Source organism: Anomaloglossus baeobatrachus (genome assembly GCF_048569485.1).
Source record: "Anomaloglossus baeobatrachus isolate aAnoBae1 chromosome 5 unlocalized genomic scaffold, aAnoBae1.hap1 SUPER_5_unloc_2, whole genome shotgun sequence".
In the NCBI taxonomy this organism is placed as follows: Eukaryota; Metazoa; Chordata; class Amphibia; order Anura; family Aromobatidae; genus Anomaloglossus; species Anomaloglossus baeobatrachus.
The window spans coordinates 493,099-565,187 of NW_027441795.1; the positions used below are offsets into that span (position 1 = coordinate 493,099).

A 72,089-nucleotide genomic window follows, 5' to 3' on the forward strand; every position below is an offset into this window, starting at 1 on the left:
GCAAACTGGACAGGTTGATTTGCATCAAACACATTCAAAAATACGCCAGCCTTAACTGTCCCCAGGATGGCACCGGGGTAGGTAGCAAAGTCTTTGCTGATCCCAGATCTGTTCATCTTGGATCATTTTTAGAAACACTGCAAGCAAGGGTTACTCCAAGCGGAGTCTCCCTTTTTTCCAAAAATTGGGCCCCACAGACACCCCTTCAGTGGCAGCACTTGTGCCCCAGTTGTAAACTTGACAGGTACATTTGCATCAAGCACATTCCAAATACACAAGCATTTACTCTCCCCAGGAGGACACAGGGGTAGTAAAGTCCTTGCAGATCCATGACTTGTTCATTTTGATGAACGTTAGTCTGTCCACATTGTCACTGGACAGACGCATGCGCTTATCTGTTAGCGCACACCCAGCAGCACTGAAGACACGTTCAGAGACAACGCTGGCAGCTGGACACGACAAGATCTCCAAGGCGTAAGTGGCGAGCTCAGGCCATTTTTCAAGATTTAATGCCCAAAATGAGCAAGGCTCCAGTTGCAAAGTCATGGCATCGATGTTCATTTGGAGATACTCCTGCATCATCCTCTGCAGCAGTTGACTATGTGTCAGACTTCTTGTCTCTGTTGGCCTTGCAAAGGATGGTCTATGAAAAGATTCAATAAAATTGCTGTCACCAGCACCAGATATGGTGCTGCTGGTACGGATAGACTGTTGATGACGAGACCGTCCCATGTTTGTCAAGTTACAACTGGGAGATTCACTCCGTGCACCACTGGGGTTTGGTGGAAAAGCCGAGCTAAGATTGAGTAACAGCTTCTGCTGATACTCCTGCATACGTGCGTCCCTTTCTATGGCTGGAATTATTTCACAAAATTTAGACTTGTACCGGGGATCTAATAGTGTGGCAACCCAATAATCATCATCACTTCTAATTTTGACAATCCGAGGGTCATGTTGTAGGTAGTGCAGCAAGAAGGCGCTCATGTGTCTTGCGCATCTATGCGGACCAAGTCCTTGCTGTGTTTGTGGCATAGAGGTGCTAACCGTTCTTTCTTCCTCTGACATCTCCCCCCAACCTCTTTCAACTGAAATGTGACCAAGGTCTCCCTCATCTGCTGATTCTTCCATGTCCATGGACAGTTCGTCCTCCTTTTCTTCATGTTCTTCTGCACCTTCCTCAACATTTTGCCTGCTACCATGCGCTCTTGTTAATACCTCTCCCCCACCGTCCCATGCCTGCCGCCTTGGTGATGATGAACGCCTGGACCTTGGTGATGTTGTTATCCCTTGCGCATATAAATCCTCATGTACTTCCTCCCCTTCCTGTTGAACCACCCCTGACTCCGAATAGTGTTTAGCGTGTGCTCCAGCATGAAAATGACTGGAATTGTCCTGCTGATAATGGCATTGTCAGCGCTAAACATATTCGTCGCCATGTCGAAACTGTGCAGAATGGCGCATAGGTCCTTGATCTGAGACCACTCCATCAGGGTGATCTGCCCCACCTCTGCATCTCGTTGGCCCAGGCTATACGTCATGACGTATTGCACCAGTGCTCGGCGGTGCTGCCACAGTCGCTGTAACATGTGGAGAGTTGAATTCCAGCGTGTCGGCACATCACATTTCAGGCGATGAACCGGCAGTCCGAAAGACTTCTGGAGCGAAGCAAGTTGCTCAGCTGCGGCGGTTGAACGGTGGAAGTGAGCAGACAGTTTTCGTGCCCTGTTCAGATGGCCATCTAGGCCGGGATAGTGTGTTAAAAATTGCTGGACAACAAGGCTCAACACATGAGCCATACAAGGCACGTGTGTCACCTTGCCCAGGCAAAGGGCCGCACCCAGGTTTGCAGCATTGTCGCACACGGCCTTACCTTGCTGCAGGTTGAGTGGAGACAACCATTTATGAAACTCGGACAGCAGAGCTGCCCACAACTCAGCCACTGTGTGACTCTTATTTCCAAGACATTTCAAGCTAAAGACCGCCTGATGCCGTTGCGCTCTGCTGCCAGCATAGTAAGTAGGTGTGTGTGATTCCTTGTGCGCAGTTACAACGCTGGTGGCCTGACCAGGCAGGCTTGGGGCGGAGTTGGAGGACCCAGAGGTGGTTGAGGAGGCAGAAGAGTTGAAGGAACTTCTACATACAGAGCATAGACGCACAAGTCATGGGGATGGCAAGACTTGTTCAGCAGACCCTTCTCCATCTATCACCATAGTTACCCAGTGCCCAGTCAGCGACATTTAACGCCCCTGTCCATACTCACTGGTACAAACCAAAAGAAAAAACTCCTAAAAACAATTATTTATTTAGATCAATGTTAAAAGATTATAGGTATAAGCCACTGCTCATCTAAAATAACTACAGTGATATATTACAGTGAGTGTAATAGGGTGATAGACTTAATTGGTGGGGACAGTGCAAATGGTTTCCTGTTCCCAAGGTAGGGGCAACATTAGTAGTTGCACTAGTTTTTATTCAGATACAATAATACGTGGTTAAGGGGATGACCTATCTCTCCCTCCCTTACTCCTACCTACCAGCGGAGGTGTACCATAAATTATTGGGTACCCCCCGCTCCACGTCGTCTCTCCCTAATATCTCCCTTCAAGCCAGTCGCTAAGACCCGGGAGACCCACCACCAAAGAAATATGTGCAATTAGTCACAGTACTCAAGGATAAATAGTTATTAAAAACTTTTTTCTAGATATTAGATGAATCTCAGATCAAAAAGGAGATCTTATATATATACATGGATATGAAATCCCAGCAAGAATTAGCTTATCTGCCGAGATCATCCAATGTAAATCCCAAACTTAGTTTATCTGTACATATGGATATAAAGTCCCAGCAGGGAATGACTTATCTGCCGAGACCATCCAGTATTCTATCCCGACGCGTTTCCCCCCTATATTTTTTCTAGGGGTTCATCAGGGGACTGATCCGGATTAAATCTCTTATATCTTAATAACTGGTAGTCGCATCACCAGTGTGGCATCAATCATCATAGAGGCATTCACTCCGTCCTGGGACACTGCTCTCAGTAATCTGCAGGTCCCATAACGACAACTTGTAACTAAAAGAATGTCAGTCACAAAAGCCACATGGCATCAATCGCCCATAATGGGGCACTCAGTCAATAGGGGAACGCCGCTTCTACTGTCCCGCAGGTCCCGTGGTATCAGCCAGCGTGTCACGGGATACCACGGGACCTGCGGGACAGTAGAATCGGCGTTCCCCTATTGACTGAGTGCCCCATTATGGGCGATTGATGCCATGTGGCTTTTGTGACTGACATTCTTTTAGTTACAAGTTGTCGTTATGGGACCTGCAGATTACTGAGAGCAGTGTCCCAGGACGGAGTGAATGCCTCTATGATGATTGATGCCACACTGGTGATGCGACTACCAGTTATTAAGATATAAGAGATTTAATCCGGATCAGTCCCCTGATGAACCCCTAGAAAAAATATAGGGGGGAAACGCGTCGGGATAGAATACTGGATGGTCTCGGCAGATAAGTCATTCCCTGCTGGGACTTTATATCCATATGTACAGATAAACTAAGTTTGGGATTTACATTGGATGATCTCGGCAGATAAGCTAATTCTTGCTGGGATTTCATATCCATGTATATATATAAGATCTCCTTTTTGATCTGAGATTCATCTAATATCTAGAAAAAAGTTTTTAATAACTATTTATCCTTGAGTACTGTGACTAATTGCACATATTTCTTTGGTGGTGGGTCTCCCGGGTCTTAGCGACTGGCTTGAAGGGAGATATTAGGGAGAGACGACGTGGAGCGGGGGGTACCCAATAATTTATGGTACACCTCCGCTGGTAGGTAGGAGTAAGGGAGGGAGAGATAGGTCATCCCCTTAACCACGTATTATTGTATCTGAATAAAAACTAGTGCAACTACTAATGTTGCCCCTACCTTGGGAACAGGAAACCATTTGCACTGTCCCCACCAATTAAGTCTATCACCCTATTACACTCACTGTAATATATCACTGTAGTTATTTTAGATGAGCAGTGGCTTATACCTATAATCTTTTAACATTGATCTAAATAAATAATTGTTTTTAGGAGTTTTTTCTTTTGGTTTGTGCTACAATTACTCCTATCAGTATATGGTAGTTTTGGTTATAAATTTTTTTTTTTTTTTTTTTTTCCATACTCACTGGTCCAAGTATCGGTGGTGAAATGCACCCGTTCACACACAGAGTTTCTCAAGGAAGTGGTGATGTTGTGTGCGACATGCTGGTGTAGCGCAGTCTCACCTTTCTTGGAGAAGTAGTGGCGACTGGGCATCTGGTACTGGGGCACTGCGATGGACATAAAGTCTCGAAAATCCTCTGTGACCACCAGGCAGAAAGGCAGCATTTCCGTAGCCAAGATCTTAGAGAGGGATAAAGTCAACCTCTTAGCTTTGTCATGGGTCGGAGGAAATGGCCTTTTATTTGTCCACATCTGAGGGACAGAGATCTGGCTGCTGTGTATAGACGGTGGTGAGTAGGGTGTCCCTGGAAAAATGCAGGTTTGTAAGGAAAGTGCAGGCGTAGACATGATGTTCCCTTCATCCAACATTGGTGCTATCGATGTCTGAGAGTGCTGTACACACGCACTTGTTTCCCCTTCCAAACCAACTGACGACCTACCAAGCAAACTGCCTGTTGTGGTTACAGTAGTGGAAGGTGTGCGTGGAAAACCAGGTGTGACAGCTGTCCCCCCAGTAATAGAAGATGAAGAGCGCGCGGACATACTGGAAGGGGCAGGCGGTGGTTGGCCCGCTACGCTAGGCAGCATTGCAGCACAGTGAGCTTCCCACTGGGAATTATGCTTGGTATTCATGTGACGATTCATGAAAAAAGTTGTCAAACTGGTGAGCTTTTTGCCTCTACTTATAGATTCATGACAAATTTTACAGATCACATGATTTGGGAGATCCTTTGCAAGGTCAAAAAAGGACCAGGCTAGGCAAGGCTTAGAGGACATGCGACCTGCAGAACCACCCCGACTTGTGCTCAGAGGCAGAGTGGTGGCTGAGGATGCAGTTGTAGACGTGCTACCAGTACTCCGACTCTGTCCAGGAAGGCGCAAGGTAACTTCTTCGTCAGTTGCATCCTCCTCCACCGCCTCTGTTGACCTCCTCAAGTGCCTGACTGTGGGTTGACAGTAAGTGGGATCTAGAACTTCACCATCAAGCGTTGTGTTTGCACTCCCCTCGCCCTCAGACCTAACCTTTTCCTGCCCTGCCCGAACATTTAAGTTGTCATCCCAATCTGGTATCTGCGTCTCATCGTCATCAGTATGTTCCTCATTGTCTCCACCAACAGGTGTTACAGTTTGGGAATGAGGGCTACATTATGCTCAGAAAGTTGGTCATCAGGGCCTGAATTGGAGTCACAAAGGTTCTGGGCATCACTGCAGACCATTTCCTGGTCTGTACTCACTGTAGCTTGGGAGCAGACCTCTGATTCCCAGGCTATAGTGTGACTGAACAGCTCTGCAGACTCAGCCATCTCTGGTACACCATACTGTGCAGGGCGGGTGGAGACTTGATAGCTGGGAGAAAGCAATTGTGATTAGGATGACAACTCAGAGGACTGGGTTTTTTTTATGTGGTAGTTGAGGTGGAGGAGAGGGCACTTGTTGGAGCACTTGAGCTCCATTCAAGCATGTTCTTTTTTTGTGCATCATCTACCTTTCTTACAGTTGTTTGGGTCCATAAAAAAGGGAGCACATCGGATTGTCCACGGAAAGTAGTAGACATCTTACTTTTGCTGGAAGATGGCTTATCTTCAGCAGATGTTAATGTAGCTTTGCCACCTTCCCCACGGACACAAACTTTATTTCCTTTTTAAACACGCCTGTTCCCCTTTCCAACAGCATCTATCCTTTTGCCACTCATTTTGTTAGCGACAAGATTAGTCATTTACAATGTGGTAGCAAAAATTGAGAGGTGGTGTAGATTTCAGAGGTGGTGTAACTTTATTGACAGCTGAAGAACCAACACTGACTATCCCTGACAATGCAGCTATGGCCCTAAAACTGGCAGCACTGTTTGCTATAAAAATAGCGTAGCAAAATGTGCATGAGGGTAGAAAGCAGAGGTGGTGAGACTTGCTTGGCACAAGTGGGACACAAAATTAGTATAGCAGCCAGTGTTTGGATGCCACTTATATTAAGCACTGTTTGCTATAAAAATAGTGTAGCAAAATGTGCATCAGGGTTTAATGCAGAGGTGCTGGAAAATGCTAGGCACCGGTGGGACGCAAAACTAGTATAGCAGCCACTGTTTGGATGCCACTTATATTCAGCACTGTTTGCTATAAAAATAGCGTAGGAAAATGTGCATGAGGGTTTAATGCAGAGGTGCTGGAAAATGCTTGGCACCAGTGGGACACAAAATTAGTATAGCAGCCACTGTTTGGATACCACTTATATTCAGCACTGTTTGCTATAAAAATAGCGTAGCAAAATGTGCATGATGGTAGAAAGCAGAGGTGGTGGGACTTGCTTGGCACAAGTAGGACACAAAATTAGTATAGCAAACACTTTTTGGATGCCACTTATGTTCAGCACTTTTTGCTATAAAAATAGCGTAGCAAAATGTGCATGAGGGTTTAATGCAGAGGTGCTGGAAAATGCTTGGCACCAGTGGGACACAAAATTAGTAGAGCAGCCATCTTTTTGGATGCCACTTATGTCCAACACTGTTTGCTATAAAAATAGCGTGGCAAAAGTGGGCAGGTGGGTACAGTGGCTGGGTTCTCTGGGTCAGTGGACAGGAAAGGAAGCCTCACTTTCTAGCCCTCCTAATGGTGAAATGCAGCAAGGAATTCCCTGAGCTTAGGTACACAGACGCCTTTATCTGAAGCTGTATACAGCGTTTCCACGGACCTGACTGTCACCTATGGCTCTGAGTCCGAGAAAATGAGCTCTGAAAAGGACTGAAATAAACTTCTGTCCCTAATCTGTAGAGCGCTGTGTGTGTAGCGTACACAGCCGGAGCGGCGCCAGGAGCTGTGTGAGCGGTGACTGTCACCTACACGCAGAAAGCAGATAATGGCGCCGTGAGGGAAAATGGCCGTATTTATAATGCAAGAACATGTGACATGGACAGCCTATGACACATGCCCTTGCTTGTCTGGCAAAAAAGACCACTTAGCTGTGTGTGTGTCTGGGATTGGCTGACATGCTGGCCCGCCCCAATGCACGCGTGCTTAGGAAAAAAAAAAGAAAAGGCGATCGCCATTATCCCAGCAGCACTGATCTAAACGTGCCGCCCCCGCACACTATACGCTGAAATTAGATAATAGTGTGAATCACAGAGTGACTCATACTATTACAGAGAAAAGCCAGCTAGTAAATAGCTAAGCTTTTTGCTGATTGAACCGTTCTCGAACGTAACTCGAGCTATCGAGCTTTAAGCATAAAGCTCGCGTTCGATCTCGAGCACCCCCAAAATCACTCGAACATGAAATTGGCGAACCTCGAACATCACTCAACTCTACTCTTGAGACAGTGAAATTTCAGCTGCAGCAAGGTGAGAAGCTTTGACTGCTGAGACCCCACCACTGAACCAATCTCCCATGCCCGAACAAAACACACAATTGTAGTAAACCAAATCAACTTTATTGGAGAGATAATGAAATATTTATACGAACTCTCATCTTTTGTTGGGTTGGGATCAGTCACAGCTTAAAATTAACCGTTATAATTATCCAACCGGATATACCATTTCAAACGAGGCGTAATGCCAGGCCGGACTCCCGGCGCAATCAGCCTTCGCTTAACATCCACCATTTTCAACCGTTGACCGCCACGGAGGAGCAAAATTCGATAGACTGCGCTCCGACCCGCACCCATAAAAAAGAGGGCCTGCTGAATGCCATCTTGAAAGCCAATAAAATAGCTGCCTGTCTCTGATGGAGTTTTTACCACGACGGACCTCTTGGGACAGGAACAGAGCTCATCACCGAATACGAAAAGCTCGGGCGATACCGCACCGTCCATTAGTTAAGCAATAAATGAAGGCTACCATAATGCACAAAACAAGAGGAACACCACTACTGACGTGCTGAAAATCAGGGTTGGAAAACCAGCCTGTGCAGCCTCGGCAGCAGCATACATCCTAAAAGAATGCGTACCAAAACCGAAGGGGTTAGGCCGAGTAAACCAAAGACACTGACGTAAAAAGAACAAGAACTGGAACTTTTGACAGCTAGGGACTATCCTATCCTCTAGAGGTAGGAGGAAACACCGTAGCTGAGCAGCGCATGTAGTTGTTAACCAAAGAATACCTACTGGATGGATCCGTTCCTGGACTTACAAACCCAAACACGTAAACCGCCCAAAAAAACACCAGAAATGTGCTTTGCAAAACAACTGCTCGCCGATTTGACAAGCGCCAAAAAAGACCTAGCCAAAGTAAAACGCAAAAAAAAAAAAAAAGAAAGAACCTATTGAGAATGGACAAACAAAATTACACGCACAAGCAATTGCCACCATGTGCTATGGATAGATCCAAAAAAACTTCATGGGAAATAAAAGCAAGCTTTGTCAGGTGGGAGGCGAAAAAAAACATAGCTTTGGAATCAATTGCAATCCCTAAGAAGGGTAACCAAAATAAAGCCAACGCACAGCTGAGCAACAGCCTCTTTATTAGGGTACCAGTCGAGCCACAGTCCCATCGCGAGAATGCCCACTGGCATCCTTATCCAGCGTATTTGATGGTGTCGCTGGCAATTTTGCAGACGAACTAAGGCACTGAGTTGCTGCATGTGCTCCGCCACAAGCGGAGCACTCAGGCCTGAATTTACATAGGCCAAAGAAGCAGCAGTGGCCTTCATTAAATAACCAACACGCGCCGGGTCTACGAACAGCCACTGAGCCGGAGGTGCCAGGGTAAAGGGGGTCATAAGTCTTCTGAGCCAGCATTAAACGCAGCCAAGTGTCCGTGGCTTTCACACCCCAACTCAACTGGGGTTGAAGGGCCAAATGACGCCGAAAATCCTCGTCATAACGCCATCAAGCTGATCCCCCATGTGACTTGTAGGAATTATAAATGGTGTTGAGATATATAAACATCTCAGAACAGCGCTCAGGGTGCTTCTGTCCCATGACACATCCCATAACAAAAAATGCCTGAAGCCAGTTGTTAATGGACTTAGCCACTTTTGGCCTCCTCTCGAAAGGACGATCAGATGAGCTTCGTTCCTTGTCAATTGTATGTTGATCGGTCGTAACTAAAGACCATATATCAACATAGTTATTCGCCCATATTTTTCGGACAGTCTCCGCATCCAAATGGGATCCCAAAGGGGCAATGCCACAAAAGAAAGCGTCTCTATGAATGTCAGCACGAGGCGGGGGGTCAGACTGTGAAGGAGGTGGACCAGCTACAGAAGGGTTAACTAGTTAACCCCACCCGCGTGTAAATTAGCTAACAGTGTCTGGATAGTTGCTGCCATGCCCGCACTACCCCCCAACGCCCCCAAGTATTGGTACTCACCAACATCCGAAAGGGGAGCGACAGCAGGCTCCTGAAGAGGATCAACAACCGTCTCCCTCTGAGGAGGTCGGTAACGACGGCGATGATGCCCATGGGGCACAACAGAGCTATTTGAGGAATACGGTGAAGTGGAAGGAGAACGGCACCTCGATGAACGGGAACGGCGGCTCCTCCGAGAGGATCTGGAACGACGGGAGGAATGGTGGCTATGTCTGCCATGTGATCCAGCAGAGCGTCTGCGGTCAGGGCTGCAAGAGGTTGATGCCGAGGAGAACAAGGTGGAGCGGTTACCGCGCCCACGGCGGCTACGACCGCGGGCCGGGGATCCAGCAACCGTTTTTGGTGAAACAGAAGCAAATGGGGCTTGTACAGGTGGAGGCGGGGAAGACACTGCAGGGTGTACACCTGCAGAGCATCTGCGTAGGCCAGGGCTGCGAAGGGGTGATGCCGAGGAGAGCAAGGCAGAGTGGATACCGCGCCCACAGTAGCTACGACCGCGAGCCGGGGGGTCCAGCAACCGCCTGGTTTAAAGCAGGAATATAAGGGGCTTGACAAGCCGGGGCAGGAGGGGCTAATAATCGAGCAGATGAGGCTCATGCAGGTGGGGGAGGGGCAGATACTGCAGGGTGCACACCTGCAGCCCCCCGCACCAAAGGTGGCATGGCGAGGGGCTGCAACTGTGCAAAGGGGCCAGGAGGGCTTATTACTGCCCCAGCACCCAGGGGTGCACCCTGCTGAATAAACTGAGAGGGGGGGGGTAGAGGGTGTACTATGCCTGCAGATCCTCCCATAAACGAGGAGCCACAGTCATGGTGTCCCCGTTATTGTTAGTGACGGTGGTGGCTGTTTTAATAGCGGTTCGGAAAGGCAGGGGTTAACTAATACTGGCCGCGGCTCCACACTGACACGGGGAGAATGTCTGCATGCAGCAGCCATGGCCGGAAGCTGGGAGGGGGTGAGGAGCTGGGAGGGGGTGAGGGGGGAGGGATCTGCATGAGTTGGTGGTACATGGGGGTTAACAGCTCCCGACCGCAGATACATGCGGCCAGGGGGACAGTCCTGGCTCACAGCCGCTGCGGTCGGGAGCTGGAAGGGAGTGAGGAGCTGGGAGGGGACAAGGGGGGAGGGATCCGCATGAGTTGGTGGTTCATGGGGGTTAACAGCTCCCGACCGCAGATACATGCAGCCAGGGAGACAGTCCTGGCTCACAGCCGCTGCGGTCGGGAGCTGGGTGAAAGTGGGCGGTACTAGTCGCGAGGCACGCGCACGAGAAGTGCGAACGCCCCGTGAAGCCACAGCTACCGACCGCAGGTCCACGCTGCCAGAGGGACAGTAATAGCATGTAGCCACTGCGGTCGGGAACCGAGGGAGGGTTTGGGGGGCTAGTCATGAGGCGCGAGCACGAGAAGTGCGCACGCCCCGCGGCATTATCGGTGTGGGACTCAGGTTCTTCGGCGGACAGGTACGCCGAGCGGACCGCCTGCCGTCCGGGGTCACCGCCTGAGCCTCAGGAGGGACGGGACGCGGCTTATCTAAGAAAGCGGTAAGCCAGGCGTCACCATCCTTCCTGATTCTGTCCCTTATGTTAGCAGCCAAAGTGTCGGCCATCTCTCACCAGCAGCAGACTGTGTCTGGGTTGCCAACAGCAGAGCAGCGTCCAGGTCTCAGGATGAGGAGAGGCCAAATCCAGGAAGTAAGGGGAATTATATAGGGGAACCAATAGTGAGGAAAATAGTGGGATTGGACACCATAACGGGGGCAGGGTTCGGGCATGCGAGTGGGATTTTAACCCCTTACATACAGGGCTCAGCAGTCAGGGTGCAATCAGTGCAGCTTCACTGACCTGCCATGCAATTCTTACACTTTATTTTACCCTGTCTGATTTCCTGAATTTTCTGGGTAAGGCTGTACACACGGTTCAAGAATAGAGTTGAGAGGATTGCAAATAATCGGGGTCCGGCGGATCCGCGGCGGGTTTACAAAGAAGTCTGGATCCGATCCGGAGAGAGAGGAAAGGAGAGGAGAGGAAAGGAGAGGAGAGGAGAAAAAAAAAAAACGGATCCGGATCGTGCACCCGGAATCCCGCGTTCGGGTTGGACTCGGATCTGCCGCTCAAACCGTGCGGATCCAGATTTTGCCGATCCGGGTCCGCTCAACACTATTCAAGAACTCTGGCATCACCAGTGAGTATTGTTTTTTTCATGCATGTCTGAATGAGAGTTGAAAAATAGAGTAATAAGATAATCTGTTGTCCGTCCATTAACTGATTGCATAGATTGCATAGTACGGAATTGGGACAGTCTCTGTATAATTACATGTGCTGTGTTTTGTGTTTTGCTTTGGCCATCTTTGCATCTTTGATGTGCAATACACTGGACTAGGGATATGTGTTCATCAGTAGTGTCATACTAATGCCTAGATAAAAGTAGGCAGGCAGTAAGTTGTATATTGATGAGAAGCCTCTGAATAACATTAAAGTGACGAGTAATTGAGATAAGGGACTTGGTGTAATAATATGTATGTATAAATTAATGGTTATAGGCCATACTGTGGACTGTGAAAAGATGTTCTGGTTGTGAAATGTCACAGGGCATAGCCATATAGAGTATTTGAGTGGATACCTGACATATATATTTTTTCCCTTCAGTGTCAAGAGCGGTTTAGATAATTTTATTTACATGTGAGGTTAACTGATCCTTGGAAGATGTATTGTTACATAAGTTTCTGGAATCAATGAATGAGTGGACAAGTGGTCCTGGGATCTGTCCTTATAGTGAGATATCGTATGTTTCTTCCCCTCAAAATGGAGACGAAGGTTTTATAGCAAAGTAATTATTTTTCCTTTCAGTAGAATATTAGTGCTGTGACGGTATGTAAGTAGTCTCAATTTTCTGCTAGGATTGTGTATACCAGTGGGTATTAGGAAAGTTGGATGTTTTGGAAAGCTAAGTCTGGACGAAGAATTCTTTTGAGATAAGACTCTTGCTAAACAAACTGTGTGCTGCTGCTATTTTGTTGGGAGGGGGCAAGTAAGGCGCTGCGCGATTTTCTGTCTTCTGCCCTGTGTAAGAAGTCAGCTCTGAGGATTGTTTTGGTTTAACTCTAGTTTACGTTGCTGGAATACTTTGTAAAGGCCAGGCATGGGGTACCCAACTGCACATCAGGTCTAAGGCCTAAAACACACTTCCGCATAAAAAACGTACGTGTCACACGTTCCGTTTTTCGGGTCCGTGTTCAGTTTTTTATGGGTGTTTCTCCGGTACGTATGACATCCGTGTGATGGCGTATGCTAGCCATGTGTGCGTGTGGAATGGCTGTGTATGAGTATGTGTAATGTCCATGTGAAATGTTCCGTGTGTGTGATGCACAATGTCATTGATACATGTCGGCCGACAGCAGACAGAGTTGCGAGATGAGAATGAACTCGGGTGAACTTCACCCGACTTCAATTTCATACCGCGGCTCTGTCTGTGTCGTGTACTGATTAGCGTTAAAAGGTGTATCGGCGGTCATTAAGGGGTTAAACAGCAAACACAAAAAAATTACAATAATAAAGTGCAATGCAGTGCTGAGTCCTTTAACCCTTTCCATAACTCCCTTCGGTGCCACTTTGATGCCGTTTTTTCTGCCGGTTTCATCATTTTTGTTGTTGTATTCACATCCGGGCTCCGCACTGCAGTGTATTATATTGTTTTTATTTTTGTAGATAAAAACCTGTAAAAAGAGGAAAAAAACACAAAACATAATTCCTGAATAAGAAACCGACTTCAGCGTCGTCATAGCAACAAAGAAAAGACGACAGAAACATGAAAATAAAGGAGAGAAAATAGAGACCCTGCACCTACCTCCACCTGCAGAGCCGCACACTAGATATATAATACCCTGCACCTACCTCCACCTGCAGAGCCGCACACTAGATATATAATACCCTGCACCTACCTCCACCTGCAGAGCCGCACACTAGATATATAATACCCTGCATCTACCTCCACCTGCAGAGCCGCACACTAGATATATAATACCCTGCATCTACCTCCACCTGCAGAGCCGCACACTAGATATATAATACCCTGCACCTACCTCCACCTGCAGAGCCGCACACTAGATATATAATACCCTGCACCTACCTCCACCTGCAGAGCCGCACACTAGATATATAATACCCTGCACCTACCTCCACCTGCAGAGCCGCACACTAGATATATAATACCCTGCACCTACCTCCACCTGCAGAGCCGCACACTAGATATATAATACCCTGCACCTACCTCCTCCTGCAGAGCCGCACACTAGATATATAATACCCTGCACCTACCTCCACCTGCAGAGCCGCACACTAGATATATAATACCCTGCACCTACCTCCACCTGCAGAGCCGCACACTAGATATATAATACCCTGCACCTACCTCCACCTGCAGAGCCGCACACTAGATATATAATACCCTGCACCTACCTCCACCTGCAGAGCCGCACACTAGATATATAATACCCTGCACCTACCTCCACCTGCAGAGCCGCACACTAGATATATGGCTGCTCTGTGCTTACAGGACCTGTGATGATGTCACATGGAGGGGAGGAGTCAGGGGTCACATGGTCAGCTCCTCAGTGTATGCAGGGCTCTGCTGTGCTGGGTGTCATGGTGCTGGGTGAGGGGAGGTTATGTCAGGGGGTCACAGTGAGGTAATGGAGGCTGTATGTAGACAGGACACATCCTGGAAGCCGTGGACAGACATGGAGCAGATATCCTGGAAATCCAGGGATGAGCAGCGAAGTCTGAGGGGGCAGTAGCCACAGCTGTTTCTAGATTGTTCCAGAACTATTTACCCCGGCCACAGTAAGCGAGGGTCACTGAGCTTGTGAGGGGCAGTAAAGTCTGAGGGGGCAGGACAGTGCATAGTTTACACACAATATCATAGTGTGACACAAGAGCAGAGTTTGGAGTTTTCCTTACAAGTTTCCCATTGTTTTTCTACTTTTATCTACACTGTTTATCCCCATTTAATAGCGGCTCCATGGACAATGCTACCTGGTGTGTGTCTTGTCAGATGTATGCCTGCCTTGAGCAGCCGTTGGAGGGTGAATATGTCTTCACTCGATGTCAGCGTGTTACATATTTGGAAGCCCAGGTAACTGATCTAAATATGCCGCTCACAACACTCAGGAGCATTGCAAACCTGGAGAGGAGTTTAGAGCTCACTGAGCGGCTCTGGCTGGGGCCAGTGCTATGGAGGTGGGTGGAGGAGGGGAAGGTCAGGACCCAGAGGTAGGTAGCTGGGTAACAGACGAAGAGGTAGGGGGAAAAGTGTCAGGGAGCCCAGTCCTGATCTGGCACAACCTAGTAAATATGCCTGTGTGGCTGATATTAGGAATGCAGGGCCAGGACTAGGATCACTACAGCAAGACGTTGCTACTAGCAATCAGGAAAACGACTGCTGTAGGATGGAGGGAAATAGGAGTGCAGCAAAGGCCAGATATTTGTTGGTGGTAGGAGACTCTATAATTAGGCGGACAGACAAGGTCATCTGTCACCGAGACTGTGAATGCTGAACAGTGTGTTGTCTTCCGGGTGCTCGGGTTCGGCATATTGCGGATCGGATAGACAGATTTCTGGGTGGGGCTGGGGAAAACCCAGAGGTCATGGTGCACATTGGTAGTTGGATACAGCGCCAGATGATGGCGCTTCTATGAAAGCGCCATTTTCTGGGGCGCCTGCGGACTGCAATTCGCAGCAGAGGCGCCCAGAAAGCTCAGGCTAACCTGTGCTGCGGATTCCAATCCCCAGCTGCCTAGTTGCACCCGGCTAGACACAAAAATGGGGCAAAGCCCACGTCGTTTTTTTTTTTGTTTTTTTTTAATTATTTCATGAAATTCATGAAATAATTAAAAAAAAGGGCTTCCCTATATGCTGCAGAGCTGGGGTCGTAGAGCTCACTCTTTCACTATCAGTGATCGCTGAGGGTTGTGTGATCTCACAACCTGGAAGTTCCTTTCGGGGGACATTAAGGACACTTCCAAATGTTTTGGTACTGGATTATATTTAGAAAATTCACTAATCTGCAGCTCTCCATTGCTTTAGTAAATAAATAAGGCAGTCACAGATTTGTGATAAGCAATATTTAAAGAGAAAGTCGTCATTGTGCTAGAAATTGGGGGATATTACTCCGGTAACAGTGTCAGCAGCAAATACCCCATAACAGTGCGTCATGACCACATTTTTACAATATATTTTCCCTATTTTCCTCCTTTAAAACCTAGGTGTGTCTTAAGGTCCGAAAAATACGATAAGTTTAAAAAGAAAGAAAATGGTTCTTTCCCTCACCAATTCTTACTAGAGCACTTGTAGCCAATTTTTGGATAAAATCCTTTGAATTCTAGTACATCGTGATGGCTTCTCCCATGTGACTCCTGTGACAACAGGACTTGATTAATGATAAAAAAAAAAAACCATTTGCCAAATTCTAAAAGCAAGAATGGCTACTCTACTCTACTGTTGGTTTTCTGATGGTCGGCAAGACTTGATTTACCAGTTAAACATTTCAATTATTCACAACATGAAAAAGGTTCCTTCCCTGTGTGGCTTCTTCACATGTTTAACAAGATCTGAGAATTACATTTTCCACATTCAGAACATAAAACTGGTTTATTTTGTGTGCTTTTTTTGATGCACAACAAGAGCTGATTTCCATTTAAAACATTTCCCACACTCTGAACATGAAAATGGCTTCTCCTCTTTGTGACATCTTTGATGTGAAATAAGTATAGATTTCTGAATAAAACATTTCCCACACTCTGAACATGAAAATGGCTTCTCCCCTGTGTGATTTTTCTGATGTGTAACAAGGTTTGATTTTCGTATAAAACATTTCCCGCATTCTGAACATGAAAATGGCTTCTCCCCTGTGTGAGATCTTTGATGCAAAACAAGTTCTATTTTCTGAATAAAACATTTCCCACACTCTGAACATGAAAATGGCTTCTCCCCTGTGTGCATTTTCTGATGTCTAACAAGATCTGATTTCAGAATAAAACATTTCCCACACTCTGAACATGACAATGGCTTCTCCCCTGTGTGCATTTTCTGATGTCTAACAAGTTCTGATTTCCGAATAAAACATTTCCCACACTCTGAACATGAAAATGGCTTCTCCCCTGTGTGAATTTTCTGATGTGTAACAAGGTTTATTTTCTGAATAAAACATTTCCCACACTCTGAACATGAAAATGGCTTCTCTCCTGTGTGAATTTTCTGATGTGTAACAAGGTTTGATTTTCGTATAAAATATTTCCCACACTCTGAACATGAAAATGATTTCTCCCTTGTAGGAGCCGTTTCATGTTCCACATCCCTTCTGTAACTTTTATTTTGCTTATAATTCTGTGATAAATCGGAATTTTGGACTTGTTTCAAAAGATCAGATGATAAAGCTTTCCAAGGAAGGACTGGAGGTATATCTGGGACAACAGCATGCTCTTCATATGTATCATGTGTGATAGTTTGATCATCTGTTTTAAATTCTGAAGATATTAGAGGTCCATCTGAATTCCTGATACAGTCATCGGCTAAAAATAAAACACAATGTTATTATTTTTTAATGATATAATTTGCAAAGCAGATTTATTTTTTTAAACCATAACATAAGAAATTAAATTATGAAACAAATTATTCTGAATCTGTTGTCCAATTACGAGATCGAAAGGTTGCTTTACACGCAGCGACACCTAGGACCTGTCACACGGACTTACCTACCTAGCATCGTCGCTGTGGTCGGCGAACCGCCTCCTTTCTAAGGGGGCGGTTCGTGCGGCTTCACAGCGATGTCACACGGCAGCCGTCCAATAGAAGCGGAGAGGCGGAGAAGCAGCCAAAAGAAGGTGACGCCCACCTCGTTGCCGGAGGACGCAGGTAGGGTGTTATTTCTCGTTTCTGGGGTGTCACACGTAGCGATGTGTGCTGCCTCAGGAACGACGAACAACCTGCGTCCTGCAACAGCAACGATATTTGGGATTAGAACGACGTGTCAACGATCAACGATTAGGTGAGTAATTTTGATAGTTAGCAGTCGTTCGTACGTTTCACATGCAACAACGTCGCTAACGAGGCCGGATGTGCGTTACGAATTCCGTGACCCAAACGACATCTCGTTAGCGATGTTGTTGCGTGTAAAGCCCTCTTAAGAGTTACATCTTCATTAATTCGGATCTCCCATTCCTAGCACCAATTCTCTGGAATGTGCTACAGTAAATAATCTGATTGATTGTCGCAATGTGACTGTAGGATAATGAGGGACAGGGGGCTCCTATACTTTCCCTCATGCTAGGAGGCCTTAGGCTATCCCTAACCTCTGGATTACCCCTGAACAAGGAAGGAAGGGGCAGGAGTATGATGGAAATACAGATTAAGACAGACGCGAAAACCAAAATTCAGACACACTGCAAACTCACAGAAATAAACAGTGAGAGACTAAGGAGAAAAGCAAGAGCAGGAAGGCAGAAACAAAAAGACAACAAGGGTTAACACCACAACTGCTCACAGCAATAATGCACAACAACCACTAGTTTGTATCACAACACCTCACCACATCTGTATAGGTAAACTATTAAACTATAGCTGGCATTAATGGAATAGTCCAGCCAGCATATACAGAAGGGGAGCGAATGATACTGGCTCCTCTACAGTATGTGATCAAAAACATTAACAAGGAGCTCAGCAGAGAATAAAGCCTGCTTTACAAGTGTCAATTACACATGTGATCTCGCATGCGTTGTGACATACCCCCATCGTATGTGCGGCACGTTCAATTTGTTGACCGTGTCGCACAAACGATTAATTCCCGTCACACGTACTTACCTTCCATACGACCTCGATGTGGATGGCGAACATCCACTTCCTGGAGTGGGAGGGACGTTCAACGTCACACGGCAGCTGGCCAATAAAAGCGGAGGGGCGTAGATGAGCGGGACGTAAACATCCCGCCCACCTCCTTCCTTCCGCATTGCCGGCGGGAGCCGCGGGACGCAGGTAAGCTGTGTTTATCGTTCCCGGGGTGTGACACACAGCGATGTGTGCTGCCTCGGGAACATTGAACAACCGCATGTTCAATTTTTAGTAATTGAACGATGTGCATGCGATGAACCTTTTGACGTTCAATTGCAATCGCACGGAGGTTTCACGCGCCACAATATAACTAACGATGCCGGATGTGCGTCACTTACGACGTGACCCCACCGACACATCGTTAGATTTATTGTAGCGTGTAAAGCCCGCTTTACTCTTGCTAGTCTTACTAAGTATGTGGTTTGTTGCCTGCGTCTCCCCGCGCTGCTCACAGACATCAGAAAAGTGAACATGCAGAGTGCCAGAATCTATAATTTCTACAAATCCTGATGCCACCATGACAGTTGGCTATGTCTGCAAGCATCTCGTTGTGACATTGATCCCCAATATAGACAATTTAAAAAAAAAATTTTTTCCAAAGACAAAAATCAAATAGAGACACATGCCAAATATTTAATGGGCTTGTCTGGGACTGTAACATTGATGGCCTATCCTTAGGCTTTGTAACCAAAGTAGGTAGCAGGGTCTTGCTGTCTGCACAGATAAACATTAAGGCTCCAAGACCGGCGATGTACAATGAAAATTGATGTCAGGGACTGAAGTGAGATTTCTGGCATAGGGAACGCCGCAGTTTGTTATGAATTAGAGAAGCAGTGGCATCACACGTTTCTTCTGGCCAAGCTCTGCCCATTTTGGCAAAGCTGGTTAAAATTGGCGTGAAACCTCCAAAAGTTGCACAATTAATTTTTAGTACATACATTTATTATTGACTGTAGAATGGCTATGACGTATCAATGTTTGGAATCAGCGGTACAAAAAGATGTTGATGAAATAGAGAATCATGACTGTAAGGCACTAGAGTGTTAATAAGTGCTGAGAAAACCGTGCAATGTAAAAACAACAACTGTCATCATAATCAAAGCAAACAAGAGACTATAACAATATAGCTCTGCAGTGCAGCCAGGCCAACCATCTGCCTTTATAAAACCCTTCTCCTGTCTTCTTTCCAAGCTTATTGCGCAATTCACTGGGGGCAAAAAGGGGGTTTTCAGGTTCCATCTGGTACCAACCATCAATGGTGTATTTACTAGTGTCAAGACCAACATAATCCAAAAGCTCAAAAGGACCCATTGGGTAACGGGCTTCCAATTTAATTGCAACATGCATGTCTTCCTTCGATGCATGACCTCTTTCATGAAGATGCACGAATTACATTAGGTATGGTACCAGAAGACGGGTAACAATGAACCCTGGGGTGTCCTTACATGACACAGGCATTTTTCCTAGTGTTTAACTGAAGTCCATGAGAGAGTCAGAAGTCGTTTGGCTAGTCATTGCTGTCTTAATGACCTCCACCAGCTTCATCATTGGTACTGGATTAAAGAAATGCAGCCCTCCAAACTGATCCTGCCTAGTTGTGGAGTTGTCTATGTCAGTTATTACCAATAAGAATGTGTTGCTGGCAAATATGGTGTGTTCTGGTGCAATCTGTCCAGTGTCTTGATTGGTGCGTTTTTCACTTCCAAGTTTTCTATTTTGGCTTCCACCACCAGATCATTGCTGTGCACCACGGCCGCTGGGTCTGTGCTTGTGCTGAAGTTTGAGAGGGTTTTACTGATGAACTGTGAAGCAGCCTCAGGCTTGTCCGCAAACATCTTCTTAGTGACCCTTTTCAAGCTGTCTTCAATACTTTTGGCAGACTTTTTCAAGATTTCATCAGTCTGGTCCACTAAAACAACAGTGTGTCTGGTTGCTGCAGCTACATGCACTATCCTGACACCCATCAGACCTCCTCTGATCACAGTCATGTGCTTGATAGTCAGCTTCTTCGCGGTGGCGCTGGAGGTCATACATTTCACTATGAGCTACCAGCAAGAGGAGGCCATGTCTGCTTGCACTGCTGGGAGCTGAAGGACATACGAGTGATGTCAGCACAGCGCGCCGTGATGATTTAGTCGCACGATTTTTTTTTCACAACTCTGTGTTGCACAAAAAATTGATTGAAAAGTGATTTCTGACAGAATTCTGGCATTATTGCTTTGAAGAATCAAGGTCTAGGTGTCAAATCTCCTTCTGTAGGTGTCTCCAATCCTTCCAGAGTAGTTTGCCAGTAGTTCACATTCTCTAAAGCAATAATTTTATTAGATATTTTTTGGTAGTTTAAAAATGTGGTACTTCAGTGTGCAGCTGTAACTTTTATTTTTCTATTATCTAGCTATCTACACACACACACACACACACACACACACACACAGCAACCTGTCTCCTCTTCAGCTTCATACTCCTGCAAGTAAGAGACCTTTGGTCACATGACGTGATGTCAAAAAGGTTCTTGAACAGTCCTATAATCGGCATATAAACACTGGGGCCGCTAGGAAAATGGGGGCCCTGTAAAATTGTCCTGTTTGCTCTCCCTTTCCCCTAATGCCGAATCACCATGCCAGCCTGTCTTCTGTTCAGTTCTTTTAGACTCATGCAATTAAGAGACCTTTGCTTACATCATGTCACATGACTTCATCAAAGGTCCTTAAACAATCAACTTCCGAATGCAACTGATAAGGTCCTTAAGAAAGTGGGGTTCCTGAGAAATTGCACAGTTTGATTCCTCCTAACACTAGCCCTGACTGTAACCAGGGCTTATTTTTAGGGAAACAGAGTATTCATGAACCCTCTGCAGGTATTTGAGTTGCCTTCATAACAACATAGAGAAGGCACTAGAAACAAACAGCAGAAGAAGCAGAAGCAAAGAAAATACAGCTGAAAAAACCCACAGCAGAAAGTCTAAAAATGTAATCACAAAATTAGTGCAGAAAGTACATGAGTAGATATCTCTTACTGGATAGAGCTGGAGGAAACACATCCTGAGGAACATCGGGGTCTTCTTGTTTACAGTCCTGTGGGAGAAGAGGACGGGGACATCTCTCTGGTGTTGTCCTCTTACTGAATAGAACTGGAGGAGACACATACAGGGACTGAATTCATTCCTTACATACAGATAATTATAGGCCGTGTGTATTTAGTCCTGTCTATTACCTGGTGATGTGAGGGGCTGGGGAACCTCAATCATGACGTCCTTGTACAGATCTTTGTGCTCTTCTAAATACTCCCACTCCTCCATGGAGAAATAGATGGTGATGTCCTGACACCTTATAGGAACCTGACACATACAATGATACCGTCACCCCCGATCCCTTCATAGCGTTACTGTATAATGTCCCAGCATTCCCAGCAGTGTCACCTCTCCAGTCAGCAGCTCAATCATCTTGTAGGTGAGTTCTAGGATCTTCTGGTCATTGATGTCCTCATGTATCGGGGGGTGAGGTGGAGGCCCCGTGATTGGGCTCAGGGGTCTTCCCCATCCCTCAGACACAGGGGCCTGACAGTGCTCACTAGAGGTCTTCTTCACTACTGTGTAATCCTGGTTATGGAGAGACACAGTAATAAATCTCACTCCAGACATTTCCAGAGTCCTCACCTCTCCAGTTCTGTCCATCTGTTATTCCCATAGATAAGAATGATGTAATGTGACGTCATCAGAATCTCTCACCTCTCCAGTAAGCCGGAAGAGGATCTCTAGGGTGAGGTGTAATATCCTCTCCGCCATCTTGTCCCTGTCCATATACATCTTGGATAGGAAATTTTCTTAAACAGAATAAAATCACTTAGAGGATCCGATATTATAAGGACCTGAATGGGAAGGAGATGAGCTGATATGTAAAATTAATGGACATAAGGGAGGAAGATATCACTTGGGTACTAAAAAATATTCAACATGAAATGTGCTATGTAAATAGTACAACTGTAAAAGTAGCACATTATCGTTATAAAAAAACAATCCTTCATACAACAATGTGAACGGAAAAATGAAAAAGAGTAATTGCTCCCGGAATAAGAATAACTTCTACAAGTGCTTCATAAGTGCTCAGAAATATACCAGAAATGTCCCAGAAGGTGAATTCTACTTCTTTAACTGTGTGTCTTTCACTTGCATTTAGTTCCTTCCCCCTTATTCCCACTTGAAAACCTAATTCGCACCATGTTCACTTATGCCCTCACAGTCTTTGCTCCACTCCTCCTCACTCTCCTTCGCTATCCCCAAACCCCAGCACTCTCCAAACAAATATTCATCTCCCCTTCCCTCTTACCTCCCCACCTGTCCTCATCTGCTGACCTGCTCCTAAACCTCAGATCGCTTCTAGTATCGCGCAGACCAGGCCGTCCACTCTCCTTCTCCCACCTGCTCTCCCTTTCTCTACTTCTCCTCACTGCTGGCGACATATCTCCCAATCCTGGACCCCCACAGATGGGACACTCCTCTTTATCACCCCCCTATCGCACCCCATCTAGTAGTAACTACCGCAACCTCTCCAACATAAAATCCATTCCCCTCTCTGCCACTCCGCAGCCCCCTCTCTCTGGAGCGCTCTGGAATGCCCGTTCCGTCTGTAATAAACTGCACTTCATTCACGACCTCTTTACCTCTAGCAATCTATCCTTTCTGGCCCTCACCGAAACATGGCTGACACCATCCAACACTGCCTCCCCTGCTGCGCTGTGCTACGGTGGCCTCCACTTCACCCACACTCCTCGCCCTGGCAATAGACAGGGTGGAGGAGTGGGCCTCCTCCTTTCTAACAACTGCAGCTTCACCCCAATGCCACCTCTACCCTCCCTTGTCCTGCCTTCCTTTGAAGTGCACTCTGTCCGCATCTATTCTCCCTCCAACCTCCAAGTGGCCGTCATATACAGACCCCCGGGCCCAACCACTGCCTTTATTGACCAGTTCTCTGCCTGGCTTCTACACTTTCTCTCTGCTGACATCCCCACTATCATCATGGGTGACTTCAACATCCCCACTGACACCCGCCAGTCAGCGGCCTCCAAACTCCTCTCCCTCGCCTCATCTTTTGGTCTAACTCAGTTGTCCGCCTCTGCCACCCACAAAGATGGCCACACACTAGACCTTATCTTCACCCGTCTCTGCTCTCTATCTAACCTCACTACCTCCCCTCTCCCCTTATCTGACCACCATCTGCTGACCTTTTCAGCCCTGTCCTCCTCACCTGCCCCCCCTGTCCAGCATGTATCACACCCCCGCAGAAACCTTGCACACATCAACATACACACCCTTTCTGACTCTATCCTACCGCTGTCCTCTATATCTTCACTCCATGACACAAACAGTACCACCATTTTCTACAACGCCACTCTCACATCAGCTATTGATTCAGTCGCTCCTCTTGTGAACGGCAGAGCAAGACGAATCAATAGACAACCCTGGCACAACAGCCTCACTAAAAAACTACGGCAAGTGTCTAGAGCCGCAGAGCGGCGCTGGAAGAAAACGCACTCCCAGGAAGACTTCACCACATTCAAAAATACAATTCACACATTTCGCTTGGCCCTTACCTCTGCTAAACAGAATTACTTCAAAAACCTCATATCCTCTTTAACACACAACCCCAAACAGCTATTTAACACTTTTACCTCCCTCCTTCGCCCACCGCTGCCCCCTCCAACCTCCCTCATCTCCGCAGAAGAATTTGCCACATATTTCAAAGAAAAGATCGACCAAACCAGACAAGTCTTTTCTGCTGAACCACCACAACCCCTTCATATAACAGACCACTGCTCCTCCCCCATAAACTTCCTCCCCACCATCACCGAAGGAGAGCTTGCACATCTTCTCTCAAAAGCACACCTCACCACATGCGCACTTGACCCCATCCCATCCCACCTCCTCCCCAACCTCACCACTATCCTTATTCCAGCCTTATCCCATCTCTTCAACCTATCTCTAACAACTGGTACCTTCCCTTCTGCCTTTAAGCATGCAACAGTCACACCTATCCTAAAGAAACCTTCCCTCGACCCAACCTCTACTACCAGCTATCGACCCATATCGCTACTCCCACTTGCCTCAAAACTCCTGGAACAGCACGTCCATGCTGAACTTTCCTCCCACCTCTCCTCTAACTCTCTCTTTGACAACCTACAGTCCGGCTTCCGTCCACATCATTCCACTGAAACTGCCCTGACAAAAATCACAAATGACTTACTTACTGCCAAAGCTAACAACCACTTCTCTATACTCCTACTTCTAGACCTATCCTCAGCTTTTGACACTGTTGACCACTCCCTGCTACTACAGATCCTCTCTTCCCTTGGTGTCAGAGATCTCGCCCTCTCTTGGATCTCTTCATACCTCTCCAACCGCACTTTTAGTGTCTCCCATTCCCACACAACCTCTTCATCCCGTTCTCTCTCTGTTGGTGTCCCTCAAGGCTCTGTCCTGGGACCCTTACTTTTTTCTATCTATACATTTGGCCTGGGACAACTCATAAAGTCCCATGGCTTTCAGTACCACCTATATGCCGATGACACTCAGATCTACCTCTCTGGTCCAGATGTCACATCTCTGCTGTCCAGAATCCCAGAGTGCCTATCTGCTATATCTTCCTTCTTTTCCTCTCGCTTTCTAAAGCTTAACGTGGCCAAAACTGAACTGATCATCTTTCCTCCATCTCCCCTACACTCTCCACCTGACCTATCCATTACAATTAATAACATCACGCTCTCCCCAGCACCCAAAGTTCGGTGCCTCGGAGTGACCTTTGACTCTGCCCTGTCCTTCATACCGCACATCCAATCCCTCACCACCTCCTGCCGTTTTCAACTCAAAAATATCTCCAGAATCCGCCCTTTCCTCAATCCCCAATCTACAAAAATGCTAGTGCATGCCCTCATAATCTCCCGCATCGACTACTGCAACACACTCCTCTGTGGTCTCCCTGCTAACACACTCGCCCCTCTCCAGTCCATCCTTAATTCTGCTGCCCGAATGATCCACCTCTCTCCTCAATACCACCCCGCTTCTCCTCTCTGCAAGACCCTCCACTGGCTCCCAATCTTCTATCGTATCCAATTCAAACTACTAACCCTGACCTACAAAGCTATCCATAATCTGTCTCCTCCATATATCTCTGAACTAATCTCTCGCTACACTCCAAAACGTAACCTCCGGTCCTCCCAAGATCTCCTTCTCTCCTCCTCTCTCATTCGCTCCTCATGCAACCGACTCCAAGACTTCTCCCGAGCATCCCCAGTCTCCTGGAACTCACTGCCTCAACACATCAGACTATCTACTACACTTGCAAACTTCAAACGGACTCTGAAAACTCATCTGTTCAGAAATGCCTATAATCTACAATGACTCCACTGCCCCACCACCGTGCGGAGCTGCCGCCCCACCACCGTGCGGAGCTGCCGCCCCACCACCGTGCGGAGCTGCCGCCCCACCACCGTGCGGAGCTGCCGCCCCACCACCGTGCGGAGCTGCCGCCCCACCACCGTGCGGAGCTGCCGCCCCACCACCGTGCGGAGCTGCCGCCCAACCTACACCCCACCTACTGTCTCCTCCCAAAAATCCTTTAGGATGTAAGCCCGCAAGGGCAGGGCCCTCTTCCCTCTGTACCAGTCTGTCTATTGTAACTTGTATATGTATTCTGTATGTAACCCCCTCATGTACAGCACCATGGAATCAATGGTGCTCTATAAATAAACAATAATAATAATAATAATAATAATAATAAAAAATACAAAAGTGCAAAAATAAATAATTTCCCAGTTTTTCAGGTAAGAACAGGACAATGGAATTAGGATTCGATGTATTCTTGTTTCTAACGGAAGTAGAGGGGCCACACATGGCGTACGGATCTGTGCACTTGCTGACGCACAATTTACCACCCATTTCTTGTATGAAGGCAGCAAAAGAGTGAAAATCATCCAAATTACAAAATGTGCCCACATTATATTTCACTCCGAGACTAGAAAAATTATGCAAATACTAAAGTTTAGATATTAACTGGTTTCGGAGCTTGTAGACTTTAACCCCTTAATGACCGCGGGTAGTAAAATTATGTTTTAGTGGTCATAGTGTTAATCCCCTACCGCTGCTGCCGGCAAACAATAAAGAAATAAAGTGTACACCGCCCCCCAGTATCGGAAAATTTCTGTGGTTTCAGCTACCAAGGGTAGCTCAGACCCTGGAGATCATGATTCGGGCCGGAAAAAAATGATTTATCTCCCACCTGGCATGATCAATCATATCAGACGGGAGATAAGTCACCTACCCCGGTCCAAAGGGCCCCCAGTCCCATGCCCCACCTGATCATCTAAAATGGCCGGAGCACAGGCTGCACTCATCCTCATCCTCTGAGTTCTGTCGTATCTGACATGTCAGATGTGACATCAAAGTTCTCCCCAGGTCCAGCCAGGTCACCCGTGAATCCCCGGTCTTGCGTTACCTTCTGCAGAGACGATCCCCCACAATCCCTCCTCTTCCTTCTCAGAAGATCCTGGCCACTTGTGCAGAGTGGCTCTCAGATGGCACCCTGCTAGTAGTGACACTGAGCTTACTGCCCCTCACACTGCTGTGCTGTGGACCCGGGGAGTGTGAGTGCAGTATCACTGCACCCACACTCCTCACATGAAGGGTTTGCACTTGCAGAAAATGGGAGATATGTTCTCTGAGTGTGCCACCCATATTCTAGAAGGTCCAAAGTCGTTGTATGACCTCCAAATTGGATTACGGCAGACCGGTTTTTTTTTTCTTTTTAATAAATTAGTGAAAGAGGGAATGTGTTGGGGAGTGTTTTTTTTAAATAATTTTTTTTGTCTTTTTTTTATTTCCCCATTTGCCATCGCACCAGGGCAATAGAAGAGCCGGGACGAAGTGCCAGGATTTGCGCGTTTAATGGATGCGCCACTTCTGGGTGGCTGCAGCCTGCTATTTTTAGGCCGGGATGGGCCAAATAACCATGGTTCTTTCCACCCTGAGAATACCAGACCACAGCTGTCCATTTTACCTTGGCTGGAAATCAAATTTGGGGTGTCTTGGTGTGATATTGTGGGTTATGTACTATTTTGTGTGGGTTCATGTTTTGGGCGTGGTGGTCTGTCTATTCGATATATTGTTTGTCATGTTAAGTCAGGTTATATCCCCTTGAAGTGCTTCTGTGCCTAGGTCTGGGGGAGGGGGCCTGGAATCCACCAAAACTCTCTGTTTACCTGAGAGATTAGTGATTCTGGGTGAGACTTAGGGTACCGTGTCACTAAACTACGCACCAACGATCCCACCAGCGATACGACCTGGCAGGGATCGCTGGTGCGTCGCTACATGGTAACTGGTGCGCTGTCAATCAGGCATATCTCACCAGCAACCAGCCACCAGCGACTCTGCGCTTGGTAACCAGGGTAAATATCGGGTAACTAAGCAAAGTGCATTGCTTGGTTACCCGATATTTACCCTGGTTACCAGCGTACACCGCTTAGTGCTGGCTCCCTGCACACATAGCCAGGGTACACATCGGGTTACTAGGCAAAGCGCTTTGCTTAGTTACCCGAAATTTACCCTGGCTATGTGTGCAGGGAGCCAGCGCTAAGTGGTGTACACTGGTAACCAGAGTAACTATCGGGTAACTAAGCAAAGCACTTTGCTTAGTTACCCGATATTTACCCTGGTTACCAGCATACGCTGCTTACACAGAGTCGGTGCTCGTTGGTCTCCCGCCGTCAAACACGCCGATGTGTGCTGCACAGTGGGAGACCAACAAGCAAAAAAATGAACCAGAACAGTGTGTAACGATCAGCGATTTCACAGCAGGGGCCAGGTCGTTGCTTAGTGTCACACACAGCAAGATCGCTGATGAGGTCACTGGTACGTCACAAAACCTGTGACTCAGCAGCGATCTCGCTATGTGAGAAGTACCCCTTACAAGAGAGAAGAAACAAGATTGAACCTCTGAGGGAGACACTGAGGCTGTGGCCAGCACCCCAAAGACACTGTGAGAAACCCAGATTTCCCAGGAGAAGGACTGCTGGAGGAGTGTGACTGAACTCCGGGACATTTATGCCATTTCTGGACTAGTTTTACGCTCCGTGTGGTGGATTATTTGATGGTCATTCTATATTGTATGGAATAAATATGCTTTGGATTGTTCACTCATCTCCCGCTGTTAATTGTGTGATATGGGAGAAGGACCCCTTCACTTTTTTTTTAATTATGTATACATTTAAAAAAAACAGCATGGGGAGACCTTCATTTTGGAATACCAGCCAAGGTGAAGCTGCCAGCTGTGGTCTGCAGCCGTCTGCTTTACCCTAGCTGATTTTTTTTTGTTTTTTCTAATTATTTTTTTTTTTGGGGGGGGCTAAGTACAAGGTTAAACACAATTTAGTGCGCCATGAAAGTTACAAAAGGGTGCCAGCTTAGAATATGCGGGGGGGGGGGGGGGGGGTAGGATATTATATATGTGTTTGACATCTATTTATCTGGCCATCTATCCATCCATCCATCCTAGCTTATTAGGTTATGTGCCCACGACAAGGATTTGCAGCGGTTTGGACGCAGAGTGTTTTGACTGCGATGTTGTGCAGTACAAGCTCAGTAGCGGGATGTTTAGAAATCTCCTGCCCACTGTGCTGCTTTTTTCTGCAGCATAAACTAATCAGCGGCGCGGCTTCCTGAGACGCAGGATGTCAGTTTATGCTGTGGAGATGAGAGTGTTCTTCACAGGGAGAATAAAGTCCGCAGAAGCCTGAACCCGGATCGTGGGCACGGGCAGCTGCATTCTCTTGTGGACACCGGCATCTGCGCAGAAGGGCTGACACTGCATCCTAGATACAGTGTCACCGGATTGTGGGCACATAGCCTAAAAGTGAGAAATTTGTCACTACAGCAACATTTTTGTGAACTACCTGTGGAGTCAAAATGCTCACTGTAACCCTGAATAAAATTTTTGAGTGGTCTAGTGTCCAAAATGGGGTCCCTTGTGGGGGGTTTCTGCTGTATAGGTACCTTAGGAGCCTTGCAAATGTGACATGGTGCCCGCCATTTATTTCAACTTTTCCAAAATTCACATGGTGCTCCTTCCGTTCTGAGCCCTCCCTCAACTGTTGTGTGCACTTTTTGGTGTTTCCTCTTGAAAAAGTGAGAAATTTGGTGCTAAAGCAACATTTTTGTTAAAAAAAATGAACGTTTTCAATATGACGACCTAAGGTAATCAGATTTTGTTAAGTACCCGTGGGTTCAAAATGCTCAATGTATCCCTGGATAAAATTCATGAGGGTCTAGTTTCCAAGATGGGATCACTTGTGGGGGAGCTTCACTGTTTAGGCATCTTAGGGGCTCTCTAAACATGACATGGCATTCGCTAATGATTCCTGCTAATTTTACAGTCAAATGGCGCTCCTTCCCTTCCGCGAGCAGCCATGCGACCAAACAGTTGATTTCCACCACATATGAGGTATCTGTGTACTCAGGAGAATCTGCACAATACATTTTATGGTGTATTTTTTTCTGTTACCCTTGTGAATAAAAGCTACCTGGTTAGAGTAACAATTTTGTGGTAAAATTATATATATTTTTTTATTATTTTCACGGCTCAATGTTATAAAATCCTGTGAAGCCTCCGGGGGTTCCAGGTGCTCACCAAACATTTAGAGAAATTTCTTGAGGGGTCGAGATTCCAAACTGGGGTCACTTGTGGGGGGTTCTGCTGTTTAGGTACCTTAGGAGCCCTACAAATGCTACATGGTGCCCGCAATATATTTCAGCCAAATTTCCTTAACAAAATTCAAATATTGCTCCTTCTGTTCTGGCTCCTCCCATTTGTCCAAACAGAGGTTTCTGACCACATGTGGGGTATCACCGCGCTCTTAAGAAAGTGGGGAACAAACCGTGGGGTCTACTTTTTGGCGTTACCTCTCGAAACCTGTCAAAGTGACACTGGTCAGAATTGTAAAAAATGGCCGAGTCATGACGTAGAAAACTGGCTCCGTCCTTGAGGGGTTAAACTGAATGTAAATGAGCCGGTCAGGAAGAGCGGGAAACTGGTCCTGAACTGGTTAAAGTTGAAAATAGCTGAGACATGAAGGGGTTAATGATAATGATGATCCCAAAATAACAGAGACCCTGCACCTACCTCCACCTGCAGAGCCGCACACTAGATATATAATACCCTGCACCTACCTCCACCTGCAGAGCCGCACACTAGATATATAATACCCTGCACCTACCTCCTCCTGCAGAGCCGCACACTAGATATATAATAACCTGCACCTACCTCCACCTGCAGAGCCGCACACTAGATATATAATACCCTGCACCTACCTCCACCTGCAGAGCCGCACACTAGATATATAATACCATGCACCTACCTCCACCTGCAGAGCCGCACACTAGATATATAATACCCTGCACCTACCTCCACCTGCAGAGCCGCACACTAGATATATAATACCCTGCACCTACCTCCACCTGCAGAGCCGCACACTAGATATATAATACCCTGCACCTACCTCCACCTGCAGAGCCGCACACTAGATATATAATACCCTGCACCTACCTCCACCTGCAGAGCCGCACACTAGATATATAATACCCTGCACCTACCTCCACCTGCAGAGCCGCACACTAGATATATAATACCCTGCACCTACCTCCACCTGCAGAGCCGCACACTAGATATATAATACCCTGCACCTACCTCCACCTGCAGAGCCGCACACTAGATATATAATACCCTGCACCTACCTCCACCTGCAGAGCCGCACACTAGATATATAATACCCTGCACCTACCTCCACCTGCAGAGCCGCACACTAGATATATAATACCCTGCACCTACCTCCACCTGCAGAGCCGCACACTAGATATATAATACCCTGCACCTACCTCCACCTGCAGAGCCGCACACTAGATATATAATACCCTGCACCTACCTCCTCCTGCAGAGCCGCACACTAGATATATAATACCCCGCACCTACCTCCACCTGCAGAGCCGCACACTAGATATATAATACCCCGCACCTACCTCCACCTGCAGAGCCGCACACTAGATATATAATACCCTGCACCTACCTCCACCTGCAGAGCCGCACACTAGATATATAATACCCTGCACCTACCTCCACCTGCAGAGCCGCACACTAGATATATAATACCCTGCACCTACCTCCACCTGCAGAGCCGCACACTAGATATATAATAACCTGCACCTACCTCCACCTGCAGAGCCACACACTAGATATATAATACCCTGCACCTACCTCCACCTGCAGAGCCGCACACTAGATATATAATACCCTGCACCTACCTCCACCTGCAGAGCCGCACACTAGATATATAATACCCTGCACCTACCTCCACCTGCAGAGCCGCACACTAGATATATAATAACCTGCACCTACCTCCTCCTGCAGAGCCGCACACGGGATATATAATACCCTGCACCTACCTCCACCTGCAGAGCCGCACACCAGATATATAATACCCTGCACCTACCTCCACCTGCAGAGCCGCACACTAGATATATAATACCCTGCACCTACCTCCACCTGCAGAGCCGCACACTAGATATATAATACCCTGCACCTACCTCCACCTGCAGAGCCGCACACTAGATATATAATACCCTGCACCTACCTCCACCTGCAGAGCCGCACACTAGATATATAATAACCTGCACCTACCTCCACCTGCAGAGCCGCACACTAGATATATAATACCCTGCACCTACCTCCACCTGCAGAGCCGCACACTAGATATATAATACCCTGCACCTACCTCCTCCTGCAGAGCCGCACACTAGATATATAATACCCTGCACCTACCTCCTCCTGCAGAGCCGCACACTAGATATATAATACCCTGCACCTACCTCCACCTGCAGAGCCGCACACTAGATATATAATACCCTGCACCTACCTCCACCTGCAGAGCCGCACACTAGATATATAATAACCTGCACCTACCTCCACCTGCAGAGCCGCACACTAGATATATAATACCCTGCACCTACCTCCACCTGCAGAGCCGCACACTAGATATATAATACCCTGCACCTACCTCCACCTGCAGAGCCGCACACTAGATATATAATACCCTGCACCTACCTCCACCTGCAGAGCCGCACACTAGATATATAATACCCTGCACCTACCTCCACCTGCAGAGCCGCACACTAGATATATAATACCCTGCACCTACCTCCACCTGCAGAGCCGCACACTAGATATATAATACCCTGCACCTACCTCCACCTGCAGAGCCGCACACTAGATATATAATACCCTGCACCTACCTCCACCTGCAGAGCCGCACACTAGATATATAATACCCTGCATCTACCTCCTCCTGCAGAGCCGCACACTAGATATATAATACCCTGCACCTACCTCCGCCTGCAGAGCCGCACACTAGATATATAATACCCTGCACCTACCTCCACCTGCAGAGCCGCACACTAGATATATAATACCCTGCACCTACCTCCACCTGCAGAGCCGCACACTAGATATATAATACCCTGCACCTACCTCCTCCTGCAGAGCCGCACACTAGAGATATAATACCCTGCACCTACCTCCACCTGCAGAGCCGCATACTAGATATATAATACCCTGCACCTACCTCCACCTGCAGAGCCGCACACTAGATATATAATACCCTGCACCTACCTCCACCTGCAGAGCCGCACACTAGAGATATAATACCCTGCACCTACCTCCACCTGCAGAGCCGCATACTAGATATATAATAACCTGCACCTACCTCCACCTGCAGAGCCGCACACTAGATATATAATACCCTGCACCTACCTCCACCTGCAGAGCCGCACACTAGATATATAATACCCTGCACCTACCTCCACCTGCAGAGCCGCACACTAGATATATAATACCCTGCACCTACCTCCTCCTGCAGAGCCGCACACTAGATATATAATACCCTGCACCTACCTCCACCTGCAGAGCCGCACACTAGATATATAATACCCTGCACCTACCTCCACCTGCAGAGCCGCACACTAGATATATAATACCCTGCGCCTACCTCCACCTGCAGAGCCGCACACTAGATATATAATACCCTGCACCTACCTCCACCTGCAGAGCCGCACACTAGATATATAATACCCTGCACCTACCTCCACCTGCAGAGCCGCACACTAGATATATAATACCCTGCACCTACCTCCACCTGCAGAGCCGCACACTAGATATATAATACCCTGCACCTACCTCCACCTGCAGAGCCGCACACTAGATATATAATACCCTGCACCTACCTCCACCTGCAGAGCCGCACACTAGATATATAATACCCTGCACCTACCTCCTCCTGCAGAGCCGCACACTAGATATATAATACCCTGCACCTACCTCCACCTGCAGAGCCGCACACTAGATATATAATACCCTGCACCTACCTCCACCTGCAGAGCCGCACACTAGATATATAATAACCTGCACCTACCTCCACCTGCAGAGCCGCACACTAGATATATAATAACCTGCACCTACCTCCACCTGCAGAGCCGCACACTAGATATATAATACCCTGCACCTACCTCCACCTGCAGAGCCGCACACTAGATATATAATACCCTGCACCTACCTCCTCCTGCAGAGCCGCACACTAGATATATAATACCCTGCACCTACCTCCACCTCCAGAGCCGCACACTAGATATATAATACCCTGCACCTACCTCCACCTGCAGAGCCGCACACTAGATATATAATAACCTGCACCTACCTCCACCTGCAGAGCCGCACACTATATATATAATACCCTGCACCTACCTCCTCCTGCAGAGCCGCACACTAGATATATAATACCCTGCACCTACCTCCACCTGCAGAGCCGCACACTAGATATATAATACCCTGCACCTACCTCCACCTGCAGAGCCGCACACTAGATATATAATACCCTGCACCTACCTCCACCTGCAGAGCCGCACACTAGATATATAATACCCTGCACCTACCTCCACCTGCAGAGCCGCACACTAGATATATGGCTGCTCTGTGCTTACAGGACCTGTAATGATGTCACATGGAGGGGAGGAGTCAGGGGTCACATGATCAGCTCCTCAGTGTATGCAGGACTCTGCTGTGCTGGTTGTCATGGTGCTGGATGAGGGGAAGGTTATGTGTGGGGTCAGGAGGGGTTTATAGTGTGGATGTAGCAGAGCCGCGTGTGTATGAGGTGTACGGAGCAGAGCCGTGTGTGTACGATGTGTACGGAGCGGAGCCGTGTGTGTACGATGTGTACGGAGCAGAGCCGCGTGTGTACGAGGTGTACGGAGCGAAGCCGTGTGTGTACGAGGTGTACGGAGCAGAGCCGTGTGTGTACGAGGTGTACGGAGCAGAGCCGTGTGTGTACGAGGTGTACGGAGCGGAGCCGTGTGTGTACGAGGTGTACGGAGCAGAGCCGTGTCTGTACGAGGTGTACGGAGCGGAGCCGTGTGTGTACGAGGTGTACGGAGCGGAGCCGAGTGTGTACGAGGTGTACGGAGCGGAGCCGTGTGTGTACGAGGTGTATGGAGCGGAGCCGTGTGTGTACGAGGTGTATGGAGCGGAGCCGTGTGTGTACAAGGTGTACGGAGCAGAGCCGCGTGTGTACGAGGCGTACGGAGCGGAGCCGCGTGTGTACGAGGCGTACGGAGCAGAGCCGCGTGTGTACGAGGCGTACGGAGCGGAGCCGCGTGTGTACGAGGCGTACGGAGCGGAGCCGCGTGTGTACGAGGCGTACGGAGCGGAGCCGCGTGTGTACGAGGCGTACGGAGCGGAGCCGCGTGTGTACGAGGCGTAAGGAGCGGAGCCGCGTGTGTACGAGGCGTAAGGAGAGGAGCCGCGTGTGTACGAGGCGGAAGGAGCGGAGCCGCGTGTGTACGAGGCGTAAGGAGCGGAGCCGCGTGTGTACGAGGCGTAAGGAGCGGAGCCGCGTGTGTACGAGGCGTAAGGAGCGGAGCCGCGTGTGTACGAGGCGTAAGGAGCGGAGCCGCGTGTGTACGAGGCGTAAGGAGCGGAGCCGTGTGTGTACGAGGTGTACGGAGCGAAGCCGCGTGTGTATTCATATGCAAGTGACACGCTCGGGTCAGGAGAGCCACCGGCCGGTCCGGACAGTGCTGTGCGATCCTCGTACGGGTCATCCGCTCCTGTGACTCCGGCATATCCTCACACCTAATGTAATATACTGTGATGGTGGATAACACCGGCATATCCTCACACCTAATGGAATATACCCTGATGGAGGATAACACAGGCATATCCTCACGCCTAATATATATACCGTGATGGAGGATAACACCGGCATATCCTCACACCTAGTGTAATATACTGTGATGGTGGATAACACCGGCATATCCTCACACCTAATGAATATACCGTGATGGAGGATAACACAGGCATATCCTCACGCCTAATATATATACCGTGATGGAGGATAACACCGGCATATCCTCACACCTAGTGTAATATACCATGATGGAGGATAACACCGGCATATCCTCACACCTAGTGTAATATACCATGATGGAGGATAACACCGGCATATCCTCACACCTAATGGAATATACCGTGATGGAGGATAACACCGATATATCCTCACACCTAATGAGCATATATTTTATCTCTAGGATAAACCACTACTAGGACAACTCCTTCTGATTTCACGTGTTCCAGCCTTTACTCACCTATCGTCTCGGTGCCATTCCAGTTGTTCTACAGATCGTGTTCCCGGGGCTCACCATCCCTCGTCCAATCAACGCCGGCTTCTCTCTCCCCGTCTTCGAACTAAAAGATCAATCAAATCCTCTGCAAAGGGATTATCGAAAGAAAAAAATACCCTGTTCCTCTCCCCATCCCACATTTTGAGCGATGGGGAGAAACGTGACCGCACCGGAGCTCCCTCCATCTGCAAAAGAATTCATAACTGAAACTGAAGAGAATTCTGCTGCAACACAATTGTATGGCTATAATAAAAATTATATTTGTTAAAAAATATGGTTGACGTGACATATGCTAAGCCAGTATATTAATGATTGGAGCAAAATAGGTGCAAAAACATATATGGATTTATTCAAATAAAAGTTGAAGTTAAAGTCATTACAGAAAAGTTACTGTCTTGGCTTGAGTTAATAGATGGATAGATAGATAAGTAGAGAAAAAGAGTTCATTTATCTTACATAGCTGTGATGTTGTGATAAGCCGTCCCCTCTCTGGATTGTCTGGTTGAATGCTCCCATTCTACCTCTGAGTCCTTCTTCTTCTACCAACCCTTTGAAGTGTGGTCTGCTTTTATAATTCAAACCCCACCCCCTGATTCTCCTTATCTCTTTACATGGTCTTACAAGAACTAACTCTCATTTTTAGTTCTAGCTTATGTCATATCATGTGATTCATATTTTTGCAGAATAAGTGTCTTGCGCAGTGGAGACTTGTAAAACTAACCACTTTGACATAGAATGTAAAATATATAGAACTCTTGAAGCTCGCTGACCCTTGACCCTAGTGTAACAGTAAGAAGATTCTCAATGCTAATTTCAGATCTTTGCACAAATTCCAGTTAGAATATAGCACTACGTTGTCAGCTTCTTTGATGAACAATGGCAGATGGCTTTGGTTCTACCAAGTCAAACCTTGGCTAGATATTTCAACCTCACTATCACACTCTTAAAGGCATGGGCGAAATACACACATTATATGAATGTATGTGTTCAAGTTTATGAATCAAATCTCCATAAACTCACTATTTTACAGTCCCCTCTATTTGAAGATTTGATGAATCCCCGGGAAACCCTAACTTATTCATCATCATTCGTATCACATACATTCTTGTTGAAAATTCTAGACCAATATCTGACTTGATAAACCAATCTGAAACTTTCTGTCAAAGAGTCATCTTGCGATTTAACATTCCTCTAAGAATGTTATCTTCCTTTTTCATTTCTATTTTTATATTCTTATAGATCTTCTGATTCTACACATCACAAAAACTTGATAAATAATGCACATCAAAACTAATAAAAATATGATTATGATGGGATTAAATAAAACATTTCCAACCGCTGACTGAAAAGATGACTGAGACCAGGAATGTACCGATTTCCCAAAACTTCTCCACCAAGTTCTACCTGACATTCCATTCCATTCGTGTTCAATATCACTTAATTCACCTTGTTCATGCCTGAATATAATTTCTGCTTCCTTTAACTGTTTCGTTAATAAATCTAACAAACCCTTATCTTTCTTTATTTCACTTGTCCACATATCCCAAGGAAAATCATTTATTTGTGATAAATTGAATTGTATGGGAAATGCCGTTAAGTTTCTCTTTCCTATAGAAGTGATATTAAAACTTCCTTCCTTCTTTGAAAGAGATCTCACATTTCCTTTTATACAATACAAACCCATAGGTAGGTTTTCCTTATGTACACAAGTAGAATAGAAAACAGAAACCATCTCTGTCTCAGACATGACCTGAAAACAAATCTTATTTGGACTTACTGGAGTCACCAGATCATGTAGTGTCTGTACAGTCTCTATTCTCGCATGACAAGAAGAATGATTATGAAAACATGAATGATAGATCACCTTATCCTGTCCAGGTAAACACATCACCTTAGAAACAAAATGCAAACATGAAGAAATGTCTACTTGTTCAGTGTTCACTCCATCAAATGCACAATCTGTGTACTGCAGTTGATAGAACACTTGTTGTGTGTTACTCACAGGTATACCCAAAACTGTAACAGGAACAATAGTTCCCTCTCTTCCGATCACTGGGATTAGCGATGTGCCAACACAAATGTTTCGTTCACATCCTAACCACTTATTTACCCACGAATCCGTATGATTCAATGCAAAATCATACTCTACAGGTAAATTTCGCAGTATTCCCAGTGGAGTAATTCCACTCTGTAAAGCTTGAGCAATCAACTTCAGATTAGAGGAATACTCTACCTGTATCTCCAGGCACGCTTTAGCTACTTGTGTTTCGTGTGTGCTTTCCACGAGAGCTAATGTAGCATCCTGTAGATGTGACACGGAAGACCCTAGTACAGCAGCTGTATTCATAACCATCTTTTCAAGAAGTTGATTCAAACTCTTCTGAATCTTTACACCTTTTCCTCCAATAAAACCAATATTATCCAGATCTGACTTAAGTGTCTGTATATCCATGGCATTAGTCAGACTTCCCACTGTCCCAATTCCTCCCAGAATTCCTTCTAACACTCCTCTCTTACTCCTAGTCTGAGTTGTTCTTCTCCCAAACCATTGTTCTATCCCCATCTCCATGTTAGTGAGATGTGATTGACACTGAGGAAACCTGGTAGAGATCTTCCAATGAGACATATTGAAAGTCCATACCATTGTCATAAATTCTCCATCCCTTAATAAGGACTTAGACTGAAATTGATTAATTTGAAAAGGAGTAGATGGCATGAATCTTGTGTTTGTGCATGCACTATCTGCTGCTGACCAAATATTCACACTAACGTCTTTACAATGTCTGTAATGTGTCTTTGTTTCAACGCAACACTGGTAAATTCCAGAGTCCCTGGAAGATGGATTTTCTATGGAAAAAATGAAATTATCATCCATCCATCTGATATTACCAATCTGACCTCTGTGAATGACATTAGTTGGACTGTTTAAAAAACTTCCCAAAAATGATGAATTCTTGGTCCATGTCATCAGCGATTCAGAAGGCAATTTCAATCTTGTGTTACATTTTAACATTATGGGAAATGTATTTTCTTTGTTATGTACTGTCTGTGGTGAAACCCTTATTTCCGGAACTATAGTGTTAGTAACGGTAAACACTACAGATACCTGAACTTGTACAGGTTCCCGTGTTATCTGGAAATTCCATGTTTTGACCCAATCTTTATCTCCTTCTGTAATGGAGAGTAAAGAAGGATCCAGAATTTTCCCAAAAACCTGAGTTTTTAACAAAATTTCTGTTTTGGATCTTCCAAACTTTCCCCTAGCAATCATGTCATTTGTAATATCACTGGACCATACTGCAGGTTCATCACCTCTGATCTCTATGTTCCAGTATAGTACATCTGTAGGAGAACATTCCCATGTACCCCTTTTATTATTGTGTACATATTCTCCTTGTAATTGTGTGAATCTAGTTTTAGGTCCTGCAATAGCATGTAATATTATGTCTGTGTCGTGTATGAAATGTAATTCAATGCAACATTTTGTTCCATATCCCATGCAGATATTTCCTGTTATCTCCACAGAATCATCCGTGATGTTCTCTGTCAGTAAGTTCAGTGTCTCTGATCCTCTCGGTCTTCGTGAATGTTGAATCTCTCTGGTCCGCTCATTCACATCATTGGTGATTGTTCCTTGATGTAACATATAGACAATGACGGAAATAAAGCAAAGCAGCAGGAAAGTAGTTCCCATCACATAGAAGCTTGTCTTGAGCTTGGGAAAATGTTCTTTTTCCAGAAGTCTTGATGTCATCTTTCCTTCACAGTCTTTAGGTTCCTTATTCCAGTTCTTGTAGGAATCCATTTCTTCCTGGAAAGAAATGCAGTATCATTATTTTGCTACAAATATTTTGGACTGATCAATGTGAACCCACACTTTTTGTGTTTTCCGGGTCTTTTTTACCACATTTGATGCTCGTTTCACGAGAATCATGACTTGTCCCATAGTCTCAAGGACTTCAAACGGACCTTCCCAATTACACTCCCATGGACCACTCTTGCGAAAGGTTTTAATCATCACTAGAGCACCTTTCTTGAATTTGGACTCATAGGGTGGCTCCATTTTCTGCATTCTCGATGCCGCATATGGCAGAATCGCTTTCAGGTTCTCCTGTAGCGATCTCAACCATTGGGACCTTGAGATAGCATCTTTTTGTGGAGTGGATAAAAATGGCTCATGTGGAAACCACAATGGCATTTTTCTTCCCGTCATCAACTCAAACGGAGTGAATTGAATTGTAGAAGAGATTGAACCTCTTATACTCATGAGTATGAAAGGTACCTTGTCAACCCAAGTGTTACCTTTGTCCAAAAGCATCTTTGCAATTCTGGATTTGATTGTTCTATTCATTCTTTCCACAATTCCCGCAGATTGTGGATGATAGGGGACATGAAATTACTGTCGTGCCCCTAGAATAGCACAAGCAGTTTGCATGATTTTACCTGTGAAATGGCTTCCTCGATCGGAGGTAATCATCCTTGGGATCCCCCAAGTGCAAAAGACATGTTGTACCAATTCCCTTGCTGTGGACAAAGCATCATCTTTCCTAACAGGTAATATTTCTACCCATTTTGAGAACACATCTACCACAATCAATGCATACCTGAGACCATGTTTACCTGAGGGTAAAGGACCAATATAGTCTATCTGCAGTGTAGACCATGGACCATCTGCAGGTGCGATTCGTAGAAGCGGTGGCTTCTGTCCTTTAGGTCTTGGATTTATTTGGGCACAAATGAGACATGATAGTACAACACTTTGAACTGTCTCGTCCATTTTTTCCCAATAAAATTTCTCCTTGAGAATGATTAACAATTTCTGTTGACCCAAGTGACCTAAACTCTCATGGTTGTATCGAGTGAATTCTACCTGTAGATGTTTTGGTACAACGGGACGCAATTCTCCATTTGAATTGTGACACAAAACCCCATTTTCACAGATAAAAGGAGGCTTTGGATCATCCAGAGAAGTAACAAGAGAAGGATCTTTTCTCTGTTCTTCTGCAAATGAAGGTATGTATGTGTCTGTTCTTTGAACCGCTGAATTCTCAGAAGGTTCAGAGTCAAACACTTCCTCTCCTGTCAGGGCAGCTTCTTTGGCTAGAGCATCTGCGGTTGCATTACCTACAGATAACTCATCATCAGATCTTTTATGTGCAGCGACTTTTACTATAGCAAACCTATTTGGGGCCCTAGATGCCATCTCAAAAATTGATTTTAGAGTATCGCGGTGCACCAAGGCTTTGTTGGAGGAATCCACATAGCCTCTCCTCTCCCAAACAGGCAGATAATCAGTTAGGGATCTGACAACATAGGAGCTATCACTGTAGATTACCATTGGAGTTTGATCATCAGATTCATTCAGCTGTAGGACTATTCTTACCGCTTCTATCTCTGCCCTTTGAGCTGAGAAATGACTCGGTAACTTGTGTTTTACCACTTGTCCTCGCTTGGAATAGAAAATTCCATATCCTGTGTGATAGCGTCCTTCCAGAAAAAATCTAGAACCGTCTACAAACACAGGTTCATCTGCGTCTTCCGACTGTCGTCTGAAGAGAGATGGACTTGGTTCATGGAACGTTTGCAGACAATCATGGGTTTGTCCTTCATACTGCATCAATTGAGGAAGAACATATTTGGCCTTATAATCTACCTCAATTTGATTTGGAGACAATGAGAGCAACCAATGGGCAAATCTCTGATGTGACACACCTGGGATGTTTTTCTCAAAGAGAAGTTTCAGTGTGGAATGTGGCGTTTGGAGAATAACCTTTTGGAACCCGATGATGTGTTGAGTGATTTTTATCGCAAAATACACTCCCACCAGGTGTCTTGCGCACACCTCAAACCCCCTCTCAACAGGTGAGAGAAGCTTAGAGAAGTAACCCAAGATTCTCCATTCCCCCCCTTGCAGCTGCAGCAAAACCACAGAGATGCTTGTCTCTGAAGTGTGTGCTTGAAGCGCAAAAGGTGCGTTCTTTTCCACCATGCTTAACGCAGGTGCGTGTTGTAGATCATGTTTCAATTGTGTGAAGGCTTTTTCCTGTTCGACACCCCAGGGACCAAAATAATCATCATTATCACCTTTTAAAAGATCATACAAAGGTCCGGCTTTGTCAGCAAAACTTTCAATGAAATCCCTTGAGTAATTTACAAGTCCTAAAAAATGTCTTAGTGCCTTGTGTGATGTTGGAATTGGAAGGGATGCGATTGCCTCAATTCTGTCCTGTAGGGGTCGCCGTGTACCTGGACTTAGCAGAACTCCTAAAAATCTGACCTCAGTCTGCATCAGCTTGACCTTTTTGGTATTCAGTTTTAAACCTGCATCATGCAGCAGCTCAAACAATTCTGCAAGTAGAGTCACGTGCAACTCCTTATCCTCCGTACTCAACAAGATATCATCCACATATTGCAATAAACATTCCGGACGAGAAAATTTCGACAAAACGTTTGCTAGCGCCTGATGAAAAATGCTTGGCGACATACTAGCCCCTTGAGGAACATACAAATTGTTGATCCAGGTGGTTAAATGCAAGCCTATATTGACAACTTTTCTCAATCGGTATACTGAAGAAACCATTACTGATATCCAATACTGAGAAATACTTTGCCTTTGCATTCAATCTCGACATCATGTCATGTGTATCAGCTACAATCGGTGCAACATTGGGAGTAAACTTATTGAACATTCTCAAGTCCAATAACATCCGATAGCTACCATCGCTTTTCAGAACACACCACAATGGATTGTTACAAACAGAATTTGCCTTACGTATCACACCTTGAGCCAACAATTCCTGAATAATTTTAGACATCGGGGCAACTGACTGGAGGCAACTTATACTGACGCTGTGGAGGCGGATCTCGGCCTTCAATTTTAACAACAACATCCTTCATGGTTCCAACCTCATTCCTGTACTGAGCCCATAAAGAAGGAAACCGCTGTACTATCTCAGTCAATACTTCATCACCACCAGTTTCAGGCCACAAATGATCTGATGACACTACATCGGTCAAACAAATGGTCCCGACATGACTATATTCATTTGGATCAATGACTACCGCCTTACAACCGTTAGAGTCTTTCCAAACTGTTTTGTTACCCAAATCAATAATCCAGCCATGCTTTTCCATAAAATCAGTGCCAATTATATTCTCAGTATCCTGACAACACCAAATATCCATTTTCGTTTTCAAAAAACCAGGTATTTCCAAAGAAACATCCTGCGCTAATGTCACCTTTGTTCCATTTTTACCACTGAAACCAACATTTGTACATACAGGGAATCTGGCTTTAAATGTAAATCAACATTTGTGACACTCAATTGCGCACCTGTATCAAGGAGAAATGTTACTTCCTGACCTTCAAAATTTACCTTTAAAAATGGTTGACCACAGCTATCCATTGAAACTCGAGTGACAAATTACAGTGGATGGAGCCTGGGCACCGGCTTTGCTAGTCAGGATGATGGAGAAGGGAGAAGAGCAGCAGGTGTCTTGCTCCTTCCATCCAATCCCTGTATGGTCATTTCCCTAATTTGTCTGGTCAGAGGTGCATATGGTGATTGGTTATTTCTGTTGTCAGTATGAGTGGGCGTGTATGAAGGTGGAGGTGCTGAAGATGGGGGAGGTGCACTGGATATGTTTGGCATCAGTCCATTTTCTTTACCCAGCCTTTCCTCAGCTCCCGCCCTTAGGAATTTCTTGCATTCCCACTTCAGATGTCCGGGTAGGCCACAGAAAAAGCAGTGTATATTGCTCTTTCTGTTACCCCCCCTGAATTCTTGTTTTTAGAATTCAACACCGGTCTTTTGTTTTTGGTTTGTTTTTCCTGGGATACTAATGTGTCAGTGGTCCCCTCTATCATGGCTATTTGTGACTTTACCTGATTTTGATTCATTCGTCTACGTATTCTATCAATAAATGACGTGGCCTCTTGTAGATTGTCCATCCTAGAAGCAATTTTGAATGAAGCAGGGTCTAAATATGTACACTTTTTAACAAAGGCTTTGACCATGGAAGTCGGTTCTTGATCAGGTCCGATTTCCATTATCATTCTATAAGCCTGTTCGAATTTCACTAAGAATATGTATGGATCCTCCTGTATGTGTGTCTTAAGGTTTTCTAACAATTCGACTGTTGGGGTAGACTCTCCTGTGGTAAAAAGATTTAACTGTCTCAGCCTATCTTCCTTTGTGTCATGGATCAGGTCATCGTGTTCGTTTGGCCTAGGTGTTGCTTGTAACCTTTTTGCCATGTGGGAGGGAAGCCATACCCTGAATATCTTATTTCTCTGTTCATTCGTCAGATTATATTTATCCGAATGTGACTCAAAAATGTCCGCATTATGGAAGGCGTCCATTTTATCATCATATTTGGGTATGTCTTTAATGATTTTCATTAATTGGTCATGGATTTTAATGTTAAGACGGGCTGCCTTATCATGTAACTTCTTTTTTCGCAGTCCCTCCTCATTTAGACTCTCGTCCTCAGCTGTATCCAGCCGGTCCGGTATGTCGGAACCTGAGGCACGTGCTGCTGAGGCATCTTTCGTGTTCTGTCTCATAATAACAGATACATATTTAATATCTTTCCGTAATTTTGATATTAAATCTGCTCTTGTTTCCAACTGATCTTCCAGATGTTCGATATGTTCTGCTAATATTGAACAATTTGGACAATCTGTTGTTTCTGCATCTGTGACGTGTGTGTCTGTTGTATTGGGTGTATCTGTTGTATTGGGTGTATCAGTCACCATGCAGATGGTGTGTGCATATGGCTGTGCCCCACCCACCATGGAGTTGTAAGTGTATACCATACCCAATACATTCTGTATCTTTTTCTGTAACCGTTTCACAGTAAAAAACTTCTTATCTAACTTAGCATTCTCAATTTCACATTGCCGGTACAAATTTGATCATAACTGTGCGTCACTATGTGTATGGTCAAATAAATACTCCACATGACTTTGTCTAGAATAATCATGAATGAAATCCATATCTCACCAATATGTGATGCGTTTGTCCTGGAATGACTCCAATCGTCTATGGGTCGATCGTCCTGGAATGGCTCCAATCGTCTATGGGTCGATGGTCCTCTGTGTCCTAGAAGGATTACCCTGGGGATCTCCTGGATTGGAAGTTCTCAGATGTCCTTCAAGGCTTGACACATACGACCTCCGTGCAGCTTGTCACGTCAAACCTCTCCAAGGTTCCGTGATGTAGACACAGTGTATCGTCTTTGCCTGCAGTCTTTGGACAGAGATGTTACTCCACTGACCCGACCTGACCCCCCTTCTCGGACAAAAGGCAGGGAATGACGTAAGAAAAAGGGTCCCGTAGCAGACAGGCAGTGTGAAAAAAATCACCACGCACAAAAAACAGCTGTGCCTCTCAATCATTCAGGCTGGCATCGCCAAATATGTTAAAAATACGCTTGACGTGACATATGCTAAGCCAGAATATTAATGATTGGAGCAAAATAGGTGCAAAAACATATGTGAATTTATTCAGTAGAAGTTAAAGTCATTACAGAAAAGTAACTTCTTGGCTTTAGTTAGTGAAGAGAAATAGATAAAAAAAAGTTCATTTATCTTACATAGCTGTGATGTTGTGATAAGCCGTCCCTCTCTGGATCGTCAGGGGGAGAATGCTCCCATTCTACTTCTGAGTGAGTGTTCTTTGAAATGTGGTCTGCTTATATAATTCAAACCCCACCCCCTGATTCTCCTCATCTCTTTACATGGTCTAACTATCATTTTTAGATATCCATTATGTCATATCACGTGATTCATAATTTGCAGAATAAGTGTCCTGCGCAGTGGAGACTTGTAAAACTAAACCACTTTACCATAGAATGTAAAATATATAGAACCCTTTTGAAGCTCGCTGACCTTTGACCTTAGTGTAACAGTAAGAAGATTCTCAATGCTAATTTCAGATCTTTGCACAAATTCCAGTTAGAATATAGCACTACGTTGTCAGCTACTTGATGAACAATGGCAGATGGCTTGGTTCTACCATGTCAAACCTTTGGTTAGAGATTTCAACTCACAGGCTCTCTTAAAGGGATGGGCGAAATACACACATTATATGAATGTATGTATTCAAGTTTATGAATCAAATCTCCATAAACTCACTATTTTACAAATGAAAAGTCGCTACCAAAGCATCAAGCTAACATAATATATGGGCAGAATATATCATAATATATATATAATCCGGTATCTGTGTCCATTTGAGTAGAAGGTATCCTCAATTAAAATGTCAATTCATGTATCGCGTTTCAACTTGATGGAATAGGACAGGATTCAAGCTGCTATTTTCAGGGAACATGTGAAAGGAAGAAAGAAACAAATAAATAAAAAACACATAAGATTAAAAACCTATCTCCCTCACAAAAGAGGCAAAACCAGGATGGGGCAATGTCATAGAAAGGGTGCGAAGCTTAAAGCCTCATTGAGACCTGATGGGGCGACAGTGCCGAGTGTCACCATCCATCTTGTCTCACGCTGGGCTAACCTTCTCAATGTTGCCACCTCTAATGCCACCATGGACTACCTCAATCCCGCGTATAGATAGGGATTTCGGATCACATCCATGGTGAGCCTTGAAGTGGCGCGGGATGGTTTTCAAGGAGGCAATATCAGCCACAGTCTTGGCCGCAGCAATATCCCTAACGTGTTCACGGACGTGGACACGCAGTTCGCACGAGGTCAGACCAATATAAATTAATGGGCACCCACAAATAGCATAATATATGACGTTTGAGGTGCCACATGAAACATAGTCCCTGATGTGAAATTCGCACGTCCCGTCCGCTGAAGAAAAAAACGAACTTCGCAGGATATTGCTGCAGGCCAGACAACGGCCGCATGGAAAACAACCAACCCGAGGAGTAGTCAGGCCTAAAAAGCCAGATACTGGTGGGACATAATGGCTCCTGACAAGTACATCATGGAGATTAGCCGATCTTCTAGCTGTCATTAAAGGATGATCAGAAAGGGAGTCCCTCAACAGAGGGTCAGTTGTTAAGATGGACCAGTGACGGTTCAGAATAGCCCTAATATTGTGCCATTCATGATTAAAGGTGGTAATAAATCTGACCTCAGGGCAATCTGCTTTGTCTTTCTGTCTCGTCAGGAGAAGTTGGGATCTTGGAGTATTTTTAGCCCCAAGGTAGTGTCGCAGGCGGCGGGGCGCTGCGCTCGCACTGCACGCTCCGGTCCAGCGCTGCTGCTGCTCGGTGGCTCGAGGGGTGGGCCGGATCCGGGGACGTGAGCGGCGCTCCTCGCCCGTGAGTGAAAAGGGGATAGTTTTGGTTGGGGATTGAGTTCGTGACGCCACCCACGGGTTGTGGTGAAGGTGGGCACCACCGCTGCAGGTGACGGGGATCCCGGGAACGGTGTTAGGGAGCAGCTGGGATGTTGTTTCCCCCCTCCGTGGGTAGGGGTTGGTGGTCCCGGGGCCCTGTGAGGTGACGGGGAGGCAGGGTTGGTGAGGTGCAGGGTTGCTGGGACAGCGCGGTGCGGTGCCGGATGGCACTGGTGTACTCACTCAGATAGTCAATGACAGAGTCTCTGGTAAACCAAACAGCTGGATGGATGGGTCCCGCAGCCGGCTGCAGTGTCTCTCCCCAGACAGATGATGGCGGCTGTCTTTCCTTGCACCTTTGTAGTGTTTTGGCTCCGATGGCTTCCCAACGGTAGCCCACTCCCCGGCGTATAGATACCGGAAGAGCCCTTTTGCCCACAGGCGCTGGCCCTTGGATCTCTAGCTCGTGGCGGTGGCTGTATATCCTCCGGTGCGGACGGTTGCCTTCTAACGGGTCTTTGGTTGTTAGGAAACCCCTGGGGTTCCGGTCACTAACTGATTTGACCTTTGTCGGCGGCTCCAAGCCTGGTCGGGGTCCGCAGGCCCTGCCGGTGTGTGCTGGCTTCACTTCGCTCCCCGGTTCGGTACCGGTGGGCCACCGCCCAACCCCGGTCCTATGGTTCCGCGTTGATCCACCACTCCTGCAGACGGCCACCACCGTCTGTCAACCTTGCTGTCAGTGCCTGGGCTCCAACCCAGAAACCAGCAGTAGCTCCTCTCACTTTCACTCCTCAAACTCATCTGCTTACTTTTCCCGCCTCCAGGACTGTGAACTCCTCGTTGGGCGGGGCCAACCGCCTGGCTCCGCCCCACCTGGTGTGGACATCAGCCCCTGGAGGGAGGCAACAAGGGTTTTGTGTCTGACTCTGGTGTTTCTGTCCGGGAGTGGGGGTGTGAGTGTTTTTCATGTGGCTACCTGGCTAGTCCAGGGCACCACAGTAGCCCTTCTTAATACTGCGATTACTATAGCCTCTTTCTTGGAACCGTGACATGAGGTCGGCAGCCTGCTCCTCGAATTTCTGATCTGATGAACAGATTCTCTTCATTCTCAGGAACCTATATCTGCAGCATCAATTCACATACTGGGGTCACAAACCTGCAGCTATTGTCAGTTTACAAACAAGGGTTGTGTTATACTCCGTTGTTAAAGTGAACCTGTCATCAGAAATTTAGCTATAAAGCTAAAAGTTCCCCCCTCTGCAGCTCCTGGGCTGCATTCTAGGAAGCTTCCTATAGTTTTTGTGGCCCCTTTTATACCAAAATAAACACTTTGTAAACTTGTACCTTTTCTTATGCAAATTTCTTAAATCTTCCATGGGGGCGGGCTGCCTGGGGTCCGTTGCTGTCCTCCTGCCGATTTACGCTGCCCCCGAACGCTGAATTTCAAAGCTCAGGACGCCGCCCCTGGGTGCCCGTGGTCCCGCGCATGCGCTGTTCCACTGTAGCGGTGCCGTGCACTGTGTGCACGTGTGACCGCTGGTGACGCTTTGCGCGGGCACGAGGTTATGGGCGGCGCTGTGAGTGTCATCAGTAAGTGCCGCCCATAACCTCGTGCCCGCGCAAAGCGTCACCAGCGGTCACACGTGCACACAGTGCATGGCACCGCTACAGTGGAACAGCGCATGCGCGGGACCATGGGCACCCAGGGGCGGCGTCTTGAGCTTTGAAATTCAGCGTTCGGAGGCGGCGTAAATCGGCAGGAGGACAGCAACGGACCCCAGGCAGCCCGCCCCCATGGAAGATTTAAGAAATTTGCATAAGAAAAGGTTCAAGTTTACAAAGTGTTTATTTTTGTATAAAAGGGGACACAAAAATTATAGGAAGCTTGCTAGAATGCAGCCCAGGAGCTGCAGAGGGGGGAACTTTTAGCTTTATAGCTAAATTTCTGATGACAGGTTCCCTTTAAGCAGGGGTCAGTTAGGGATAGGAGTTAGGGATTTTTCTTTCCCCTCTCCCCCCTCCTATCACCCCTAATATATCCCTTACCGTTCCGATGCTTTCCTCCTTCTCCTTGTTTGTTGATGATGTTACTGTCCTCTATCAATATACTGCTTTTTACCTTTTTGCTAGACAGAGGTAAAGAGAAACTATTAAGCCTATACAAGGCCACGAATTGGAAATCCTCTCTTCATATACCCCCATTTATTTCAGGGTCTTCTCCTGTCAATAGAGTTCCTGCCTAAATACCTTTTAGGCAACTTTCTGGGTCCAGTGTTGTTTGCTCCCTGCTTGGTAACATTTTGTCCTCACAGGGTTATTACTTATCCTGATCTCCTCTAATCGCGCTTTTGTACTCTCCTAATTTTGGTTAGGGGTTAACTCTATGATTATTTTTTGATCGCGTGTTGATTGCCACAATTTGCCATCATGGAACATAGAAATTTATTTCTTTTATTTCTTTTGTTCCCATATATTTACATTTGGGTTATTCTACTTACATTGACACAGAGGGTCCGATATCTATGGCTTCATTTGCGGGAAATCTTCTCATATAATATGTGTTACACCTGCATTAGCAAGCCTTTGCTTTATTTACATTGGGGTTGGTAGAAATGTTTTTTAGGACCCTTCCTCCAAATATGTCCCCTATCTATTTTTGGGGGGGTTAATATATGTAGCTTTTTGGGTCTTTATATCGGTCTCCCATTTTTCCAGCTTTTTATTCTTTTAGCAATGGATTCATTGGATTCATTCATTCAATGGATTTATTGGTTACTTCATTGTGTAAAATTATTATACACGGAGGTGATTTCACTTCCCCTCCTCTGTAATGTTCTCCTCGCCATAGCGTTACTGACTTGTCTACACACACGCGTAGCGGAAACATCCGTCGCTATGGTGATGCTAACGCTTTTCATTTTCATGCTTCTTTACTGCGCAGCCCCAACATTAAGCCTGGTTATACGTGTGGGTCGCTTGAAACCGCCCACTTCCTTGTGACGCGCATATCACCATGGCGACGTTTGTATGTTTGTGCACGCATGCGCAGCACATATAGTCTTTTAGAAGGCAGGTTGTTCACCGCTCCTAGCATCAACTTTGTCTGCGCATGTGTGATGCCCTGGCAAAACCAGGTAGTCACAAATGACTGTACCCCCTACCACGGGTACAGGAATCGCCTCCACCTTGGAAATTAAAACCAAATCCCACACACAGGAACACCAGCCACAAAGCCTAGTCACCCCCCCTATGACAGCCAGGACACACCAGTGGGCGGGACCAGGCGGATGGGAACGCCCACCTAGGGGTCTTGAAGTGACAAGGGGCGGAAAAGAGTCAGTTGAAGTTGGAGTTCAGTTGAGTTGAGCTGAGTGGAGTTGGAATGAAGAGCTGAAGTGCAGTGTGGTCAGGGTTGGAGCCCTTGGACCACGGGAGAACCGACTAGGTGGCAGACGGCAGTGTAGGGCCACAGGTGACGGAGATCCGGTCGCGGGAAACCTTAAGTGGACCGGGGCAGGGTTGTAGCCTGGACCCTAGGACGAGGCAAGCTTCAGGCCCCTTGTTAATTGACAAACCTCAAAAGTTTGATCACCACTCAAAGAGAGCCTGTGTGATCAAAACACCAATGTAGTTCACAGTGAACCGAATAAATCCTATAAAGAACTACAGCATCTTATATTAAGATATCTTTATTGAAAAATATAAAATACAAGATAAAAACATGCACAGAAAAATGACGACATGGGGGGAGCAACTTCACATGGGATGCAATCTCTCAATGACTAGCATCACCAAGCAAGGTTCAGTATCAGATGCATTCAGTATTTTCAGTATCAATCAAAATATTAACATCCAAAAATTGGACTCTAAATATCATCCGATACCCTCTGTCTAATCAATACACACCACATATGAATTTATAATAAAGTTGATCCAAATAAATATACACTCTGAAAAGCAGATGGATGGCAGATGGGAACGAGACAGCATGTCCAAAATAATGATAACAGATGTAATATTGCACTGACTGTAGAAAAGCATGAACATCCAAAGATGTAATAGGGGGTGTCAGTAGTCAATAACACATAAGGATAAGTAACGCCATGACTAACAAAGTGGAACATGGAACAATAATTATAGATAGGAGTCCTGACACACTGCACCACACAATATAAAGGTCACATGCAAGTATACAGAATCTTCAATGTAATCACATGCTGCATCTTACCACAGGACACCCTGACGCGTTTCGCCGAGGTTTTATCCAAGGGCGCTTGTGTCAAATGATAAGTTGAATGGGTTTTTATACCCTTAGCTGTTTGAACCATCCCATAATCAATCATATACAATTAAATGGTTAGGCCGATACAAACACGGGATGTGCTGCATCTTCAACCGCATTGGTGATTTTGAAAAATGCCAAGTTCATTGGTATAATTAAATCAAGTACTTACTTAATGAAATAATATTCCACTTGCGTCCGGAAGTGTGATAGTTTCACATTGCGCATGTGTGGAGCAGCCTAAAACGTCCTCCCCAGCATGGTCGCATCAAAGGTTCCACTTATAGGAAATTACACAAATGATACTGCACCGTGCAAATCGGCATCCGGAAACCGGAAATGCAGAATCGCAATAAGGTGCATCACAAGTATTCTTCCCCGCCAGAGCACGGGAGAAACGTTCCACTACCCGGAAATGCACAAAAGGTTTGTCACACATATGGGAGCCAGGTGGAACGCATATGCGCTCCACATATGCGGAAATGAATAAAATCGCAAGGTATATAATAGACATTCATATAAGTATGTGAATTTTGGGCTTGAAAAACACCAATGCGTTTTTTAACATAACGAAAGGCTATATATTGCACAATACCCATGCATGCACAGAAAAATAGATAAAAAATAAATAAATTCTTCTCTTTGTATAAATTGTCTCTCCAGTAAAGGAGACAAACTAGGATCGCTACTTCCAATAGGTGGCGCTGTGCTAGAGTTTGTCTCCTTTACTGGAGAGACAATTTGAATATTTCCCAGAGGGGCATTGCAGCTATAAGTCCCCTTACCTGGCAGCCAGACTGGCTTGCAAAGTCTCCTTAAGGAGAATAGTGTTCCCCCGTGGTCCCCACATAGCTTTCTCATGAGCCAGATCAGATACCCCCATACTTTGCACTGACGAGGGGCAAGCACCCCGAAACACCGTGTCTGCAAATTGGGATTCTGATTTGGCTTATATATCCTGAGTCATATTGCAAAGGATTGTTGAAAATCCACTTGTGACTTTTAGGATCGCTACTTCCAATAGGTGGCGCTGTGCTAGAGTTTGTCTCCTTTACTGGAGAGACAATTTGAATAGTTCCCAGAGGGGCATTGCAGCTATAAGTCCCCTTACCTGGCAGCCAGACTGGCTTGCAAAGTCTCCTTAAGGAGAATAGTGTTCCCCCGTGGTCCTCTCTTTGTATAAACATATATATATGGAAAATCCTCTAAAATGTCAAAATATTCATGAGGGGCAAAATAAGTACATATATAGACACATAAATAAATACATGTATAAAAATACTCAAAGTGTAGAAAACAGTGTAAAAAATACAATGTAAAAATTACATACATGCATGTAAATACATGCATGTAGGCAGAATCCACACTGATTCCATAATATAATCATAAATAATTATTAAAAAGTGAAAACAAAAGTGCAAAAAGTGCGCAGTGCGAAAGTGACACAGGTGATAAATACAGTATAATAAATATATTTTATTAAGCACATTTTTTGAAATTTTTTGTTATCAATGATGAAAAGTGCTAAGAGTGCTGAAAGCTGGTTGAAGATGCCCATCAGATGGTCTCATAATTTTACACAGCAGAATAAATATCCATTCCAATATCGATACAAAGGGCCTAACCTGAAATATAAAAATTAAAAAAATGTATTAAAAAATGAATTAAATTAAAACGAGCTAAAAGAGTGCACAGATCACTGTTGATACCAGTAGGAAGATATAAAATTATGCAAAACAAGAACTTGGTTCACTCTCTAAAGAAATGGTTAATAACTAATATTCTCATTTAACCCATGAGGTACTAACGTATTCAAAGTGAAGATCCAACGTGATTCTTTTTGAGCCAAAGCCTTTTTCCACTTTCCCCCTCTTTGACTCACCATAATTCTATCAATAGTGCAAATCCATAAGAGAGAGGGATTGCATTGGTGGAACTGCCTGAAGTGACGAGGGATAGTAGTGAGTTTGGATACATCCTCTTCATCCCTTGCTGCGGAAATGGCTAGGACATGCTCCCTTGCTCTTCTTCTAAATTGTCTGGTGGTAAGGCCGACATACCTAAGGTTGCAAGGACAAGAAGCCAAATAGATTACCCCTTTTGTACTACAGTTAATGGCATGTGTGATTTTAAATTCCCTTTTGTCGTCAGAGCTAAAAAAAGTTTTTGCTCTTTCAACATTGGGACATGCCACACAGTCACCACATGGTTTACAACCCCATGGGATCTTAGAGGAGTCCAAAAAAGTTTTTCCTACCTGACCTCTGTGGTGACTGTGTACAAGAATATCCTTGAGGCTCCTAGATCTTCGAAAAGTGATGTTCGGATCTGATGGTACATAATGTCTTAAAGCATCATCCATTTTGAGTATACCCCAATGCTTTTTAAGAATGGCACGTACCTCCTCAGAATGCGAATTAAATGTAGAAATAAATCTCACAATATCATCATGAGGTTTAATTTTCTTGGCATTGTTGAGAAGAGCCCTCCGTTCTGTATGTTTAGCTGCTTGATATCCACGGTTAACATCTCTCGGATGGTATCCTCTAGCAAGAAATCTTTCAGTAAGATCAGCAGCTTGCTTCTCAAAAGATGCGTCATCCGAACAGATCCTCTTGATCCTTAGAAATTGACCCTTTGGAATATTCTTAATAACATGCTTTGGATGAGCTGATTTCGCATGCAATAGAGAGTTAACTGCAGTGGATTTTCTGGAGAGATCCGAGTGTATCACTCCGCTTGCATCCCCAGGAAATTTCACATTCAAAAAATCAATAGAGTCAGTTCTGATATTATAGGTGAGTTTCAAATTAATATCATTAAGATTGACAGAGTTCATGAATAGTTCCAGTTCTTCCTTATTGCCCTGCCATATAAAAATGACATCGTCAATAAATCTTGACCACATTTGCACTCTGTCAGAGAATGGAAGGGGGTCTGTCAAGAAGATGTTTCTCTCCCACAGCCCCAGGAAAAGATTAGCATATGAGGGCGCACAAGCCGCCCCCATTGCTGTTCCCTGGAGCTGCAGGTAGAATACATCCTTGTAGAAAAACAAATTATGTTTCAAAACAAATTCTAAGAGTTGTAAAAGCAACTCAATAAGACTCCTTTCCAAATTGGATGTTTCAAGAAAAAAACTTACCGGTGATTTTGAAAAATGCCAAGTTCATTGGTATAATTAAATCAAGTACTTACTTAATGAAATAATATTCCACTGGCGTTCGGAAGTGTGATAGTTTCACATTGCGCATGTGTGGAGCAGCCCAAAACATCCTCCCCAGCATGGTCGCATCAAAGGTTCCACATATAGGAAATTACACAAATGATACTGCAATGTGCAAATCGGCATCCGGAAACAGGAAATGCAGAATCGCAATAACGTGCATCACAAGTATTCTTCCCTGCCAGAGCATGGACGAAACATTCCACTACCCGGAAATGCACAAAAGGTTTGTCACACATATGGGAGCCAGGTGGAACGCATATGCGCTCCACATATGCGGAAATGAATATTTCGTTATGTTAAAAACCGCATTGGTGTTTTTCAAGCCCAAAAGTCACATACTTATATGAATGTCTATTATATACCTTGCAATTCTATTTATTTCCGCATATGTCATCATTTTTCTGTGCATGTTTTTATCTTGTATTTTATATTTTTCAATAAAGATATCTTAATATAAGATGCTGTAGTCCCTTGTTAATTGACCAGTGGGACAAGGTATGAGGCCTTGTTTCAGAAGAGAGAAGCCCAGAGAGAGCAAACCAGCAGCCCAACGCGGGGTATAGAGTGTCTGCCAAGAACCCATTAAAATCCCACGGGTCAGAGTTTGCGGGCAACGGCTCCCTCTGCGTACACAGCTGCAGGGGAGGTGATTTCTCCCATTCCAAGCGGGTTAAATCAACACACAGCAAGACACAAGTGCAGGAGGAAGGGTCCCTACCTTGCTAACCCGTGTGCGGGACCAGCACACCTCTCCAACGGCAACTGGCATCCGACCTTGGTTTACAGTACAAACTCTGTGTGGATTATTCCTAATCGTGAGTACACGGCTGTCACCCGGTTCAACCTGCCGACAGCGTCCCAGGGACTACACCTCCCCTACCCGTGGAGGGGATACCACCTTGCTGCCCAACACCATCGGTCCCGGACCCTGGCCCCAAGAGGAAGCGGCGGTGCCACCGTCCCATCACCGCAACGCACGGGTGGCATCACAGACAAACTATCTTCCCTGTAAATACCCTCTTTCATTGTTGTGAGGACGGGCGGTTGCATGAGCCCCGGGTCCGGTCACCACTGGAGCCCCAGACACGATCCCGGATCCGAGTGCCCTCGAGCAGCCTGTTTGCCGCAGCGGAGGCGGCACCTGTCCGCGACACATGCGTCCCTTGGGACTTCCGTATAACGGCATATTGGTGTATCTATAGGCGGTCATAATAGTGACGCTACCCATTCTGCTAATCCGCGGTTGTTTAAGGTAATCATTACACCTGTTGTGACAACCTGTGGCGGATCTCACGTGATCTTTAGACATCCAATTAGAATTAGAATTTTTGAATCCTGCCTCTATTTATATGCGGTGATTCCCTCATTCTGGTTTGGCGTCTACCTCTGTTAGGAGGTGTTTTATGTGCTCTACCTTAGTGAAGCTCCCTGATGAGTCTTACACGAAACGCGTAGGGAACCTATGAGCACACCCTTTGCCGGTCATCATTAAGGGGTATGGTGCAGCTATTTACTATGGCTCCCCCTTGTAGATCCAGCAATTATTTCATGGCAAACTTCACCGGACTTCAACCTCAACACTGGTGAGACCGTTCGATATCTATTTTTGCGACTGACGCTTTTTCATGCATCTTTCACTATGTATGTTACATACAGACATCGTACTTTCATTTCCTCAGGTTTATATAGAGGCGCTAATTAACATAGTGACAGTTTGGCCTATACACCATTATTATTTATAGGGGGTTCTCACTTCTCTGTGGTTTTCCCTTCCTGTGCTATAGTTTTCCCTGATTGATGTTGGTGTTAATATTGACCTTACAATCTTTACACTTTTAGTAATTAGGGACATTAGGGACTGATATATTTTTCTCCTGCCTCAGTCTATGATTTATTGTTGCCCAATAATTATCATCAGGGGATTGGCTCCCTTCATTTATAAGAGGGCCTTATTTATACATATTCGTTGTGTGTGTCCTTATCTGTTTCCCCCTAATTATTTTAAATATTTATTATTAAAAGTTATATTTTAATATTACCCAGCTATTATATGTATTTGTCATTTGGGGTATTGCAATTGCTTTTTGCTATAATTAGTGTTATCCGTGAAATCCTCTGCGTTTTACGTATTTTCAGAAATCTCATATTCGCAGTGTAAACTGGCGATAGCTGCAGGATTGTGACCCCAGTATGTAATTTATGCTGCTGTTATAGGTACGAGCCTCACTCACAAAGGTGACATATGCAGCTTCCCCGAACATTTATCACAATGATATCTGCAGCGGGATTTACCAGTCCGGGATCATGCGGGTCCTCCACTGCCGGAGGTCCACAGCAAGTCTGCTCCATGGGAACATTGTCCAAAGATTATTGGAAAGTGACAATTTACATATAAATTTAGGAAATGCCTAAATACCACAATTGTTCCCCTACATGACGTCCCTCAGCATTGATCAGGAGGCCGGGATGTCACCTATTATTTTACCTTCTGTCAATATTCCCTTAGCAGAACTTACTATGGATTCCCTTTTTTTAGAGCTGGGCCTGTGGTCTGTTACAGGGGTCATTAATGTCTTACTCTGCTTCCAACTTTGACTTAATGGGACATTCGATTAATTTGACTTTTTAGAGAAGTTAGGGCAGAATTTCTTTTCACCAGGTCGGGGGAAGTATGTGATTCTGGAAAAAATAAATAAGAGACACATTACTCACCAGTCACAGCCCCTGCTGCTTCTGATCTCCGGCCTTCTGTACCTGACTGCAGCCATAATGTGCCATATACAACAAGTGACCGCTGCAGTCCATCACTGGCCTCACAGTACAGGTGATGTAAGGGTGTTGTAGCTGTTCTGTTTTGTCACAAGTCAGCTTATGGGATCACCAGTGAGGTCTTCTCAATTAGGCCTCTTCAGACCTAATCAAGATCGAGCGCTCGGAGAGAAAAGACCAGCATCCATGTGGGCATGATCAATTTTCTGTTTATTTAACCAAAGTACACTTTATTTATACCATTTACAGATCAATGTGATATTGCAAATAAAGCTTCTAGCTGGACTTTACAAGTTGCTCATATGACCTTTAAGTTTTAGCAAAACAAAAATGTAGAGTCATGCATATGAGATAAGAAGAAGATAAGAAGAACATTTAGAGACAATAATAATCCTTGAGCCTGTCTCTTATTCCGAAGGCTCCATAATGACTATGAACTACCACCAGATATACTTACTAATGGAACAATAAAATATCTTTAATGAAGAAATATAGAAACTATTAACCCTTCTATATCAATTTCCCCCTTTTGTAAATGGTATAACCTTCACTACAGGGTCAGTAGGCGTCCAAACAGGAGCTGCTGGCTCATGGGCCTAGTACCCATGAGGGGTCTTCCTACCACTTCACCCATCCACCCTCAGTGTGGACACCTACTCCCCGTCAGTAGAGGCCATTTGGGGTCCGTAGTAAACTACAGAGGGTTCAATACTGAAACTCTTAGAACATACATTATTCAATAGTTTAGCTAACGCATATATCAATGCTTTTACAGCTATATAAAGCAATAGACAGAATAACAATATTTGCATACAGGACTGTATAATGCCAGAAACCCAACCTGCTAGGCCCTTAAACCAATTAGCTGGATTCATAAAAGAAAATGTATTTCCCCACCAGGAGTCTTCGCTGGAGTCATCCATATATATACATATATACATACACATGTATATACATATAATAGGAGAACAGACAAAAACTGGTGACTATGTATGTAGATACACACATAGATACAAACACACGGAAACAATCATTGTCCTTTCTACAGATAGCAACATCATTATATTGAAGACTGAACCATAATCCATCGTAGGTAATGGGGCCTGAATGAGGGATCTTAGTCTTTACTTTGGTAACTACACCCTCAATGTCCGGATTGTATTCCATCCACCACGACTGTCCCCTAGGCTGTGTGATTTTTAGCTGGAACCAGGGATTAGTGACCTTTCCAGCTATAGTCAAGGTGGCAAATACATCTTTTCACCAGAATATCGATAGAGTCCAGGTGTCATTGTACATACAGTCTGATATCAACACCTCCTGTGGTTCCAGAGGTAAGGCTAAATATGGCATAGTCTTTGAAGAAATAGGACTGTGTGTGCAGATCCAACAGTCTTTTGGCTTTTCTCCTTCCATGTCCTCAGTAAGAGAAATATGGTGGCGAATGAGTTTATTATCCCAGTCCGTATTTAAAAGTTCGCTCAGTGTCTTTGTTTGGTGCAGCAACCCTGCTACACCTAGCAGGATAATTAGCAAAACTGTCATTCTGCCGGTGGAGTGACCTTTTTACAGTGACTGGCGTGGATCCAGGTGGGCTTTCCCTCAAGTTTCACTGAGGTGGATGTGGTCAGCTGGACTTGGAATGGGCCATCAAAGCGTGGATCTAGGCTCCTTCTCACGTGTCTGCGCACGACCACCCAATCACCTGGATTCAGCTGATGCACATCTGCACTTGCATTGGGATCTGGAATGGATGAAAAGACATGTTTATGCACCACATTAAGTCTTTCCTGTAAGGCCTGGACGTAGGCTGTCATAGTGCCGTGTTGCATCTGTAACACTTGTGGAAAGTAGAGACCTGTTTTTGGGGCACTACCAAACAGGACTTCAAAAGGAGACAAGCCTGTCTTTCTATATGGAGTGTGTCTGACTGAAAAGAGTGCCAGGGATAAGCACTCTACCCAATTCTTTCCTGTCTCTGCCATGGCCTTTTGAATTTTTAGTTTAAGTGCCCCGTTTTATCTCTCTACTTTTCCACTGCTCTGTGGATGATAAGGGGTATGGACGCCTGCTCTATTCCCAGGGCCTGCATAATGTCCCTCATTATTTCTCCAGTGAAGTGTGTACCCCTGTCACTGTCTATGGCTTCTGGGATGCCATACCGACAGACTAGTTCCTTCATCAGTTTTTCTGCAGTTGTTTTAGCATTTGCACATTTTACTGGATAGGCCTCAACCCATCCTGAGAAGAGATCTACACATACCAGGATGTATTCATACACTCCTACCTTGGGTAGTTGTATGTAGTCTATTTGCAGTCGTTGACACGGTAGAGCGGTCTGGGTGTTGCTTTCTTAGGGACTTTTACTGTTTTACCTGGGTTGTGTTGTGCGCAGATAATGCAGGATTGTACGTGTTTGGAGGCTACGTAACTGAAGCCAGGAGCGATCCAGAAGGCATTCACCTTGTTACACATGTGACTTTTTGAGGCGTGAGTGGGGCCATGTGTTGCTTGTGCCATCATAGGGAACAGGGACCTTGGTAAACACAACCTGTCCTTACTTTCCCATACTCCATTCGAGTTCAGCCCAGCTCCCATTTTCTCCAGTGTTCCTTCTCTGTTTGGGCAGCCTGATGCTGGAGGGATTTCAGGACATCCAGACTCACTGTGGCTGGGACTTGCTGGCTCCCTGCCACTATCCTCTGATCCCTAGGCCTCTTTGCCGCTGCTTTCGCAGCTGCATCCGCCCTTCTATTGCCCGCTACCTCCAGTGAGTCACCTTTTGTGTGTGCTTTCACCTTAATGATGCCAACCTGGACTGGTAACATTAGTGCCTCCATTAACCGTTTTACCAATTCTGCATTTTTAATAGGCTTACCAGCTGACGTAAGAAAAGCTCTACTTCTCCAGATAGGGCCAAAATCATGACAGATCCCAAATCCATACTTTGAGTCTGAATAAACATTAATTTTCCTACCTGATCCCGCTCTACACGCCTCAATGAGCGCTGTTAGCTCCGCCTCCTGCGCGGACATGTGCGGCGGGAGTGGTTCAGCTCGGATTACCTCATGTGAGGATACTACTGCATATCCAGTGTAGAATCTCCCATCCAGGTGGTATCTGGAGCCATCTACAAAAAACTCAAAATCTGCATTAGTAATAGGTGTATCATAGACATGTGGAAAACCTGCTGTCTCCTGACTCATCAGCTCTATGCAGTCATGCTCGTGCGTCATGTCAAAATATTCATCGTCACTTGCTACCATTGTCACCAATTCCCCCTTTTCTGAATCTACTGGCAAAAGGGTGGCTGGATTCAGAACATTACACCTCTTGAGGGTGACATACTCAGGAATCAGAAGGGCACATTCACATCTGAGCTGTCTGGCTATAGACAGGTGTTTCGGTTGGACTTGCACAAGTATAGCATGGATGTCATGCGGGGAGTAAATTGTAGCGGGAAAATATCAATGTGATCTCGCAAGCCTTCCCTAGCAGTACTGCAGCAGCCGCTACAGCACGGACACACGTGGGAGACCCTCTGACAACTGGGTCCAATCGCGCTGAGTAGTAAGCTATTGGTCTCTGTTGTCACCATGTTGCTGTGTGAGGACGGCTGTCGCAAGCCCTCCCTGTTCTGTGCAAAACAAGGAAAATGGTTGATCGTAATTTGGAATACCCAGGGCCGGGGCAGATACAATGAGTAGTTTAAGGGAATGAAAGGAATCAATAGCTTCCTGAGTGAGGTCAAAGGGGTCAGATGCCAGACAATCATAGAGGGGTTGCATCATTTGCGAGGCAGACCTTATCCAAGGCCTGCAGTATGACACTAAGCCCAAAAAGGTGCGCAGTTGCCGGTGGGACCTGGGTAAGGAGAGATTTTGGACTGCTTGTTTTCTCTCCTCAGTCAGGTGTCTCGTCCCTTCAGAGATACAGTGACCCAAAAATGTTACCTTTTGCTTACAGTACTGTAATTTTTCACGTGAAACTTTGCAACCATTCTCTGCCAGGAAACACAGCAAAGAAATTGGGGCTTCCTTGCAGGACGTCTGGTCTGGACAGCAGAGCAAAAGGTCATCCACGTACTGCAATAGCGTAACCTGTGGATGAGGCGGTTGCTCCAGAATTCCTGCCATAGCTGTAGAATAAATGGTAGGTGAATTCATTCCTCCTTGTGGGAGGACTGTCCACATGTACTGTTTCCCCTCATGTGTGAAGGCAAAAAGATACTGACAGTCAGGGTGTAGAGGCACAGAGAAAAATGCATTTGCCAAATCAATTACTGTAAAACATTTGGAGGTCCCTGGGATTTGTGACAGTAAGGTATGTGGGTTTGGAACAATTGGTGTTACACTCTCAGTGACAGCATTGACAGCTCTCAAATCATGCACCATTCTGTACGTGTCAGGGGAACCTTTGGGCCCTTTTTTCTTTGATTGGATACAAGGGAGTGTTACAGGGGGAGGACCTTTGTACTAGAGCCCCCGCTTGCACATATTCTCTGGTCAGGGCCATTGATTTGGCTGGGCTTAAGGGATACTGTTTTATCAAGGGAATTTCAAACACCAATCCCTCCAGTCCCTTCATGGTCACCAGTTTCCTAGGCCAGAGGCAAAGGAGGAGGGAAGGAAGGAGGAGAGTCAGTCTGCTCCCTCTCCTATTTGGGGTTTTTGCACTGTCTGGCGTAATGTCCATTCTGTCCACAATTCCAGCACTGTACGGTCGCTCGGTCACCTGGTGCCCCCCCTCTCTGCTTCCACTGTTTTCCTTGTGCTCTAGCATACATAACTGGCCGCTTGCATTTTGTCAGTTCAACCCCCTTAGCTACTTGCAGAAGGTCTGTTGGGTCCATGTTTCTCCACTCAGGTCTGGCTGTCTGTACTGCTTTTCGTAAAACCTTATTCATACCGTTAACGAATATACTCATCAGTATTTTGTCATTAAGGGAGGTTCTGACTTTGTACCCCACGTCTGCCCACTTCAGCTGTAACCTCCAAAGGTACGTCTCTATACTCTCCCCTTCCTGCTGTATTACGTCAGTCAGGGAAAGAGGGAAAGGTTGGTCTTCAGGGACAGATAACTGTTTTCTTTCCTCACCATCAGAGTAATGTCCAGCTTCCTCCCCAAAACTCAATTCCTTCACTACCTCTGTCTCAGAGTCAGCGTCCTCTGTCATCACATGTGATCTGGTTCGAACAGGATTTAGTGCAATCTGCTTAGGGCGAGTAACACTACACGTAGCACAAGTACTTCTCCAGTCTGGGTTTTTTTGACTACAATGTTTACAAGTCCATTCATCTGGTCTGGGTTTCTGATCATGTGAAGGGGGGGCGGTAGCAGTCACAGTTTTTGCTCTTGGTGCATTAAAACATTTATAATACACTTTACATAACAATAATATAATAATACATCCCACTGTTATTTCTTTACATCCACAATGCTGCACCTCTTCCCTGAATCTGTGCCATTTCTCAACATCCAAACACCCACACTCTGGCATGTCTGCCTTTCTGAGTATTAGTCTGACATTTTTCACTGCTTCTTTGCCTTCTCTTTCTTGCACTATCTGTTTGGCTGTTTTGGATCCTGCAGGAGCCCCACGCTGCACACTGAACAAGTTGCCCATGGCTTCAACTTATTCCCACACAGCCCACCTTTCTGCAAATGCCCTCTCAGTGTCCCTGAACCTTGTTAACAGGCCACACGTCTCCTGGCAAGTCAGAATGGGCTCTCAAGTGGTAGCAAGAAGGCTCAATCAGCATTCACTCTCACCTGCTACACTTGTAGGGCGTATTGGGAAGGGTTAAAAACACCTCTCACCCAATAGACCAGATGACTAAAGCAGGAAGGACCAGGTGTGATAGTCCTCTCACCTACTAGACCACCTCCATGTAAGTGGGAAGGCTACAATGCTCTCTAACCCACTTCTTCAAACCTGATGTGCAGTTGGGTACTTCATGCTGGTCCTTTACAGAGTATTCCAGCAACGAACGTAAGAGTTAAACCAAAACAATTAACAGAGCTGACTTCTCACAGAGGGCAGAAAATCGCGCAGCTGTTCACTTGACCCCTCCCAAAAGAATGTGTAATACTTATTCTATATTCTGAGGATTTCGATAGCGTAGGGCAATGACAATCAGAGACGAGTTCCGGGTACAAGATGTTTTATAGTATGTCACCACGGTAGAAACAGAACAAACACAACAATACAATAACACATACAATACTTTCCGGAATAGACGCGCAGGGGATTCCCGGGACCACGCACCGGACTCCCCCAGGGAGACCACCGGAGCGAACCCCTATACAGGGACTGTCCGGCAATCTACCCCGGAAGGCCTAAATGCGCAGCGGCCGGGATAAGGAGCAAGCGGAAAAGTCAATGAGTGTCCGTACGGAAATGTTTGTCCAGGATGGTTACGAACCAAAAGAGAACCAGGCGGAGTGCTGACCGAGGTTGGTAAACGGAATCCGGGCACAGCCTTAAGAGCCGGGTACAGTCCTGAGACAATCGGTAGGTAGTCCTTTAGGGGAATCCCGAGGCAATCCGGAATAAGCAGCAAACACAGCAGGAGCACACAGCAGGCAGTATACTCAGGCACTGGACTGGGCTGGGAGGCGGCCTTTTAAGCTGCTGGACAGGAAGTAGGGCAACAGAACGGTAACCTCCATGTTAACCGAGGGCAAGGGCAGTCAAAAGAGAACTGGAAAACCTGGAAACCTGACATTACTCCCCCCCCCAGAGACGGCCTCAGGACGGATCAGGGCCAGGTTTGTCCGGGTACCGGCGATGAAACTGAGCAATCTTCCGGGGTGCCCGAATGTTACCCACCGGTTCCCAGGAATCGTCCTCGGGGGCGTACCCCTGCCAACGTACCAGATACTGAAGCCGACGACGATGGAGCCGGGAGTCAATAATGTCCTCAACCACGAACTGCTCCTCGCCGTCGACCATCACAGGCGGAGGAGGAGGCACAATACGACCATGAAAAGTATTAGGGGAAACGGGTTTGAGGAGAGACACATGAAAGACCGGGTGTACCTTTAGATGGTGCGGTAACCGTAGCCGACAGGCCACAGGGCTCACGATCCCGGTGATTTTGAATGGACCGATGAATTTTTGTCCCAGTTTCTGCGAAGGAACACCCAATCTCAGGTTTTTGGTGGATAACCATACAGAGTCCCCTACCTTGTACATGGGTGCCGGTTTCCGGTGAGTGTCCGCCGACCTCTTGTAACGCTCCTGGGCCGTAGCTACGGTGTTCCTTAGAACCTCCAGATTTTGTCGTAGTTCTGTCACTCTGTCCTCCACCGCTGGTACCGAAACCGCAACCGGTGACCTAGGCAAAATAGTCGGATGGTAACCCAGGTTAGCGAAAAAGGGCGTTACCTTAGTGGAGCTGCTCTGAGTGTTGTTGTAGGAGAACTCCGCCAACGGAAGCATCTTCAACCAATCGTCTTGGAGATGGCTGACATAACAGCGAAGATATTGTTCCAGGGTTTGATTCGTCCGTTCGGTTTGTCCATTTGTCTGAGGATGGTATGCAGAAGACAAACAGACATCAATCTGGAGTGCCGTACAAAACCCCTTCCAGAATCTCGACGTGAACTGCACGCCCCGATCGGAGATGATCTCATCCGGTACCCCATGCAATCGGAATACGTTCTGGACAACCAAATCCACTGTCTCTGCGGCTGAGGGAAGACCGGTACACGGAATGAAGTGAGCAGCTTTAGTCAATCGATCCACCACCACTAAAATGGTATTATGCCCGCCTGAGACCGGCAACTCCACAATAAAATCCATGGAGATAGACCCCCAAGGGCGAGATGGCACGGGTAACGGTTGGAGGAGTCCCGTAGGAGCCACACGAGGGACCTTGCACCGGGCACAAACCACACATGAGTGGACATAGTCCTTCACGTCCTTTAAACAGGTAGGCCACCAGAAAAACCGGCTCAGAAATTCCTGCGTCTTCTGTACCCCCCTATGACCGGCCAACACGGAGTCATGAACCAACTTGAGAACCCGAAGTCTTACGGCCTCCGGGACATAAATGCGTCGTTCTCTTAACCACACACCATTCCGAAGAACAAGAGTTACATCATTCGGGGGGGCAGCAAGAAATACATCACCATCATAGGCCAGCTTGATGTCCTTCCACAAGTCCTGGTCCTGGATTACTCCAACGAAATTGGCATCTGTTAACACGGTCTGCGACGGGGTTCCAGGCACGGAGTCCACGGCAGGGATTCGGGACAAGGCATCGGCTTTCCCATTACGTGAACCTGGACGGTATGTAACAACAAAATTGAATTGGTTAAGAAATAGGCTCCAACGGGCTTGTCGTGGAGACAGGCACCTGGCAGACTTGAGAAATTCCAGATTACGGTGATCTGTGAGTACTATCACTTGCTGTGCGGCTCCCTGTAAGTGGTGTCTCCATTCCTTGAAGGCGGCAATAATCGCCAATAATTCCTTATCCGCAATGTCGTAGTTCCTTTCCGCAGGGGACAACCTGCGGGAGAAGAAGGCACACGGATGCAGGAGACTCTTGTCCCCGGTCCTTTGAGAAAGAATGGCCCCTAATGCGTAGTCGGAAGCGTCGACCTCCACGATGAAGGGAAGTGCGGGATTCGGATGCACTAGTATGGGTGCTGAGGTAAAACATCCCTTGAGACGATGGAACGCTTCCTGAGCCTGGGCAGACCATACAAACTTCTGTCCTTTCTTAGTCAACAGGGTGATGGGACGAACAATCTCTGAAAAGTTACGGATAAAGCGTCGGTAAAAGTTGGCAAAACTGACAAAGCGTTGTACCTCTTTGATGTTTCCCGGTTCCGGCCAGTCGAGAATGGCTTGTATCTTGCTAGATTCCATGTTCAGTCCCTGAGGAGAGATGACATAACCTAAGAATTGTATTTGTGAGCAGTGGAACTCACATTTCTCCAGTTTAATGTACAGGTGGTTGTCCCTCAGCCGGGTAAGTACGGTCTTGACGTGCTCCTGGTGTTCCTGGAGAGAATCAGAAAAGATTAGAATATCATCCAGATAGATCACCATGAATTGGTCCATGATATCCCTGAAAATATCATTAACTAGATGTTGAAATGCCGCAGGAGCGTTACAAAGTCCAAAAGGCATCACTAAATACTCAAAATGTCCGTACCGACATCGGAACGCGGTCTTCCACTCGTCTCCGGGACGTATACGAAGCAGATTATATGCCCCACGGAGGTCCAATTTGGTGAATATCTTTGCCTGTTGGACTCTCTCCAATAGCTCCGGAATCAACGGTAACGGATACCGGTTCCGGATGGTTATTTTATTCAGTTCCCGGTAGTCAATACAGGGTCTCAGAGTCCCCTCCTTCTTTTTCACAAAAAAGATGGGTGCCCCTGCGGGCGAGGTAGACGGGCGAATAAATCCCTTGGCCAGGCTTTCATCAATATACTCCTTTAGGGCTTCTAGCTCAGGTGCCGCCAACGGGTAAACATGACCAAACGGGATTTCTGCCCCTGGGAGTAAGTCTATGGGGCAATCATACGGTCTATGCGGAGGAAGCCGATCGGCCTTTCTTTTGTCGCATATGTCAGCGAAGTCACGATAAACCGAGGGTAAAACGGGTACCTGTACCGTGCCTTCTGCATGTGGTGTTACCGGAACCGGAACAGTTGGACAAATGGCCGGATCACTCTGCGGTGGGAAGGATATCTCCTTAGTTTCCCAATTGATGACCGGATTTGTAGACCGTAGCCACGGAATACCTAGAATAATCGGAAAATGTGGAGAAGAGATCATCATGAAAACAAGAGTCTCCTGCTGACCTGGTTTCATCACGCATTCTAGCGGTACTGTTTCCCGATCCACTGGTCCAGATGTTAACGGAGATCCGTCTACCGTCTCCATAGTAACCGGTAAGGATCTTTGCTGAGTCCGGATACCGTGTTTACTAGCAAAAGAAAAGTCCATGAAATTTCCCCCTGCCCCAGAGTCTATCATTGCAGAGGTAGGAATTAGCTGTCCCTCCCACCGGATCTGAATGGGGAGTGAACAATGGGTATATTTCCCTTCTGAGTCCTTCGGTGAGGTAGACATTACCGTCAAGGGAAATACCGCATCCAAGTGTCCACTTGCCTCAGAAATATCGGACTCTGCGTCCGTGTTATCACACTCTGCCATGGCTGCCAATACCTTATTTGGGCGATTCGGACGTTTCGGGCAGTCGATTAAAAAATGGTCCGATTGACCGCAGTAGAAACACAAACGCTCACGGAGCCGGTGTTCACGACGTTCGTTGGTCTCTCGCTTTTGTAGAGAGTCCACTTGCATAGGAACGTCCTCAGCCTCCCGTGGCGTCCTGAAAGCCGGTTCTCTGGAAGGAAATGTATTATTATTTATACGGTTTATAGCTACCCATTTTTCCTGTCTACGTTCCGTTAAACGGGTATCTATGCGCACACAGTGCTGGAGAAACAGGTCAAAATCCCCTGGGGATTCGGAACGGGCTAACTCGTCCTTGATGGTACCGGACAAACCCTTTCTGAAAACGGACAATAATGCATTGTTTCCCCAGTCGGTGTCTACCACTAACCTCCTGAACTCAGTGGCGTATTCAATGACAGAGCGCTTTCCCTGACGTAAGGAAAGGAGAGCAGATTCAGCGGTAGCACGGCGATTCGGATCATCAAACATCTGCGCCATTGCGTTCAGAAAGTCGTCTAGGTGATTTAAACGGATGTCCCGGTTTTCTATCATCGGATTAGCCCAAGCCAGTGCTCGTGAGGTTAATAACATGATGATACATAACACCTTTGACCGGTCAGAACGGTAATATTCAGCATGTACATCGAAAAACAGTATACATTGGTTAATAAATCCACGGAACTGACTACGATCACCATTAAAACGGAATGGGGGTAACCTAGGCATACCGGCAGCTGGTACGGACGTAGTGGGGACGGCTTCCTGAGCCTCCACTCTGACTTGCAAATCCTGTATAGCCGGACCCAGTACCTGGTGATCATGGCCCAGCTGCGTTTCCACATCTCTAAGCTTAGTCTGCACCACCTCCATCTCCTGCTGCAGGGAGTTAATCATGGAGAACAGCTGATCTACTCGTGTCTCAGTCATTGCCCCAGCGAAATCCTCTAATGGCCTGAGTATAATGTAATACTTATTCTATATTCTGAGGATTTCGATAGCGTAGGGCAATGACAATCAGAGACGAGTTCCGGGTACAAGATGTTTTATAGTATGTCACCACGGTAGAAACAGAACAAACACAACAATACAATAACACATACAATACTTTCCGGAATAGACGCGCAGGGGATTCCCGGGACCACGCACCGGACTCCCCCAGGGAGACCACCGGAGCGAACCCCTATACAGGGACTGTCCGGCAATCTACCCCGGAAGGCCTAAATGCGCAGCGGCCGGGATAAGGAGCAAGCGGAAAAGTCAATGAGTGTCCGTACGGAAATGTTTGTCCAGGATGGTTACGAACCAAAAGAGAACCAGGCGGAGTGCTGACCGAGGTTGGTAAACGGAATCCGGGCACAGCCTTAAGAGCCGGGTACAGTCCTGAGACAATCGGTAGGTAGTCCTTTAGGGGAATCCCGAGGCAATCCGGAATAAGCAGCAAACACAGCAGGAGCACACAGCAGGCAGTATACTCAGGCACTGGACTGGGCTGGGAGGCGGCCTTTTAAGCTGCTGGACAGGAAGTAGGGCAACAGAACGGTAACCTCCATGTTAACCGAGGGCAAGGGCAGTCAAAAGAGAACTGGAAAACCTGGAAACCTGACAGAATGTCAGTGCACAGTTTGTTTAGCAAGAGTGTTATCTCGTCCGGATTCAGCTTTCCAAAACACAATCCTAATACCCACTGGTATAATACACAATCCCTGCAGAAAATTGAGACTACTTATATACCTTCACAGCACTTGATTCTAGAAACATATGTAACAATACACCTTCCAAGGATCAGTTAACCTCACATGCAAATAAAATTATCTAAACCGCTCTTGACACTGATGGGAAAAAAAAAAAAAAAATACATATGTCAGGTATCCACTCAAATACTCTATATGGCTATGCCCTGTGACATTTCACAACCGGAACATCTTTTCACAGTCCACAGTATGACTTATAACCATTAGACTTATACATACATATTATTTCACCAAGTCTCTTATCTCAATTACTTGTCACTTTGTTATTCAGAGGCTTCTCATCAATATACAACAACCTATTGCCTGCCTACTTTATCTAGGCATTAATATGAAACCACTTATGAACACATATCCCTAGACCAGTGTATTGCCCATCAAAGATGCAAAGATGGCCAAAGCAAAACACAAAACACAGCAACACAGCAAATGCAATTATACAGAGACTGTCCCAAATTCCGTGCTATGCAATCTATGCAATCAGTTAATGGACGGACAACAGATTATCTTATTACTCTATATTTCAACTCTCATTCAGACATGCATAAAAAAAACAATACTCACTGGTGATGCCAGAGTTCTTGAACCGTGTGTACAGCCTTACCCAGAATATTCGGGAAATCAGAGAGAGTGAAATGAAGTGTAAGAATAAAGCTTCTCACCTTGCTGCAGCTGAAATTTCACTGTCTCAAGAGTCCCCAAAACTTCTTCCGAATAGGCTGGTTGGCCACGGCTCCACGTTGGGCACCAAACTGTTGTAACTGTTCTGTTTTGTCACAAGTCAGCTTATGGGATCACCAGTGAGGTCTTCTCAATTAGGCCTCTTCAGACCTAATCAAGATCGAGCGCTCGGAGAGAAAAGACCAGCATCCATGTGGGCATGATCAATTTTCTGTTTATTTAACCAAAGTACACTTTATTTATACCATTTACAGATCAATGTGATATTGCAAATAAAGCTTCTAGCTGGACTTTACAAGTTGCTCATATGACCTTTAAGTTTTAGCAAAACAAAAATGTAGAGTCATGCATATGAGATAAGAAGAAGATAAGAAGAACATTTAGAGACAATAATAATCCTTGAGCCTGTCTCTTATTCCGAAGGCTCCATAATGACTATGAACTACCACCAGATATACTTACTAATGGAACAATAAAATATCTTTAATGAAGAAATATAGAAACTATTAACCCTTCTATATCAAAGGGTAAGTTCACACAGTGCGTTTTTCGAGGCGTTTTTGCGCGTTTTTCGGGCGCGTTTTTGCTCAAAAAACTGCATGACTTTGGTTCCCCAGCAAAGTCTTTGAGTTTTCATTTTTGCTGTTTGTACACAAAGTTTTTTTAGCTGCGTTTTTGTGGTGCGCACAAAAACGCAGCATGTCAAATAGCGTTTTTCACTGTGTTCTTCAATATGTTCTTCATTCTCCACTAGTGTATGCAGGAGAGCAGACAGCTGCAGAACTATAAGGCTCAGCATGCTCAATCCAGGACTGTATGCTGGAGGGAGAGGCAGGGGGAGCAGAACTACAAGGCTCAGCATACTCCATCCACTAGTGTATACAGGAGAGCAGATGGCAGCTGTAGAACTACAAGGCTCAGCATCCTCCATGCAGGACTGTATGCTGAAGGGAGAGGCAGGGGAGCAGAACTACAAGTCTCAGCATCCTCCATCCAATAGTGTATGCAGGAGAGCAGACATCAGCTGCAGAACTACAAGGCTCAGCATCCTCCATCCAGGACTGTATGCAGGAGTTTTTTCGCCATATTTTTGTATGCTAGCCAGGTACAGCAGGCAGGTACGGGCTGCCCCCAACCCCCAGCTGCCTATTTGTACCCGGCTGGGAACCAAAAATATAGGGAAGCCCTATTTTTTTAATTATTTCATGAATTTCATGAAATAATTAAAAAAAAAAATGACGTGGGCTTCGCCCAATTTTTGAGTCCAGCCAGGTACAACTAGGCAGCTGGGGATTGGAATCCGCAGGGCTGAGTACCCAAGATTTCTGGGCACCCCGGATGCGAATTGCAGTCCGCATCCACCCCAGAAAATGGCACTTTCATAGAAGCGCCATCTTCTGGCGCTGTATGCAACTCTTCCAGCTGCCCTGATGCCAGGTGGCTCACTGGGTAATGATGGGGTCGGGGATAGCTGTATATTATCAGCTGGCCCTAAGCCCGAAATTCATGGTGTCATGCCAATATTAAACATGGCCACCATAAATTTCTAGTAAAGATGAAAAAAAAACACAACACACAGAAAAATATTTTTATTAGAAATAAAACACAACACAATTAGTGACTCCATCTTTATTGAAATAAAGAACCCTCCCCCCGCTGCAGTAATCCTGGGTCAATGGTCCCGCGCCATCCAATCCGGA

General features: G+C 46.0%; 1 protein-coding gene and 1 pseudogene across 1 annotated transcript; both read right to left on the reverse strand.

Moving 5' to 3' along the window:
- Window positions 1-16,004: 16,004 nt before the first annotated feature.
- On the reverse strand, window positions 16,005-22,260 carry LOC142258955 (uncharacterized). The gene is made up of 5 exons (XM_075331507.1): window positions 22,125-22,260; window positions 21,816-21,995; window positions 21,611-21,734; window positions 21,414-21,527; window positions 16,005-17,082 (listed from the first exon to the last, which is right to left on the reverse strand). The coding sequence occupies exons 1-5, from the start codon at window positions 22,200-22,202 to the stop codon at window positions 16,163-16,165; spliced, it is 1,416 nt and encodes a 471-aa protein (XP_075187622.1). The 5' UTR covers window positions 22,203-22,260; the 3' UTR covers window positions 16,005-16,162.
- On the reverse strand, window positions 19,053-20,463 carry LOC142258956 (hydroxyacyl-coenzyme A dehydrogenase, mitochondrial pseudogene; annotated as a pseudogene).
- Window positions 22,261-72,089: the final 49,829 nt, after the last annotated feature.

Coding starts and splice junctions, on each gene's coding strand:
- LOC142258955 (XM_075331507.1), bottom strand. CDS start 22,202: ATGTATATGGACAGGGACAAGATGGCGGAGAGGATATTACACCTCACC. Junction 21,735..21,815: donor TTGAGCTGCTGACTGGAGAG/GTGACACTGCTG, acceptor TGTATGTGTCAG/GTTCCTATAAGGTGTCAGGA. Junction 17,083..21,413: donor GTTTCCTCCAGCTCTATCCA/GTAAGAGATATC, acceptor TTTTATTTTTAG/CCGATGACTGTATCAGGAAT.